The sequence below is a fragment of the Typopeltis vanoorti genome, chromosome 14, assembly GCF_054136105.1.
Source record: "Typopeltis vanoorti isolate ZY-2024b chromosome 14, IOZ_Tvanoo_1.0, whole genome shotgun sequence".
NCBI classification, from domain to species: Eukaryota; Metazoa; Arthropoda; class Arachnida; order Uropygi; family Thelyphonidae; genus Typopeltis; species Typopeltis vanoorti.
The window spans coordinates 68,318,838-68,385,000 of record NC_143562.1 but is presented as its reverse complement, the minus strand read 5'-3'; the positions used below and the strand labels follow the sequence as shown (position 1 = coordinate 68,385,000).

Here is a 66,163-nt window from a genome sequence, read left to right as displayed (position 1 = left end):
TCCGGTTAAGAATTCTAAAGGCATATTTCCTAGTATTCTACAACCAACCTGTGAGAGAGAGAGAGAGAGAGAGAGAGAGAGAGAGAGAAAGAAAGAGACCGACGATGAATATAAAAATGTCCATAGCTGATGGTGCTGTATTTGCCAATAACCATGACATAAATTTTAGGCTTTCCTCTGTAGTAGTAACATACTGTAGTGATCGAGGAATCGCAATGCCTTCCTTTTAGGATAAACATCATTACTCTGAATGAAGAAAATATTATTTCTGCAATGACATGTATTTTCCTGTACTGCCATCTGCAATTTGAAATCCTTACTTAGTTACTTAAATATGACATGCACTGGGTGTGTACGTTTCCTGAGTAGTTTTGTTCACTTGTCTTCCTTAGTAATAATTGACCTTGGATTAGATTTTATAATTTATATTTGATTACTACTATTGCATTTTAATCTTAATTACTATGGTCAATATGAATCCGTTCCTTACAGAAGGTAAGATACCCGTGTAGAAATTTACATAGACATGTTTTGGATATATATATATATATATATATATATACATATATTTGTATGTATATAATGAGTAAACGTTTCTACATCAATCAAGTATTGATATATAGTTCTCATTTCATTTATATTTGGCATTTTCTACCTTAGTTCTCTTTTTAATCCACTGAATGAACAATCTTTGAAAGTAATTTAATCCAGACAATCAGAGAGTCTTTATCATCCTTTTATATTTCATAATCTTTAAGCCCGATTCCTTTTACCTATTTGGAGCATTTTAAGGTTTACTTTTTGTAGACTCCAAAACAGTGGGGTACCCCGTTGATATTTATTTCCGTGTTATTAAATATGTCTTCCCCATAATTTGTGTTCAGCTACCTTCACACAAAACTTAGCTTTGTTACAGTTCCATATATGTTATGAAGAAAGCTCTAGAATTCTTTGTTAGGATCTTTAGTTCAGATTCCGTTTGTTTTCTTGGAATTTCTCTTTTGGTTAACAAACTTATTGCATATCACCTTTTAAAATCTGTAAGTGTTACTTGCAGATCTCACTATATTTACACCTACCTTATTCCAGTTTTAAACGCTGTTGAGTTCAACAATAAACTTTGTTCACATGAAGGTGCAGTTCCCTTCTGTAAAATCTTCGATTTTAATAATTTATATACATGTGCAAATATTTTCTTTCTTTTTTTGTATTCTTTATTATCTTCCGGAACATGGACATTAATCAATTCCTATATGTAATCTGAAACTCAGATTTCATATAGGAATTTCTATCATTCAGATATTATTATCTGAAACTCAGATAATAATGTCTGAATGTCAGATAACGTGAAACCCAACGAGAGAGGCCATACTATGTGCACCAGCTACCACATCTATTCTGAATCCATTCACGTTACTTGCACAAAGAACGCATTCAACGGCAATCTAGTCAAATCACGAATCACTCTATGAGATAAAAATCTAGTCCTCATACTCATCTTGATAGCATTCATTCTCCACTTTCAAGGATTCCCTCGTGTACCTCCATAATGAGAAAAATTCCATTTACTGTAATTCTGTTTAACCCTTTCCGAAATTTGTAAGTAACAATCATATTACTCTTATTTCCTAGTGTCTGCAGCCTACAAATTCTCCATCTGTCTTCATAATCAGTATTCTGTAATCCTGATATCATTATGACCTTCTTCTTTACACTCTTTTCCCTGTATCCGAATCAATACGGAAACCAGGAGAACACATCTGCGCGCAGTAGTCCAAGTGCGGTCTTACCAAGTGCTTGTAAAGAGGAAAAATGACTTCTTTAGCTTTAAATATTACCTTTCATTTCAGTATTGCAATTATATTTGTGTTGTATTTACAATTTTCGCTATATGACCCTTGAACGTCAGTTTCCTGTATACTAAAATTCCAAGATGCCTAGCCTGATCAGTTTCTTCTAGCATAATCCCACCAATATATTAAGACATTCGATATCCAATCACACTAAAGTTATTACATTTATTAACGTTGAAATGACACCATTTTCACATGCCCACAATTTTAATCTGTTCAAGTCATTTTGCAAATACTGAATATCAGCAGCATTGCTGGTTACTCTGTCTATCTTTGCATCACCAGCAGAGAGCTGTACGTCGCCTGTTAAATCCTTCCCAATATCATTAATGTAGAGATTGAAAAAAACAGTGCACCATGGACTGAACCTTGTGGTACACCACTAGTTACTTAAATCTTGCAGATTCACATTCCCCGTATACCAGCATTCGATATTTGTCAGTTAGCCATCCTGTTATCCACCCCCAATAGTTTATAATCCAATCCATATTCTCCAATTAATGCAATACTCTTCTATGGTGTATTCTGTCAAAAGCATCAGCAAATTTCAAAGGTATCGGGCTGTAACCATTCCGCTTATCTAGTTTAATAGTAACATTATTATAGAATGTGAGCCAGCTGCTAAAACATGACCTTCTTTAGTAAACTCACGCTGTTCATTGCAAAGTAGAGATTCTCGGTCAACTCATTTATGAATGCAAGTCCTGAACAAGTGTTTAAATCTTCACCACAACGTATGAGGTATTAATTGCTGGATAATTGGATATACCAGTCTTTACACCTTCGTTCTGTAATATGTTTACCATGCCCTCGTAGAAAGAATGTATGGTAATCCTTTTGCATCTTGTGGAATCTTTCTTATTTTGATTAAAATTATATAACCTGGTCAGAGTAATATCCACTTCAACTGAAAGCTGTGTAGCATCTGTAATCAGATCTAGTACTCGTTGACCAGTAGTTACTTTTTTCACATGCTGCTTGAGAAAGTTGTTTCGTATCAGCTCAAAAAATTCCGTTTCACTGTTCTCATGCAATTTTACGGTGCCCAATCAATGTCAGGAACAGTCAAGTCCCCCATTATATTACTCTTTTCGCAGCCATAGTATTTATTTGGTGATGCATTTCACGCATGATCCACCTGGTATGTGACAACAGTAGTGCGGTGTTTTTACAGACCAACGTTTAATTTTGTTACGGAATAACATTTAATCTTTTTAGACTTTACGTCAGACATGAATCGGTTTTATATGTGCGGTCGAATTATGAATCATATAAAAATAACACTTATCAAGAATGACAATTTTTAGTACACGTAAATCTTCTATTTTTCATCTATATGTGATTGATGCTCATGTACACTGAAGAAAAAAACAGAGTAATCACTAGTCAATATCCAGTACAGAAATTTTAGAGTTGCAGTTACCTTTTCGCTTTTCTCCAAATTTCTCAAAATATTGCTGTATGTTTGGTATTTATTCATTTCCTACGTTGTTGTTTACATCTCGTAAAAGAGCTGAATTTTATTTTTTTTTAAAATCATCTGTCTTCTTTAGTAGTCAAAATTTTCCTCTACTTATCGTTAATATAATCGTTTGACAAACTACAACGCCAATGGCTCATTTTCCTATTCTTCATGTTGAAAAATTTCCCACATCATTTAAATAAAATTGTTTGCCATTCATGAAATTTAACGTAGTGTTTGGACATTTGTTATGAAATTATCATGATGTCCCCTCATCTTCCTCTCAGTGATACCAATTATTACAACATCATAATATTCTTATTCGCCTAATCGTTTCCTTCGTTTCACTTAATATTTCATGCTTATGCTGCAGCCCTTCAATTCTGTTGAATCGGAGATTGCACCAATACATGACTCTTCACTTTTCCTCCTGATTTCCTGATGGAAACTGCCGGTGTCAAAATTACTGAGAGGTTTATAAAATAGAGAAAAACTGTTGGTTGTAGTGGAAATTTTGAATACCAAATTATTATTAAATTTTTAAATTTATATCTCACAAAATTTATGTAGTATTGTTAACTTATAATTATGTCTAATATAATATTATTAGGAAGAAAGAATAAATTAGTTGAAATTTCCATTTTATCTCTTTATTTATATATAATGTAGCAGTAAGGCCAATTTATAATAGCAATTAAATGAGTGCAAGTATTTTCCAAAAGCCTGCTGAAATTAATAACGTACCAATAATTCTTGCAAGATATCCCGTATTGTGAAAGTAATAATATGTAGACTACATGATCAGATAATTGGGTTCAACAGTGAAAGAGGGGGGAGAGGCTGAAAAGGAAGTGGGATGCAGCATACAAGCTGGATGGAGGAACTGAAGAGAGATAGCTGGAGTGCTATGTGCGATAATATTGTACCGGTCAATCTAAACAGAAAAATCTACAGGACAGTGGTGGGACCAGTTATGACATATGCTATGGAAACTGTGGCCCTGAAAAAAGTATCATCAGCAGGACGGAGTTAGAGGAGATGAGAATGCTTAGGTGAATGCGTGACCAGAAAGGATTGAGAAATGACTACGAAAGGGAAACGGCGAAAGTTACGAACTTAGGAGCGAAGATATAGGAGGCAAGGTTGAGATGGTTTGTTCATATGACGATGAAGGAGGAAGAGTATGCTTGAAGAACGGTCATGCAGATGGATGTGGAGGGGAGGAGGAAGCGCAGGCGACCAAAGAAGATATGGAGGAAGCTGGTGGAAGAGGACGTTGTTGTAGCACAGGACAGGAGGATGTAGAGGAGACCCATTAGGAACAGCGATCCTATTTCAGTGGGATAAGCTAGAGGAAGAAGAAGAAGAAGAGACTACATGAGCAAAAGACTCTTGCTCCTTCCTATAATCCAACTGCAATGCGAAACAATAAAACACAGTGCAACATCATCAACTGAATATCACTCAGTGTTTACATTCCAACTAATACAATCTTTATACAATGTTTACAGTGCAACTAACACAATATTAATGCGGTTCAACGTAACAATGCCAAAATTTGAAACTGTCTGAAATCAGCAATGCTTGGTGAATGATATCATGCAGACTCTTTTAGTACGTCCCAAGTATTCTTGCCATGGATCCTGAACTAGATGAATAAAAAACTACTGTTTATTTTCATTGCAAAGGATTACATTTGGATGTTTTGAAAAAATGAAAAGTGCACAAGAGTCACATTCTGTTACAAGTTTTCAACTCAGAACATACTCGTAATTTGCACTTGTAATTTTGCTGTCGAACAGTCAATACTATTATTCCCATTCATAATTAATCTTTCGCATTTTGCATATTGTTTTGTAGCAAATTGACAGTGTTTACTTCTCTTAGGTAATTCATATTCGTATGTTGTAAAATAGTCAACTTTTAAGTTATTCAGTGCAGAGATAATAATAGCATTATAACTGATGTACTTCTTTAACTTTATGGTTACTGGCCGTGTATTTCGCTAATGTTTTGATGAAAATTATCGGTATGTGTTTTGCACTTCGAAGTTTGGTTATTCTTTGATTTCTTGAGCATATAATATTTAGAGTTGAGTATTGTTGAATGACATTCTAATTTCTTTCTTAGCATAAATGCGATTATTTTAATCCTTTCTCGTATCCATCTCTGATTATTTTTGTTTGTACATATAGTCATTAGGAGCTTAATTTATTTCCACTTATTAGTGGTACTTTACTTTATGAACATACAATTTATGTACGAATTCCGTACAGTATACTTTCTTATTCTGCTTAAAGAGATCTGTGTAATAGATTTTTGTCATTTATTATTTATTTAAATTCTAATCAATTGTTAACTCTGTTATATTCACCACGATTATTTTCCTTCTTTGCATCTTTATGTACAACTAATGATATTTGGGTAATGTTATGAAATTTTCTTTAAATAGCAACCACCGTTGCATTAACGAGCTCTTGGATGAAAGCGTTTATCGGGTTTTGCATTTAAGTACGCTGACGTAATAATCATCTATCTGTTTTCAGATAAAACAATGTTCATTATGGGTTTGTGAAAGAGCTTTTTAAATCTGAAATATCTATTAATTCGAGACTGCGTATATAATTAAAATGTGAGAACTCGAAAACAGATATATCACATTGATCAAGAAATCTGAATTATCAAGAATAATGGAACAACGTCCACCCTTCCTACCCTAAATCCAAAACTAAGACTTGAAGTAATTAAAAACACTAATTGATGATGGATATGGTGTAGAAAATCTTGGAAACGTTTTTTTTATCATGTTGTGCCCATACACAAGAGGTTGGTTGATCAACCTATAGTACATTAGTACTGTGTATGAGTAGTGGGTTGGGAAATGGGAACTTGTTTGCATTTAATTTGAATGACTGTAAATTGTATTTCTTGGGAAACACAGCAGGTGTGAGACTGTTCCACAATGCAGCAGTTGCATGGATGAAGGAGAAGGGAACGAAACTTGTTCTGTTTGTTTCTAGGTGTATTGTGAAGGAATGTTGAGCAGCAGCTGCACGTGTTCCAACGAGCTTAATACTGAGTAAAGGAATTATTGGTTATTTCAGATTAGAGTTTCCCACGGAAATATTTGTGAAATATATATACTGCAGAAACCATTTATCTGTGCGAAAGTTGGGGGGGGGGTTGGTAAGAGATCGGTCATTAATAAATCTAATTGCTATCATCTGTATTAAGTCAATCATTTTGAGAGGGCTTTTATGGGCAACACCCTATATGTCAAAGAAGTATTCAATAGCTGGGCGTATTTGTGATTTGTATAAGGTTAATAGCTGTTCAGGGTGAAGTAACGTCTTGAGCGAAAGAGAAATCCTAATTTTCTGAAGCTAAGTATGCAATGGTTGTGATGGGTTTATGTTAGGATAGGTTTGATATGAGGGTAATTCCAAGAAGAGGGATCTCAAACTGTCTGGTAATTTGGGTATCGTCAAGAACGATACTTGGAAAAAATATTTCTTTTTTATGGGAAATAGTACAGAACTAGATTTTATTAGCATTGAAATTGATGAGGTTATCACAACCCCGTTGTAGGATGGCTTGGAGATCGAAATTAATGTGGTCGTTCTGGTTGATGTTCTGTAGGTTGAGGTTAGTTGTGTAGGGTAAAGTTTATCAAATGAAAGCGAGGAGTGTAGGGTGCTGTCGTCAGCAAAATTGTGTATTGGGTTGGAGGTCAACTGAATTAAGTCGTTGATATATAGCAGGAAGAGGATTGGTGAGAGGACAGAACCTTGGAATCCAAGCATTAATTGAATGATGAGAGAATGTCATCCATCATCACACATAGTTTGTGCCCAGAGAGAAAGCTGGCAATCCAACTACAGAAGTTTTGGGTTAGATCGAATGATGGTAGTTTGCTTAGTAAGCCTTTGTGCCATACCCGATCAAACGCTTTGGAGATATCAAGTGCAACCACTTGAGATTCGCCAAACTTCTCCATGGCATTTGTCCAGAGATAGGTAACATATGTGAGCAGATCTGCTGTTGATCGACAGCGACGGAATTTATACTGGCGGTGATTTATTAGGTTGGTGTCTTCAAGGTAGAGTAGGAGTTAGGAATTGATGATTTTTGCCATTACTTTTGACAAGACTGAGTTAAGTGTAATAGGGCGGTAGATGGATGGCAGTGTCTTGTCACGCTTCTTGGGAATGGACTGAATATGGGCCAATTTTCAGTTTGTGGAATAGATTCCAGTGGAGTAAGACAGTACAGTATATGTAGGCGATATAGGATAGGAGTCAGCTCTGATGCGCAAACGTTCAGTACAACTGCGGCAATGCCATCAGGATCAGGAGAAGTTTTTGTGTTTAATTTGGATAGTATGTTTCTGATATCATTCTCGCAAAAGGATATAGTATGCTGGGGGCATTGTATGGTGGATGTCTGGAATGGCTGGAGGATATTTACCATCGTCAGTTATGCATGCATTGGAAGCAAAGTGTGAAGTCATAATATTGGCTTTTTCTGTGGGTGATGATGTAATAGAGCCATCTGGGTATGACGAGGGCGGGAATAATGTTGGGCAGAGTTACGTCGAATTTCTTTGGCGAGAGACCAAAAGGCTGCTAATTTTCTGCTTATTGCTCTTTCGAACTCTGGTTTGGAAGCATTGATCTTGTTCTTTTTTTTTGCATCTATTTCGAGCTTCGGTATAAGCTCTAAAGGAGGATGAGGTTCTTGATTTCAGTCACTTTTAGTATGTATGGTGTTTCATCTGTACAGCCTTTGCACATTTTTGGAGAACGAGGGTTTAGTTAGGGGATGATAGTTCAGAGTACTGTGTGGAATGTATGTTTCCATGACGGTCAGGATTACTTTGGTAATAAGCTCGGTGCATATGTTTGGGTTGGAAGGCCGGAAGCAATAATCCAATCATGGGAATGTGGCATAGAAGTTGCAGAGGCTGTCCCACTTGGCACTGTTATAATGCCAAACTACACATATATTACATTGATTAAGAAATCTGAATTAGCAAGAATAATGGAACAGGGTCCACTCTTCCCACCCTAAATCCAAACTAAGACTTCAAGTAATTAAATTAAAAGGTAATTAATTAAATTAAGTGTTAATTAAATTAAAGTAAATTAAATGTTAATTAAATTAAAATGTGATTAAATTTTAATTAAAAACACATCGATGATGGATATGGCGTTGAAAATCATCTCAAAGTTTGCATTGTTGGGAATCATTATGCGATACTAAGCATTTGTTCTAATATTTTAAAATGGAATGGATATACATCGAAAGCTGTGGATAAATTCGATAGTAAATTAAAAAGAAATATAAATAAATTTCGACTGGGATGTCTGATGATTATTATTTTTAAATTATATGCGAAGTGACATTGATATTAAAATGTAACATTACACGACAAGGAGAGGATTGGATCAACATGACGGTTCTTAAATATATCTGAGAATAATAAGAATGATAAGAAAGATCCTGTGAGGGTATTTCCCTCTGTTGCACACAGAAAACCAAGTTCATGATACTATGATATTATTTTGAAAAAAGGAATGGTATTTTTATCTTATTTGATTGACAGAATGAAGAGTTTATCAGAGGGTTTAAATGTATATTCTACATAAGTGGCATTGCAAAGAAACTGAAATTGAAAACATTAAACCCGCCTTATACAATTTTGTTAAGTTTAAGATTTAATTTTATTTCGGGAAAAATATCTTGAACTATTTCAGTTTCAATAGCACCATGTATAGCTAAATGAAGCATAGCACAACTACAGTAAATGTACGGTAAAATTTCTGTTATCATTATTATTATTATTATTATTATTATTATTATTATTATTATGGACGAAGTTATTTGCACCATTTTGGCATTTTTTGTCAAAGATGTTTAATTTCCGTCTAATGCATTTTAATCAATATAGATATTTTACTTTTATCTCGAAAAAATCATACACAATTTCTTATGAGGAAAGTTTTTATATTCTTCAATTACTGTCACAGCAATGACCGAAACATTTGTTATTTACAAATGTTTACGAAAGGAATGTGCAGAAGTACAGTATATATATAAACTTTTATAGAAAAAGAAACACTTTTTAGTAAATGCCTTAAATTTATTTTGAACTACAATATTGCGAACATTGGAAGACCAAATGATGAAATTTGGAACTCCCGTTTCGAAAATAGGATGACACTCAGTCCTGTCGGAGGACAGTTTTAACATTAAAATGATCACGCACGCACGCACGCAAACACATACAACATACACACTGTTTAATGTCATTCTTTCGGTGTAATTTGTCTTCGTGTAATCTGTAGTCGAAGTGGCACTGAAGGATTTAGTTCTATTTCCGTTTTCGTCGATATTTTGTCACGCTGATCCAGAGAACGCACTCTGAAGTGTCGAATGATGTTGACGATCACTGTTTTGATTTCCATCATAGCAAACTTTTGTCCTGTTAACGAAAAAATACGTATCGATGAAGAATTTTAATTGTCTTATTGTTTCATAAATAAAAAAAAATAATAAAATAAACAATAAATGAAACAAATAAAATAAACAATAAACAAAATAAAGAAATAAATCATCTAACGCCTTTGATTCCTCAAATGGATTAGGCAGGGCTCCATTAGCACTTTAACTAACGTTTTGAAGAGAGGTGGGTAGCCATCTTCATCCTGCATGACTTCACCGGTAAACTCATGCTAACAGGAACATATGCAGTTAACAGACACAATTAAACCAGAAAGTTAAACGATATGAAGTAAGAATCAATCAACACGTACAAAGTATTCAATTTAGACTGAACAACGTCCGTCACTTCTTTCAATAACTGCAAGGATATATAAATTCAAACAATCCTTCGCAGGAAAAGAAAACCACACGAACTTGGAAGTCAGTCTGGGGCACTACTGTTGAACATAATAAAAATGCGTCATGGATTAAGAAAATAGAATCAGAAATGAAACAAAAACCAATGAAAAATATCCTTATTACTGAAAAAGCAGTACAAGCTAAAAAAAAAAAAAGTGGAGCGCACCTTGGAAAGATGAATTACATGGATTTTAGTTAAGGCATCTAACCAGTATACAAGGTTCAGTTGCAGAACAATTTGATTATTTGTTGCAGTCAGGTGCATTCGAAGACTATATGATATATGATCGTGCATTTCACTTCTTGAAAAATAACGAAAAGAATTCGGACCCAAGTAACTCTCATGCAATAACATGCATACCTTAAATTTTTCAATGCAATCATAACAAATTCTACATACCAGTACTTATCAGATAATCTAACTTATCCGATTGAATAGAAGGGCAATTTAAAATAATCTAGAGGAACATAAAAGACCAGATCCTTAATGAAAATAATGATCTTGAGAAATTCAAGAAGACGTTAAACAAACTGAAATGGCATGGATACAAGAACGCATTCGACTACTTCCCACAATGTTGCTTATTCCTTGCTGCTGTGAAATCTTGGGAAAAAACTTCAATAGTCAATAATTAACGATTCGGAAATATTAATATTAGACATGGAATATTCTGAGGTGATTCGCTGTCATTTGTATTTGTCATGATATTCGATACTTTAATCTATGATTTTGAAGAAATAAAACTTGGATATGAAGTTACTAAAAATTGCTATCAAAATCTTCCATTTCTATATGGATGACTTGAAGCTATATAGAAAATCGGCACAACAAATAGGCATTATCGAAAATATCGTATTTTCAGTCAGGACAAGAAAATGAAATTCGGATAGATAAATATTCAATATTATCTATTAAATGAGGAAAAATTAATGACACTAGAAATTTTAATTTTGATGAGTAGTAATATATAAAAGCACTTTCAACTAACGAACACTAAAAATACGCAGGAATATTAGAAGTCAGGTGGTATTTTCCACTCAAAAATTAAACAGCGTGCAGCAGCGGAACACATAAAAAGCGTCGGGAACATTTTGAGAACAAAATTTAACGGATTGAACACAACCTTTATCGGTCATGCGCTACAGCAGTACCCGGTGGCCTTAATTCAATGTATTTCCAGGATGCTGTTTGTAACTGTTGAAATTGGTTGCGTAGTCTGTGAACCATAGAACGATTCACATGCAACTAAACGGTTGCGTTTGCCTGACATTAGCCGATATCCAGTCTTACAATAACTCGCCACCTGAATCCATCGTTCTCACTTGAGACAAAAAAATGAAAATCCACTCTAATACTCTAAAATGCCGTCTTTTATTCCATGGCTGATTTTCATATACCTCTGACTACGCCACTCGTTTGCATATGATAATTAGACTCATCATCACTTTCCATATAATATACTGTCCTACCGCAGATCCGACACCCTAGTCTGGCAACCTGGCAAGAAGAGTCCATTCATGCTGAAGGGGAAAAAGAAATAAAGGATGTACGAGTTGGTCACCAACACGCGAAATCGAGTGCTTTATGCGTAAAATTTTCCAACTGTGATACAAGAAAAATAGTTACCACTTTAAAAACTACAATGATCATAAAAGAAAAGCTAATTTTCGGACGTGTAATAATAAACAACTCATCCCACAAACTTATTACATCCCACAAGATTGATTACCCTATTTTTGGAATGGATTCTCCTTCTTCTGACATGCGCAGAAGTCGAAGGGTCTTGTATCTGTGGGCATACAGTACCTGACTTTCGTATTTCTTCCCTGTCCCCCCCCCCGAGTTATCACGATTTTTCTCTTTATTTCTTAATTTATGGAAACTAGTGTATTATAGGCAGGAAACGTAATTCTATAGGACAGTGTAATTCTATATAATTTCTTTATTAATTAACGTATATATATATATGAAATTTAAGGAAAATATCTGTTCCAAATGGAATAACAATTCAATATTAGGAAGGAGAAAGTGTATGAATGAATAAAATTACCTCTTTCTAAGCTATTTCTCCTTTTTTCCCCTCTCATTTAAGTACAGTTCCATTAAATCATGAATATTCCCTAAAACACAGATTTAATCGTAACCAGTGGCTATCCGTACCCTGGCATGATGACAAACAGCAATACGCTGTACTTAGCTATTGAAATACATAATTAGACGGTTTTAGAGTATAAAGTTATTAATATTGCAGATGAAATTTTATAGATTATTTAATCTGTGGCATAAGTTCTCTTTCACATAGCATGTCCAACAGTTAACTTGTCATACTTCAGGTGTTCGGAAAGAAAAAGGCAACTTTTGTATTTATACTGTAATAAAGTTCAAAATCCATGTTTAAATAAAATGATGAAATCATATAGGTATTTCATTTAAGAAAATGTAATGATTATCGACATTGTTTAAAAAATATTGACATATTACTCAGGAAATAAATTTTGTACTTGGTAAAAAAAAGTAAAATTTACCAATGCAGATTCTAGGTCCAGAAGAAAATGGTATGTATGAGTATGGATGACGGCCTTTGCTGTTTTCAGGAAAGAATCTAGTTGGATCGAATAATTCAGGATTAGGAAACGTGGTTGGATCCCGATGAAGGGAATAAATATCAACTATGCATTCTGTTCCTTTTGGGATTATGTAGCCATCTTAAAACAAACAAAAAAAAAAGACATGAATAAAATAATTATTGCGATGGAGCATAGGAAATAGTTTCTTGTCAACTTTTGTACAGCTTCACTATTTTTTTAAAGTATTCAGAGACATGATAATATGTCATTTAAACGGTGGTTACTAAATCACGATCAATTCTTGAAATAAAAGCAACAATTTTAAAGATTTTGTTTAAAGAATTTAAGCGATTATCTACGCATTATCGGGCTCAAAACCTATAACACAGGACTGCAGTGTTATTGGGGAAAAAAAAGAAAATCACCTCGTGATTTATTTTATTACAAACTTGAACTCATTGGAATCATTCAAGGAAACGAAATGAGGAAAGCCGTTCCAGTGGAAAGAGATTGATGGAAAGACAGAGAGAGGGAAAAAAGCTGGCTTCCATAAACTTGATTGAAACTGCGACGGATAAATATTTACCAGAAGCTGATAATGATTTTCATGCTTAGATGAAAGTGAAAAATCGTGGTTACTAGTTACCATGTAAATTACCTACAGGAAAGAAATAAGGAAGAAAAAAGCTTCTGTGAAAAGGATATTGAAGTGGTTTAGTGTTAGATAGCCTCGTATTAACAGATTGGCATTTCTGGATATATTCAAGCATTCTGAGATTTTGAAATACCGTTCGAATCTAATGGAGCATCCTTTGGCTGGAAGGAGGAGCCGAAAAGGTTTAGATTATGAAGTTCATATGTGAGAATGACATGCAAACGGAGTGAGAAAGAGAGAGAGAGAGAGAGAGAGAGAAAGAGAGAGAGAGAGAGACGAGAGAGAGAGAGAGAGAGAGAGAGAGAGAGAGAGAGAGAGAGAGAGAGAGAGAGTTGACATTCTACCTCAATTTACATGACACTCTCTAGTACGCTGATATTCGTGGTTAAATTCGGGGTAAATTTCCTACAATAAAACATCTCAACTCAATTTTTTTAATCTGCTTTAGACGTTATGGTGTCTGCTACGATTTTCTTCTTATAATATGCATCATAGATCAATATTTGTAATATTATGGTTATTTTACAGTTGAGTTGTTTTCTCTCAAATTTAATGCTTGATTTTGGTTAAATTATTGGCTATTTCAATTTTTTTGCTATTGGCATTTAATTTTTAATGAATCCGTTTATCGTGCCATTAATTAAGAAATAAATACATTAGGGTACTAGTACTTCTATCAATACAACTATTTATCACATCTGCTATCTTTCTACTATTACTGTTATTGCTGCTACTGCTCATAATATTAACAGACATCATCCATAATTGGATGACGCCATTACCATATTTTTTGTATAGTAAAACGATGACTTATTTAAGTAAGCCAAAAAATAAAAATCGAACAGTGCGCTGGATTGAGTTTTACAGGCAATAAAAAAAAAAAAAAAAAAAAAAATTCTGCCGTATTTTCTCATGTATTCCCATGCGACTGTCAGAAATAAAAGATTCAGAAATATGAACATATTGTACTGCAACTTTTTATTATTATTATTTTATGTTAGACCCATGCATGAGAGACTGTTGGTCAACGTCTGGTACCATAGTTCCCTGTACCATTTTCATAAGAAGAAATCTATGCACATTGAAGGCCTGTATATTATATTTCTTGAAACCACATAGGAGAGGACCTGTTCCAGAGTGCCCCAGGTAGCCTTATTCTGTTTAATTCTTACTGAGGGCTTACCTGATGCGAGTAACATTTATTTCTCTCTTTCTTTATGTATTGGAAGCAAAAACCTAAACCCTAAACCACAGATATTAATTTGTTTTGAAAATCAAGAATTTGAATTGTGATATATATATATATATATATATATATATATGTTTTTCTCTTTTATACTAATAATCAAAAGCAGTCTATCAAAAATATTAGATTGTCGGTATATTAATACTTAAATTATATTTTTTTCCCAAACAATCAAACTAATATCAAACATTAGTTTGATTGTTTGAAAATGCAAACATAATTACAAAACTGAGGTTGAAACCTGTTTCAAACCCAGTGATGTTTCAACCTTGCAATTTACCTAGATGCAGATATGAACTGGAATAGCCACATAGGTCACTTACAAAAAAAAACTCCGAACAATATCTAGCAAACTCTACAGGCTAAAAGATACAGACTTAAAAAAACTAATATACTAATCACTGTGTCAAAATATGCTTAGATATGCTATAACAGCGTATGCTTTCTATGCACACTACAAACTACATAGATTAATATCATTACAGTACAAAATGATAAAACTGAACTTTTGAGTGAAAAAAAAAAACTCGATACCAGCTTTATACATACTACAATGTCAGAACATAAAATATTCACAGAAAACACTTATTTCACTATGCAGCTGTGCTAAAATATTATTTTGATGACAACCACAGGAGAGTCAGAAATGCATACTGTATAATCAGACCTCAGACTACATCTACATCACATAAATATAATACTCACTACGGAAAAGCCACTCGAAGCGTCTATAGCCAGATATGCTAAATAAACTATCTTTTACATACAAGAACCTTACAAACTACAACAGCCTGAAAAGAGCCTTAAGGACATACTACGGAGAAGAAAATTACCCACCTTACAAACAAACTTAATGAAATACATTATATCAGTTTATGGCATTCCAAATTATCGTGTAAATGTGGATGTGAATTTCTCTTATCCTGCGCTTGTATTAGATATCAAATGTATCAAGTTTCATCCTACTTCCATTTAAAATAAATAAAAAAAATATATTTAACACAACTACAGAACTTAAATGCATTCAATCAAGAATTGTAAATATATATATATATATATATATATATATATATTTACAATAGACTGTCATTCTGCTGTGATCATATACTGGCGCTCTGGAGATGAGTTTTGTGGACAATGAAGGAACAGCTTTGCATACGTTAATTATAACTTTTTCATGTTAAATATGTATAGTGACTTTCCTGTACTGTTCACAGTTTTTATATTCAATGTTTAATATCTTTTCCTTTCTTTTATGAAAACACCTGAAGAATGCTGAAAGGCCGAACTAGTCGTGCGATTCCATTAAACCTTTTTCCTTCATTCTCGGTTTATGTCATTCAATTCTTTTAAAAAATATGTTTAACAACCGAGTAAATCAATCTCAGTGCATCTATAGCCTTCATGTCGAAGCCTCTCTTAATAATAACAAAAGAAACTTCAACAAAACACTGAAAAATATAGGACTGAACATCAGCAGGTTAGTCTTTCTGAAACGCTGTAAATTCCATGCAGTCTTTCCTAAATTTATATCTTTTAAAGAGAATATTACTTCGGAACGTAACAAAAGAATATATCACAAAGCAAAGTTAGACCTTCCTGCTGAAAGAACATTCGACACAAAAAGTACTCTTGCTTTTTTGTTTGCCAAAAAAGTACATTATCTCAAATACTTGAAGAATCTCTAGACAATGAAAGTTGGCATCTCTGTAGTATGCGTAGTGAGTCTCCAGCAGCCGAAATCCAATATAACAGCAAATTAAAACTTATTAGAAAATTTCAAACACTAAAAAGAGTAAAAATAACCTGAAATTCTCGAAACCCCACATCAACCCTGATAAAGTTGTAATTAATAAATCATCTCACATCCTTTCAGATGCAGAAAAAAGTGTCCTCAGCAAAGGTTTAAATGCTATTCCTTCTCCAATATCTATCCCAAGAGAATCACTCCTCACCAAGATAGAAAAAGACGCTTCCTTCCTCCCTTCACAAGATGCAAAACTTCTCCGTATTGAATCCATCTTCATAATTAACAATACAAAACCACCCACAGATAACATTTATTCGTCGGAACGACAGGCTCTTAAGAGTTTGAAAAACAACAGAAATATTATTATCTTTGCCGCAGATAAAGGAAATGCCACAGCTGTACTTAACATTAAAGATTATAAAAATAAGATGCTTGAATTACTACAAAGTAACACTTACTCAATTCCTGAGAGAGATCCCACTCGTGAACTTCAAAATCGTACCAACAATTTATTAAAAACAACTTCTGAACTGTCTGGATACACTCTCCTTTATCTTCGCTCTCTCCATCCACTCAGTTCACGCATATATGGAGTTCCCAAAATCCACAAGGAAAATAACTCACTTCGTCCCATTGTGGAAGGCATTGATTCACCAATATCCAACCTTTCAAAATATCTCGCAAAATACCTTAAATATTTTTCTGTCAAGGCTTGGTCTTTTATTAACAACTCTGCGGCTTTTGTATCATACATTAAGAATATTACTGTTCAGGAAAATGAAATCATGGCTAGCTTTGACATAGTATCCTTGTTTACAAATGTTCCTACAGATGAAGTCCTGACACTAATCAAAGATAAGTTATCTAAAAAAAAATGTTACCCTTACTTACTCTTTGCATCTAATCTGGATACTTTAGATTTCAGGACACCATCTACAAGCAAATTCATGGTCTAGCAATGGGCATTCCTTTATCTCCTGTACTTGCCAACATTTATCTTGAAGATTTTGAAGTAAAAGCTATCTCTTCCTATTCCTTAGCAGCAATATAATTTGGAATTTGGAAAGATATGTAGACGATATTTTCCTCATTTGGAGCCATTGACATGATTCTCTCCTGGATTTCCTTGAACATCTCAACAGTCAACACCCGAATATCCAATTCTCGGATGAGCTTGAAACTCATGGTTCCCTTCCTTTCCTAGATGTGAAACTGACCCGTTATTCTGAAAATAAACTTAAAATTTTGAAGTACAGAAAACCTACACACATCTATAGATATCTCCATAGTCAGTCCCATCATTTCCTTATTTAGCAACTTTGAATTGTTTCCACTTTGGGACATAGAGCTCGTTCTGTTTTTGACTACCCAGATGAATTTCATAAAGAAATGAATTTTCTTAGATCTACTTTCAGACTGAATGGTTATTCTCAAACAATTGCTAAAAAAATACCTATTTAATCCTCCTAGTCGCCATATTGAAGAAATTAAAAATGTTACAGGCAATATATCTATACCATACATAAGCTCAGTCTCACAAAAATTAGCCAAGGTTCTCAAAAAATATAAAATTATAACTTTATTCACTCCGCTTCCTAAGATCCGCTCTCTAGTGAGCCGTCCAAAAGCCCAGCCATCACAACATAAATTATCCCAGTGTTCACAAGATATTGTGTGACTGCGACATTCCTTACTTTGTCCAGACAGATCATTCTATTAAATTGCCTATGGAGGAGCAGAGGAGGGACATCACTTAAAGAGAATAGGTGCCAGTGCTTTATCCAGCCATATCCTTTTTTCGGCCGATTCTGATGATGAAACCATAGTCAATCAATCCTTTGGGATAGATATAACAAAATTTTCCGTTGCCCATGACGAATTGGAGAGAAAAATAGTAAAATCTAGAGAAATCACCCTCAACTCTGTACATTTAAATAATAATATAAGCTACAACCTCCCAGACTGTCATTCTGCTGTGATCAGATAATGGCGCTCACGAGATGCTATACGCACGCACTCACATAATAATGTGGACAACGAAGGAACAGCTTTGAATACGTTAATTACAACGTTTTCACTTTAAATATGTATAGTGACTTTCCTGTACTGTTCACAGTTTTTATCTTCAATGTTTAATGTTTTATTCTTTTCTTTTATGAAAACACCTGAAGAAGGCTGTAAAAGCGGAAACTAGTCGTGTGATTTTATTAAACATTTTTCCTTCACTCTCGGTTTATGTCATTCAATTATTTTAAAAATACATACATAAATATATATTTATATATATTATTATTTAAATATATAAATATTTTAGGTAAATATATAAATAACATATATAAATATTTTAGAGATCAATACAAATATTATTATTATTATTCTATTCCAAGCTATCTACTTTTTCTCCTGCCATAACCTGTGTACAGGGAAAACGAGTTACTTTAAATGTAGAGTCATCGATGTCATTCAAACAAGATACGTGTCAAAATCTGTTCAACATCAAAACGTTATTCGTAAGACAAGTTTATGAATAAAGTTTCCGTTTTCCTTACGAGGAAGGTCTCTTCCTCAATGTGACTTTGATGAACATGCTTCATCAAATACTTTATTCTTACGTCAATATGAAAAACAAAAATCCTCATGAATTAGTATTGTAGAACTAATTATATTTTGTTTTTGTTAACCCCACGAAATCGCATTATGTAAATAAATCTCAATGATTATTAAATGGAATATGATGAGTTTTGCGATTATCACTTTTGTATATTCTTCATCTTACATTGTAAAACTTCCTTGTAAAATAGAAAATAGTAAAACGGTATGCTATCTTTTAAAATCTTTTCCGCATTACAGACTGGTTACAGCTTTCATAAGTCTGTAATACGAAAGGAAATAAAAAGCACAATAACCTCAAAAAGGTGATTATAAAGCTTTGGTTAGCAAAGATTAGTTTGTTATTTGTGTCTACAATGCACACTACGTACTATGATTAATGATTATACCTCTGTCGTGACCAACTAGTGTATTTTTATTAAGAAATTTAGTCGAACAGTTTTTAGCCTTGACATTTTTCAATCCGTCTTAATCCTATTGCCTTCATACAAGCGCATCCTAACCTTCACTAGTATACCAATCTGTAAATGAAATTCTCGATTTAATTTTAATAAATATTGTAAAAGTGCAACAAAAGACTTTACAGGTACTCTACGATATAACCGCGTAGTCAGTCATCTTGCAGCATAGCAATATTACAGAATAGAAACTTGAATTTAAATTTCTTTTTAGATATACCATGGTTTTCGTTTATGATTCTTATATATGACATTTAAACTTTTGTTAAAATAGTGAATTGAACTTATTATTTTTATCTATTAAATTAATAATAATCAAAATTTAGAAATTAAGTGTACAGATTTCTTATTTAGAAAAGAGAAATATTAAAATAACGAAAACGCAATTCATATAATTCTTCATCACTAAAGTAAAATTGTAAACTTGACAAATTTAAGAAAGAGAAGCAACTGTCATGCTATTCTGAGAACACAATACATAAATATGATTTTAGCTCCTATTTGAATTTAATTTAACAGTTTGGTATTTTGTTAAATCGAGATGTTCGTGAAAAGATCATTATATTATTATTATAAATGATTACAAGAATGCACAGAAAGTTTGTGTATTTTACACTTTAGTGAAAGAAGAAAGACATGCTTACCATACTCGATATCATCTTCAAGGTGCTTTGCAACCAGCGGTACAGTGGGATACACTCGCATTGTTTCCTTTTGAACAGACAAATCATAGTTATTAACATGCACTGGGGAGTAAAGTGTTTTGTATATAAACTTATAACATATAGTAATATTAACTTGTAAGAATGAAATTAGTCAAAATTGTACAGTTCACTTTTTGAACACATGAAATGATACATTCTTGCTATATAACTTCATAAATCAGCATGCGACAGAAGGAACTCCAGGTCAAAAAGTGCAAGTTCTGATTATAGTCGTAATGGAGATTTCAGTTAATGACTTATCTATTATGTCCAAGGTTGCTGACCATGATAACGCGGTAATGACTCGAGAAGTGTATAAGTATTTAATGTTCCATTCAGAGACGTTTACATGCTGAACTACAAAGGGAGAAGCCATGAGCAGCTCAGGAGTATGCTGGATTCTAAGCTGTGAGAGTCGGTTATTGGATGGGAAGAAAATTGACATTACATGCAGAGCCTTTAAGAAATACTTAACTTGGTGTAATGCATCAGAATGCGTCACTATAGTTCGAAAAATAAACAGAGTTCGAATGAAGTGGTATGAATAAGAAAAGAAACTGGATCTCTCGGCATGCTTCAAGAAAAAGAAAGAATGAATATAAAAGAGAACTCCGCTGAGTGTAGATGGTATCCGGATGGCAGAAGAAGAACTTTTCCAACTAATGAGCACTCAGTTGTTGATGGCTATCAGGTTGTTGTTTGCAACATTGAGCTCACTGCTGACTGCTATCTCTTCATTGTATATCTCCTCAGCTGTGTGAAAAGGAGGTACAAGAACTGTTGCACAAGCTGAATAAGAATTTGTCATTTGGAAATATGGACTAATGGGACAACAGCATGGATGCTAAAAGAATGTTCAAGTGAACTGGCTCTTCTTTTGACCATGTAATTTGAGTCTCAAAACAGGGAATGTTCAAGAGGAGTGGGAAAATATATGATAATTCCATTGGACAGGGTGGTGCAAAGACTGATATAACAAACGGATAATCTATCAGTAGTATATCTGGTAAAAAGTTTGGCAAAGTTGGTTAGCTCTCATACAGAATTAGATTTGATAGAAAATCTCTACCTTGAAATTAAAGATTGGATTTAAGAAGGGAAGATCTTGTTTCAGCAACTTGCACATATTCTAGAATAATGATACGGTTGAGTTAGTCAAGGGAATACACAAGGATACTTTTGGATTTTACTAAGGCTTTTGACAGAATACAGCATAGAACGCTCTTGTATAAACTGTAGAGTTTGGGATTGTCCCCTAATATTAGCGTGATAAAAGGATGCTGACTGAAAAATATCAAAAACTGTTTTTTGGGGAAGGAAGGTCTCAGGATTTAAAGTAACCATTGCTGTACCACAAGGATCAGCCCATAAAATTGTTATTCAATCTGTACATTATATTGGAAAGGATTTGACAGAGGTCACAGCTATTTGCGGATGATACAAAATTAGGCAGGGTAGTCTTTGTTCTGTCTGATATGCAACACTCGAAAGAATGATTGAAAGGTTTGGAATTGTGGGCATCATTTCAATGTTAGTAAACGTAATGCCATGTCTTTATTGTGACATGATATCTAATATCACATTATATTGGTAGGATTATTCTAGATCAAAATGATCGCGCTAGGGCTCCTGGAGGTTTGGTAGGTAGGACGTCAAAGGGTTGTATAGAATGGATTTGAAATACAATTCAGAGTACAATCGCAATGCTGAAACGAAATATATAAAGATAAGGAATCAATTTTACCTTTACAAAGCCTTGCAGATGGTTTTTTTTTTTTTAATTTTAGAGAGTAGGGAAAGGACGAGAGTGCATCCATAAAATTTAGAATAAACGTGAAGAAGAAGGGGAGTTTTTCTTTTTCTCGTGGTGTATAATTGGAGTGAACTGATGTTGGAGGTGCTCACAGCATGTGGTGCGAATGAGTTCAAGAACAGGTGTGACTGGCGGTGACATGCCCTTACGAGGTGGGTCTATGAATCGGTGGAAGTGTTTCTTAACAACAAGAATTCAATCACATTTCTTTAATTTTAATATCGGTTTTTATTCTCCACGTGTGTAGAATAAAACCCTACATGAGCTGATTGGCCTCTGACTGTGAATTAACTAGAGTGTGGATATTTAATATACTTGATATATATGAATACTTGAAAGTATAGCAGAAATATTCAGCTGGGTAAACTGACGACGTTGTAATGATCTCCTGAAAGGTATATACTCCCCTCTCTATATGAAAATAAAATTATGTTTTTTTTTTCTTTTTTGTATTTACATGTCTAGATGAATATGTTTTTGTTTTATAATTTTGTAACTGAAACGGACTATATTTATATCCGATCCAATATATCTTAAATGTATGTTCAAAAGAAGAAATAGTTATATCTGATTCCATGATATATTAAATATATCATGCAATTGACAGAGTTAAATAAAAATAATCCGTTCAGTTTACAGATCTCAGATCTTTGTTTTGACATCTATATTCTTCTGGCCTAGGTAAGGGATAAGTAAACCGGTTTTTGGGAGAAAACCCTGCCACTACTACCACATGAGATAGATTAACTCAGCTTCTATTGAAAAGTTCTCATTAAATGTCTTTGAGTTCTCGACAGGTTTCGAACTCATACCTTTTAAACTGAAGAAAGTCTTCGAAACTGACTGACACTCGGATGATCTGTTTGTCAGAATTATCCATGAAAATTTTAGAACTTATTCTATACGAGTATGGTTGAGTGTTAGAGGTTTTGGTCAAAGAAGCAACATTTTGATAAAATTGAAAAGGAATATTTTGGAAACATTACAATAACCTGTACGGTTATTAGCAAGATGTCGCATGTTGTTTATTTTAGAGAACCGGGCGGATTATGAAGCATTTCTAATTAATTGTCGGTAGTATGACTTATAGTAATGATATATCGGAAAGAAAAATTGTATGTCGAAGAGAAGCAAGTTCAGTTGCTGCCTGGAACTGTAAAGAACGTAGCGGTACTCATGCAAATGCTGGAGGAAAATTCTCTCAGAAACGCACCTTTTTTTTTACTCAAATTGACGTATCAACCAAAGCAAAACCCGCAAAGAATATCTATAATATAATGACAGCTATAGTTGCTTCGGTCGTAAGTCCTAACTAGCTGACCAAACATAAATACTTAAAAACTAAGCGAACGATTACATCTAATGTAAAAATAAAATTGAGGAGTTTTAGTTAGAATTTCTGCTTTTAAAATACTTTATTTAAAATTTGATTTCTGAATAGCAATAGACTCCGATCTATTTACATTTCAAATTTTTTTTAACTTTACTACATAATGGACATATATCGCTAAGTTGAACTGAATGCAATCCATTAACGAAGAAAAATGAAAGTTGATATCTCAGATTACTTGCTTTTGTAGCGCAAGCTGGTTTCTTAAAATTTCTCTGAGTACCTATGGCGCACATAGTGAATTTTAATATTACAATGATAACTACAGATTTTTTTTGGCATAAATGTCTACCTTTATTACGCATTCTAAATACTTCATTTTTCTGAGATCGTCAAAAATGATCTCTCGTGTCATGTTATCCTGAAAAATGCTCCGTAATTCTTCTTCAAGTCTGTCCTGCACATCTGGATACAGTCCTATACAGTAGAGGCACCAGCCGATACTAGTTGATGTTGTGGCGAAACCCTGAATAATGGAAAAATTGAAAAGTTAAATTTATTACAAGAATAAAAAATATTGTTATATATAAGCAAAATGATTACATTACTTCAATTAATCTAGTAGTAATAATGGATTATTAATCCCCTCTAATAAAAAACAAGTCATTGCGTCTAACTCATCTTATTTATCAGATACTTATGTAATAATAAAATAAGATAATATATTTACCGCTGACATAAACGTATGAGTTTCTTCAGTGACTTCTTCAATATTAAGAACATTTTGTTTGATATGTAGGTTCAATAAACAGTCCAGAAAAACTTTTTGGCTTGTATTGGTCAGTTCTGGAAAATCACATTTCTCAGCGATCGTCAGTTCCGTTTTCTGATACGCCCTCTTTTTTCGATCAATTACCTGAAAAACGAAAACCACAAAAGAATTGTAAAGTTACACGGAAGAAAAGTTGCGATTATACACAGGGTTGCCAGATTGGCCATTTCATAGCCAAATTTCAAACATTTGGCACTTTTTTGAACTCTAGGGCCATGAAAAAATTAGGTGGTCATTTATGCAAATATGGCCACTAATTTGGCCATTTTTACAAAGATTTCAAATCTTATGCATTATTATATGGAATATTTTGCATACCTTTACCTGCGTTGTGACAATATGCAAGTGATATGTTCAGTTTCGTAAGAATGGTAATTAAGTGATATTAGTATAATTAATGAATAACTTTTTAATATCGTTTATAAACTCGATCTTTATCTTGCTTATATTTTTATTATTCTCCCTTTACTAGATTGGTGTTTGCTGTGTCATATTAATATTTGTACTGCAAAAAATTGTAATACTGTTATCTATAATTTGTTTTTTTTTGTTTCTTCATTTTCTGAATTAAGATTTTTTTTTTTTTCAAACCCTTTAAAATGCTTGAGTACAAAAGTTATAACAGAGATGGAAGAAAATATAAAAAAAAGATTGAGAAGTAAAATATTTGTGGCTGAAATCTTATGATGGACAACATGCATATTGCACGTATTGCAAAACTAACGTGCATCCAAAACTTTATAACATATCTGTTCACAAAAAATCAAAGAAACACCAATATAAATCTCCCAGTACATCACAAACAACTCTAGATTAAGTTATCAAATCCTCCATGAATGACCATGAAAAACAAGCAGAAATAGAACTTAGCCTTGCAATAGCATGTCATTCCTCAATTCGTGCTGTAGATCATATAGGTGAAGTAGTTAAGAAACATTGCCAAAATAGTGTTCTTGGTGGCATTAAACTGCACAGAACCAAATGTGTTGCAATTATAGAAAATGCAATTGCTGCTTCATTGAAAGAGCAACTGAAGCATGATTTAGGAGGTAAAACGTATATATTGCTAGTAGATGAATCTACAGATATTGCAATACAAGAGCATTTTTTGCATAATTCAATCAGCTTTCTTGGGTCTTATACCTGTTGTAGAGAAAACAGCGGAGGTTTTATTTAATAAAATTTCAGAAGTGTTAGCTTCATATAATCAAACTCTTAAGAACGGTATTGGGTTTGCTAGTGATGGTGCTTCTGCTATGGTTGGAAGTAACAATTCCCTGTGGACAAGTATTAGAAATGAAAATCCGAACTGTATTCAAATGAAGTCCATTTGCCACTCTCTGGCAATTTGTATACAGCATGCATTTTCAAAGATGCCATCCAATGTTGGATTCATTTTGACTGAAATTCCTTCGTGGTTTTCAAATAGCAATATGAGAAGAGACGATTTTAATGCTCTTTTTAAAGTGATGAATTCAGCAGTTGAAGATGACCAGGAACGAGATGCACCCCTTCCATTTATGAGATTGTCCAAGACAAGGTAGTTAGTGAGATGTAAAGTCTTCAATAATATACTGCTAAATTGGGAAGAATTAATTGCCTACTTCACCTGCTGTGAACAATCTGCAGGTCAGGATACAAGGTATACGGCATGGTTGATAAAAGAGATGTTACAAGATAGGATGAATTATTTTTACTTTGTATTTGCTACTCCCATTGTTAAAGAGTTCGAAAGGCTTAATGTTTTGTTCCAGCAAACCTATGCTGATCCTCACGATCTTGACAAAGAACTACGCACATAGTCTTTATCAAAGGATGTAGAACGAAAATGGAACATGCAAAATAGTAGAAAAATGTAGACTTTGGAATTAAATTTGATCAAGAAATTAGTACGTACCTCATCAGCTTTAGCACTTCTCCTAATATGAAACAAGAAAATCATAAAATACAGTCTCTGAAATTTATGTGCCAAGCCATGCTTCAAGACTCGTTGAATCAAGCGAACAAACGGCTGTCTGAGTCAGCTGTTATATTTAAAGGTCTGTCACTTTTAAATCCTGCTGTTATTCTAAGCCAAAAAGAAAAGGGAACATTTTCTGATCTGCCATTTTCCCCCCTAATAAACGATGTTGATGTAGTCGAAGACCAAGAAAATTAGCCTTGTTACGTGGAATGAAGAAGAAAACTTAAAACTAGATGGAATCCCTGAGGAAGCTTTAGAATTTTGGCAAGCAGTATCCAAACACAACAATTTTAAAGAACTGTCGAATTATGCCCTAACATGCCTTATCGTGTGAACAAGTAACGCAACACTTGAAAGAAGTTTTTCTTATGTAACATCTATCAAAACTAAACCCAGAAACAGGATGCAAATTAAAGTGCTGAATTCAATTGGAAGAATCCGTTCATTCTTAAATGATAACAATATGTGCTGCCAAAACTTTAAATACACTGCCGAAATGCGACAAATTCACAACAGCAAAACCCTTTACGACTCAACTGCAGAAAAAGAAGAACAAGATATTCAACATCTTGAGGAAGTGCTGGTAAAAAACTTAAAATACTGTAAGTATTTTAAGTTTAATTAAAAGTATATTTGATGATACGTAATCGAATATATAGGCATAATTTATGCACACTTAATTGTTGGTATATTAATTCACACAATTCAATCATTTCATATCTTTGGCCATATTTTCTTTAAATTTTACCATAAGCTGTTGTTTTCATCTGGCAATCCTGATTATACGCATACTGGTCAATGAATTAGAAACGTTTATTTAATACCGTGTTGAACTTCTTTAGCCCGAATTACAGTACAAACATATGCGGTTTTGTATAGATTGTACACGGCGTTGGATTACATCAACAAGGACTTTATTCCGGATCTGTTTTTCTATATGGTGGCCTGGGATGATGGTCGAAGTCGCTCTCATGCTGGCTGGCCTACTACTGAACCATTTTTGCGCGATGGACAGTAGCCCCATAAGCAACTGTCACCTTCTGAATAAAAGTCAGTATTGCAGGATAGACTTCATCGGCAACAATGTTTAAATATTCCTTGTAGGATAGCTGATAATCGAGAAATATCAGCGGACTCGTTCTTTACTAACAGAACATGCCCCACACCATAATTCCAAAACCTTGAGCTGTGTTCGCAAAGCGAGCTGATTTCATTGCTTCATGGGTCTGCACCAAATCCTCTGCCTACTGTCGGTACATAACAAAGTGTAACATGACTTGTCGGCCCACTTGACGTTTTTTTTTTTTTTTTACCGTTTCAGTAACGGTGTTCCTGACTCCACTAGAGATGAATTTCCCGGTTCTTCGCAGAAATCAGTGGTTTCTGTAGAGGCATGGGATTGCGAATACCAATCCTCTTCAATTCCCTGCAAATAGTTAAGTGAGATATGTATAAACAACAGCATTCATTAAATGCTTCGATCAATTACTGCACAAGTAAGTTCTGTTTGTCCTGACAAGCCTTCTCATCTTGTTCCTGGCAGAGTTTCTGTCAGAGAGAGAGAGAGAGTCTAAGAGGCGAAACTGTGGTCGTAAGACCACAGTTACGCCTCTTAGACTGCGAATCCTCTTTTTCTCATCTGAAAGAGAGCAGTCAGCTCTCCTGTTTTCAGATTCCTGGTTCCAGCCAGATGGGCACCGACAACTAGCCATTTATCGATGTATGAAAAATATTTTTTTCCCCATTGTGATTAACACTGTTGTTGATTACTGACCAGCAGCATTTTTAAACAGGTACCTAGAACACGAGGTGACGCACATGACCAAGTATTTTGTATATTTGGTGCGTATGGGGAGTTTACGGACATCTGCATAAAGGTTTCTAATTCTGAGGCTGGTATAGGTATCAAATTAGTTGCTATAAAGAACATCAGTTCCACTTTTATTCAAGCTTTATCTTGAATTTGATCAAATTAAGGAATACATTAATTATGGCAAAAAAAAAAAAACACTGTGAGTAATTTGGGCCTTCTCCATACTGATTAGAGTGGGACGTGACTGTGAGTAAGGGAATTTCTGTTGAGAATTGTATGTAAGAAAAAAAAAGTTAATTTTCTAAGTTGAACTTTATACGTCACGACAATCATCTTCAAGAATTCTTGAAGATGATTGTCGTGATTTCTCATTTATCATTACGGATTAAATTGATAGCGTTAACATTTTTATGTATTTTTATAACTATTTCTAAATAATTAATAATGAATCTTGCCTGGAATAAGTTTTTTTTTACATTTAATTATTTTATTTTTATAAATAATAAATCGTAACATACCACAATTACAAAAAACAAGACCACGATATCAGCACTGCCATGTTTCTTTAATTGTTCTGTCTCGTTTCGCAAATGAATATTGTTATGCCTTGTAAATGATGTAAATCATATTATGCTCAAATCCGGGTAATAGGCTTGTTAGCCGATATATACGTATGTATGCGTGTATGTATAAACCCGGTTTTTTATTCGGAGGAAGGGAATTTAGCCAGTAGAACACACGCAATTTGCCGCCAACAGCATTCTTATTGGCATATAGCTTAACCACCTTATCTGTAATTATGGTTATGAAATCCATGGATACTTGGAAGGTCTTGGGAGATTAAGACCCTGTAGGAATGAGAGAATGAATTGCACCAGCTTTCTGTATCTCGTGGACGTATCTCCTGCTTGGGGATTATTTTAGGTGGTTCTCGAAATGAAAATGAGATAAGAGGTCTTATACCGAGGTTATGAGGCTATTATTTTATCAGTACATTGCCTGTATTCTTCTGTCTATTTTTTCTGTTGTGGGGATTAAAACTCCAAGTTTCCGAGAGTAGAATTCCTTGCACCCCCGTATAAGACCTGCTAACCTATCTTCTGATGCTTTCGAATAACCTGATTCTGCAGTCAGTCGTTGCTTTTTCAGATTTTATAAATCTAGCAGCGATGAAATTAGCTTTAAAACTTAATAAAGATATCTATATGAAGTTATATAATAATTATATTCCAGAATAGAAAGTTCAGTTTAAATGAAATTATTATTAGTTGATGGGCTTTATTTTTGTTTTATCAATTCACTTACCCCTTTTACAAACTCGTCCGAAATTCTTACACTTTCGTAGTAACGTTTTCCTGTAGAAAACAGCGAATAGATAAATTTATTCCAGTACATCGGTGTCAACATTCTCTCAATGATAAATCCTTCTAACCTGTATGCAAATGAACACATTACTGTTAGTGTAGAATTGCAGAGAAATGATCTAATATCAAAACCTAATGGAGAAATTTATTTGAACAGATTGTGGTACAATCTGCTCAAATCAATTCAAAGAAAACAAATCACTTTCTTTATACTTTTACATAATATTTATTTTATATATGGAGCTTTCCTTTTTCAGCTATTCGTTGTTAATATCTGACACAGATAGTAAATTTTAATGCAGATTAAAAAATCAAGGTCTCAAAGTTGAGATATTGAGTAAAGATTCATTGTTTTCTTTCATATCAAGTTGATAACCTTTAGTCTATTTTACTGAAAAGAAATCGGGAACAAACTCGAAAAATTGAATAATATTTGGCATCATGTGAAAAACTGAAGAGTTTCTGTTATTTGATCTCCTGGAAATCCCTGAATTTCAAAAATGCGTAGAAGTATTTTTATGTATCCCACGCCAAAGTTTAAAAAACTTAAAATACCGATCGCTGTAATGCGAAGACAAATGGATAGAATGAGAAAAAAATCGGACAACGTGTATCCTGAAGATCTAGGATTATATAAACCTATGCAGAAGGATGTTTCAAAGATACGAATAAGACGGAATTATATGTCTGTTGACTGATGCACTTTCCTCTTACCAGTTTGTCCGATATGAGGGGCACTTTCAAAAATCTTCTTATGAAAGCACAAAGCTGATCTTCGATTTGGAAGATTGGGATCCGAATGCCCATATACGGATCTTGACTTTTTACGTACATTGTTTTCTTATTTCTCCAACAGGTTTCCTTGTGTAAATTGTGGAATCTGCAAAACAAGCAAATCATCTAGTCATGCATGAATTTAAAGTCATACGAAAATGATATTAAATACTCTTATCATAAGTTATTTTGGTAGGACTCAATTCAAATCAAACCAAATGTGATTTGTGGGAAAGCAACCCACAGATCTTTGAATTGCAAATTAAATTTCTGAGATAAGACGGTTTCGAATCTTGTTTACAAAGGAAACAACCTTCATGATGGCTGTTCAACTGTAAATTGTTAAAAAGTTGTTTCTTCGGCTGTTTATGTTTATTGATAAAGTAATGACAGCAATACGTAAACAACATATTGATTAGATCCCTGTCGCGATATTTATTTTGCTGTAGACATAATGCTATCTCATTTCCTTCTCTTGAGTGGCAGTATGATAACTCATCTTCCTTGTTACAGTATGATGAACATTTTATGCCGTGGACAAATTTGTTTAAAATTTGTTAAAATAAGCTTTAAAATTCCTTCCTTATCGATATCCAGTAAAATATCGATCTTGGCTTTTTACGTATACTGTTTCTTTGTTTCTCCCAGAGTCTTGAGCTCAACGGTCGGCCGAATTATCTCAACATTTAGACATAATATCCATAAGCTTCTTATTCATTCGAGAAACGTACTCTGCATTTTGTCCCTTAATGGCTTTCTCATTTGTGTGGACAATGTTTTTTTAGAGGAAGTAATGCAGAGGGAGAGAGAGAGAGAGAGAGAGAGAGAGAGAGAGAGAGAATTCCAGTTGTTTTTGCAAGTAGTAATTTAAGCGAAACTCATTTATTGAAGACGATATTAAGAGCAAACCCATTTTTCTTTCTGCGGTCCGTTGATTATTCCATTCCACTTTGTGAAGATCCATATTGTGTTGTGTTGACACTAACATATTCATTTGAAAGCCCCTCAGTTGTTCTGATATTCTGTGTTAAGCATAATTTATGGAATCCTAATGCTATGCATGCGTTTTACTATAAATGTAGTTATTAAGGTGTGTAAGAATGAGAAGTTGTATACTTTGGACACATTTACCTCTTTATGTTAACTGCGTAATTGCTCGAAGGATTCTTCTGTGCTTCAAGTTGAATTCCCATCGCAGTTTCTACAGAAGAAAAATCTGTTTATTTCTTGAAGAAAATTATAACGTAATAATCATTAGTAGCTACCACAATCATTGCAGTACAATTCATCATTGCAATAATTACTGAAATATAATATAAACTATATAATAAATATATTTTATATGTAATAAAGTGGACCAATTAAAGATAGAAGAGGATTTATATAGTAATTTTGCATTCTAACTAACATGTCTGGACTGGCAGAGTGGAGAGTACTTCCTCTTCAAACTTCTGGCTTCGTAGTGTGTTGGTTCAAATCCCTCTGAGGTCATTTTATGTTGCAAATATATATAATTCTCTGGAATTTGGAAAACGTTATACTTTGGCTGGATTGTTTTAATAATGAGATGATTTTAGGAGGCATCAATGATATTCAGATAAAGCAAATAAAATATTCCCTAAAGGACTATCGAAGTCTGTTAAATTATGAAATTTGTAGTAGTATTTGTTTCAATTTCTCTTTCTCTCTCTCTCTCTCTCTCTCTCTCTCTCTTAAGTGAATGAAACCAGTACAATGAGAAAGTATAGCTTTGAGACGTTGTACAACAGCTAAGTAACTGACACTTAGTAAATTTGTCATTCATATTATCTCTATATTCCGCACTGCAATAAACACAAAGAACAGTTTATGATATCTTAAAATTCCTCATGCATAATAACATGATATATAGGGGGATTCTGTCACATATTTCTTGTAATTATTAATAAGGGGTTGTGTCCCTTGGGTCTTGCGAACCTGTCTATCTGTGCGTGCATTAAAGTCGCGTTAACGGGGGACAGGTTGTTATTGATGGAAACCCAGTGACTAAGACTCTGTTCAATTTGCTAAAATAAAGGATTTATAAAGGATTAATACATCTTTTTAGGATAAGCATAAAAATGAACTCGTGCAAAGCAGGATGAAATAAAATGAAATTAAATACCGGAAATAATTAAAAATATATCATGTATGAAAGCAAATAGCAAAGATATAGTTAAACTGTAATCTATTTGAACTGAATTTATCAGCTTACATTTATCAGTTAATTACATTGAATTAAATCAGGATGCATCTGAAGTAAACGAAATCTCCACCTCTTCCAGATGGTTCGTTCTAGAATTTGTGAATTCAAGTCAAGTGTTATCAGTGTTCTCACTTTGTTACCAAGCTCTAAGGAAAACATTTGGCTCAAAAGAAAGCTAAACCATTTATGGTATAAGTGGTTAAATATATGGAGAGAGAGAGAGAGAGAGAGAGAGAGAGAGAGAGAGAGAGAGATTGTTTGTTCTCAGTGACTACTTGTGAAAACGTCACGTGATCATTAAACGCTTAAGTAGTTTGAAATTAATAAACTGATCATCTTATGTTATAGGTAAAAGCAAATAATGAACGTTCAACTAAAAGAAAACTCAACTGGTTATTGCCCATGATGTTTTCAGTTGTCTCAGTTCGACTCAATACCATATTATCATTACGAGAGCATCACATATAGTGTGATCGAGCCATTATCGCATGTAAAGCATTCCATCATCGTTTACTCGAGTAAAACATGGTTTAGGAAATCGTCATTTCTTCTTCCTTTGCACCAGAATACACAACAAATAGACTTCGTATATCTGACATTGAATATAATGCTACATTATTAGGTTTTCTCTTTTGTTTATGTCGCATACACCCACGGAAGATTTTCTATTTTTATTAATTTTGTATTTTTGTTTATATTTTCGTAGTCCGGAAATCCTAATCTAGAGACCAAACATGGAACCAAACATGGAATCGAATAAACGGACTGTGGTCTCACACAGGGAAATAAAATTCATCTCCAAACTAAAGACAGTCATCCATGCCCACATCAAAATTCGAACTACAGCCTCTTGGTTTGATAGGGGATCCGCTAACCACTCGGCCAACTAGGACGGTAAATTATATATGTATAGTGGATACAACATGAATTTAGAACCTGAATTTCTATTTTACTTGGATATATATGAAATTACATACATATATATTCAAATATGAAATTACATACATATATATTCAAAACGTATTATTATTAGTGGTAATAGTATCATCAGACCTGTGTGTTGTCAAGAGATGCATCTTGAAAGATCCCACTCTCACAGGCATTGCTCACAGCTCATCACCTTCACTTAAATAAATTCGCTGTCAATGCGCTCTACGCATTTTCAAGTAATGCATTCCAATCACCACCACTGTCCATACAAAAAAATCTACTCCCCTCTCTCTCTCTCTCTCTGTGGCTTACGCTATCCTTCTGCAGCTTCCAGAAATGATTCTTTGTTTTAACACTGTCTCCATCCATTCTATGAAAAATCTCATCGACATTAATTTGATAACACTTACTAACTTATATATAAAAATCATGTTCCCCTTTCCTCATTCTATTCGCTAGCTAAAATTTGAATTCCCTCAATCAGTTCTCTCACTTAACATTCAGAAGGCAGGAACCGATTTCGTCAATCATCTCTGAACTCACACCAAAAATTCACCATTCTTTTGAAAACCAGGTGACCTAATCTGTGCACAGAAATTCATTACTTCTGCATGACAGTATTCTGTGCATTACGTATTATAACCCAGTGATTCTGTGCCATAATTCGTTGTTGTTGTTGTTCTTATATTTTAGCATAAATATCGTCGGCATTTCAAGTTCCTATCTAGAATAACTCCAAGATCTTTCATCTTCTTCACTTCCTCTAAGATATTCCCTCTAATCGAGGACTCTACATCCCATCTTGTCTTTTCAAATTGTAAAAGCTTACAGTTTGCTACATTGAACTGATATCCCCCCACACTTGTTATTCACAAAGTCTATTCAAGGTCTCTTGCAAAGCTACAACACCTTTTCTATTTGTCACACTTTTCCCATCTTTGCATCGACTGCAAACAACTGTATACTATCTTGCAACCTTTAGGTGTCGTTTACATAAAAAACAAACAGAAATATACCCGAAACATACCCCAGAATCACACCACTAGTGAATTTCCTATTCTGTGATATTGTACACCCCAAAATCCAAACTGCTAAGAGATCAATTGCATATTGCCAATTGATCTTCATTGCCAATCTTCAATGTACCATCTTCAATTCAAATTAAAACAGATGATATTGGATATACCATCTGTTTTAATTCAATTACCAGTTTGTCATATTGCACTACTTCGAAGGCCTTTGCAATTTTTATGCATTACCTGGCCCAATATAATTATCACATTCTTATAATATGTGTTTATGTTTGTGTGTGAGAAACCAAGAAGAAAAACTAAAGAAGAAAAACCATTTTAGGATCACAGTCTGAGACGGAAAACTGAATGAAGAAAAAAAAGGAACTGCTGATGAATTGTGAAATGATAACATACAATGATACCAAATTTTATATTTTATGGTTTTGATACAAAAATCTATACACTCTATATTCATCGGTTTGCAGCTATCCATTTACTTACATTTTTTTGAATTCTCATTGGTAAAATTTACTGTAAATGACGGCATGGTTTGGTTTTTCAAGATTAACAAAGGTCAGCAAGTTTGAAGGTGAGGTGACGATTTTGAACTGTGAAACAATGATTAATTAAATTAAAACTCTGCATAACATTTCCGTTCATTACACATAAAGTATTACTTACGGCACACAATATCCAACACGCATAATTCAGAATACTTTGTGAAGTTCACCCATTCGAAATTTGAAACTTTTTCTAATTTCTTTATTAGTATATCTGATTGTTCATTGACTGCCGCTAGGGAATTTTTGGTCATTTCATAGCCGAATGTCGGATTCAACAACTTCCTTCTTACTTTCCATTTAACGCCTTCGCTGAAACAAAAATAAGTGACCGTTATACGTGAAATATTGAACTTTTGTTTACTGCATTATTAATACAAATATTTATCTTTGAGTATTTATATCAATAATATTGTAAAATTGTTAAAATTATTGCTAAAAAACTCAGATTGATACGTTTTGTTAAATGTAGATATTGCATAGAGAATTATTTAAAACTATATTACTTACTTTATCAAAGTTTATTATTCGAATATGGAAGATTAGATAAACGAACTCTTTGAAATAAAATAGAATGAAAACCTAGTATAAAGAGTTCTGATCCTTATGAACATCTCTATAAATATCTTTGGAATGATCTCGTTGATTTAGTTATGCATTGTATATATCGGAAAATAAGAAAAAAAGTTATTTATTCTTTCACTCGATAATCGCAGTGACGACTGGTGATCTTAAACACTCGGATTTTTAACATAGAATCATTTGAGAAAAGCGTTGTAAAGGGAAGTTTCTCGAAAGGATAGAAAGTCGTCATATTAGGGCAACTGTTGAATTTCGTTAACTCCAGAAGTATTGGATGTCATTACAGTAAAGGGTGATTTCGAAGGACAATAGTAGACATGGAAAGATAAATTTTAATTTTTGTCTTATTCATTTATCTGACTTTTCTCATTAGAATATTCAAGGTCCAAATGTTTTGTGATGAACAGACGCTATCATAATCGCTAACATATTTTAACTACTATTACATTACAAAGACCGAGTATATATATATATATAAGGCAAATATTTCGAAACATTTCTTCAGTTTTATATATAAGTAACAACTTCTTTCAAGAACAAACTTTGCTTTGTCCAACGGAGCATGCAGAACTCATCCACGAGAGGTTAGTTTAGTGAAAGTATACTACGCTACTAACAGAGGGCTGTTGTTACAAGGGTTGGACAATAGAGAATGTACTGAATAGCTGACGAATGAATTTGCCAGGATACCATTGATGTTAGTTCTGAAGAATAATCCTCGTAGCAGAAGCATTTGTAGATGGAAATAGCAGTAACTATCTTTTCTATGAAAGAAAATGCTTAAGTGAGCAAAAGGATCATTACTCGTTTTAACTGCTCTTGTCTGCACAGAAACCGGAATTTTTACCGAGATATTAGGTATATTATCTCAGATGTGAGAGCAATATTCGATGGTAAAACGTATTTGTATAGAGTCGGAAGGTGATAAAGAAAAATAAACGCCTTTATCAAAAGTGTTCTTGTTTGTGTGAAATAAGGCAGAGATTTGTTTTGCTAGCATTGAAACTGACAATATTTTCTAAACTCCACTGGTGATGTTTTTGAGATAGAAATTTAGGGTAGTATATGTTAAGGTTAATGTCTAGCACAAAATCAGAAGCGCAGCAGAGTGTCACTAGCGAAACGGTGTATTGTATTGGCAGTCAGCTTGAGTAGATAGCTGATATGTAGAATGAACAGGAAGCAGAAAAGGATAGCTCCCTCTATTTGCAAAATTAGAAGATAAGGAGTTATCTACCACCACATTTAGTTAGAAAGCTGGCATCTTAAATTACAGAGGTTACTGTGTTCAGTCAAATTTCGTGGAGGGGAGCAACTTGAGATTCACCAAAATTTTTCACACAGGAGATCTGCTCGCATATATAAACAGATCCTCCTATAATGTGACTAATGGAGTTCACACTGTAGGTCATTTATTAGTTGACAATCTCCAAAAGAGTAGGAGTTGAGTGTTGATGGTTCTTTCCATGGTCTGAGAGAGATGAGATGAGAGAAATTATACGGTAGTTTAAAGGTAAATATTTATCATACTTCTTACTAAGGGGTTGTACATGGGCTACGATTTAGACTAGCTATATTCAAGTGTAGCCGGAATCAACTCTAATGCACAAACATTTCGAAAACTCAGAGGAATGTCATACATACTAGGAGAGGATTTTAGTGTTTCATTTGAACAAGATTTTTTCTCGATTGTTTCAGGCTAGAGATCGATGATGTGTGCAAACTCTGGAGAGAGGTAAAAGGGCAGGTTATACACTACATCGGCAATAGTAATATTTATAGAGGTTAACGCTTTTCCATTAAAAATTATGCGACCAGACAAAGAGCAAGCGAGCCAGAGAGAGAGAGAGAGAGAGAGAGATTGAATCCCAGCTGCAAAAGACAGATCATATGTGACAATACTGGATCTTACTTACATTGACAAACGCTTAGTTTACTAAATACTGAAAAAACGCCACAGAGATGTACAGCAGCAAGTACGTCTTTATTCAGTAATTTCCATGATTGTTCAAATCAATTTAATGTTTAAGAATAAGCATCGTTCCTCTTTACGTTTTCCCTTAGAGGAAATATCCGTCGACGAAGAGTGTTGTGGGAAAAGTCGTCTTCTCCTTCAACTAGCAAGACCGTTCTAGCTTTTGTGTTTTTCCCAGTAAAAGGTCTTCGCCTTATGAAGGAGAGGGCTGTTCACACAAAAACCATCATTTTGTAGTGCGTATTCATTTCACTTCATAATACCATTGATTATTAATTTATTTGTAATCTATAGTAAATTACTGAATGATATAAAATTACTGAATATTGAAATGGCGATGCGAAATATAAATTTTAAAAAATTGATTGAAATGTAAATTAATACCTTGTTAACAAGCCTTCACCAAAAAGATCTTTCAAAAAGTTATACAGACGGGACTTTCGCGATCGCGTTTTAGGGCTGAGGATTACCTGCAAATGAAAAATAAACAGATATCATAAGCAAATATTCAAGGAAAAGAAACAAAGGTTTATTTGTTTAATATTTCACTCTATTATGCAGAAAGGTATCCTTTTTCAATAGTATTTTACAGCGAATATAATTTATTAGTATTTACATATATAAGCTTGGAAAGAACTCAACGAAGACCAGCATGGGCAAGATACCTACGTGCAATATAACGAGTCATGTGTTTATAAGAATATGTTGCTTCCAAGTGAGTTCAATTGTGTCCGGGAGAAATTTCTGCGAGTAAGGAATTGACGGAGCTTTAAAGGGGCATTCTGATAGGATGCCATGTTGCAGGCCTACCTCTTCGGCAAATTGTTCACAAATTGGGCCATCCCAGGTTAAGAGTCAGTGAAACCATACTGAGGTGGAAGCAGAGGGAGTCAGCTGAAAGTGCTACCGAAAGGGGACGAACCACATAACTCACTGAACGTGACAGTAGACATACGGAGGATAATATGTAAAAGCCTCCAATGTTTAGAAAATAATAAATTTAACAAACGTTACGATTGTTACCAATAAATCTGAAATAATTCAGTCAGTAAGTATTTGGCCACATTGGCAAGTATTCACCTAAGGTTATCTAGGTTGTGGTTTAATTATTTCAATATTCCAACTCTGCCCACCTGTTATACTGTAGATTCACTGTATACCTGCAATATTATGGATGGGTTTACAAACCTTTGTAGGTGAAAGTCATCACTTAAAAATGGAGACTTACATTTTTAATCATTTGCAATCGATTTGATATAGATTATCATGTAAAAACGTAACGTAATTTATTAAAAAAAAAGAATAAAAGGAATGGGTAATTCGTGCTAAATTTTCTCTCCTTTCTTGTAGAGATGGCTGTACTTAACCTGCATCAATCTCTCTATTATCGTCTTTATTCTGCCCTTAAATTTATGTTTTTCTGTAACGAAAATAAAATAAATAGATCAACCTCAGATGATGTAATTTGACAATCTTGCACTGATGGTTTATTATATTATGTGATAATGTGCTATAATGAGCAATCGTAGAAAACCAAAAAAATGTGTTATTCAATTTAATTACAAATTCTAAATGTAAGAGAAACAAAATGATTACCTCAGTACTTTCAGGTTTAGATAAAATGACAACTGGAGTCCAGCCTAGCCACAATTTTGTGATACCTTTGGACCCAAAATGTGTGCTTATTCCTGTTACGAACTGGCAAATAACTGTGAAATAATAATAATAATTTTTTTTTAATGTCAAGTAATACTTAATTATCTGTCATTATTTTTCTGCGTTTTGTGCGTTTCTTTCAATATTTTTGATAGATTCTGTATTTAATACAGATATTTTACAACATATACTGTATATATACAGGGTGTTCGGGATAAATTTGACAGTTTCGTAAGGAAAAAGAAAATCTTCTTTGTATCTATTAAATTTAATGAATTGACAAAAAAACATTACAGGCAGAGTTAATTACAATACTATCAACAAGATTTACTCAAAATAACCACCATTAGCATCGATCACAGCTTCAATTCTGCTTCGGAACCTCGAACAAGCTGATGCTACAGTCTCCCTGGGAAGGGCCGCAAAAACTGTTTTAATTTTATCCATTAACTGGGCTTTTGTATTACTGGAAGTGCGATTGGTGTCTTTTTCAACTGCGCCCCATACAAAATAATCCATGGGGTTAAGGTCTGGGGAGTTTGGAGGCCAAACATTTGGACTGGTGAAGTCGTAGAAATTTTCAGACAACCATTTTTGACTTTTCCCAGAGGTGTGGCAAGGGGCCGAATCCTGCTGCCATACATACGGCCTACCATTGGCTACCCTTGTTATCCAGGCTTGACTACAGTTAGCAACTCCACGAACAAAGCCCGAATTCCAATGCCAGGGTTCTTCAACACCTGTTCCTGCAGATTTGCGAGGAATTCTGCTGTACGAACGCAATCAGATCGTCTGCTAGGGATCTTTCTTCTTGCTACATCCTCGTAGTCACCATTGCAAGTCTCTAGTTCATGCCTGATTGTTTTTACTGTATTCAGGGAGCATTGGGCAGCAGTCGTAATATCCTTATTTTGATGGCGGGCACGAATCATCATGATACAAGTTATTCTCTTCCATGATTCAGGTGGGTTCCAGCTATCCATCCTTTCTGACATCTTGTATATGAATGAAGAAGGGTCCAAACTTTTAAATGAAGAGAAGTGTGTGTTAATACATGTAACTTACGGAAAAATATAATTAATTATAAATATGTCAAATTTATCCCGAACACCCTGTATATATATATATATATATATAATCCTTTTTTTCAGGTTAACATGTATAGGCGAGTACACACCTATGGACTTCCACTGCTTGAACTCGATTTAACTTTTAATTTGCAAGGGGTGGTGGATTTGAATAGACGTGTTTGTGTCCCTGTAATGGCGTTTGAGGAGATTTTGTTATAGGTTTGTGTGTGTGTGTGTGTGTGTGTGTGTGTGTGTGAGAGAGAGAGAGAGAGAGAGAGAGAGAGAGAGAGAGTAATTTCCCTCTAATGTTCAATCTCCCTAATAATAATAATAATAATTATAATAATAGTAATAATTTTTATAAAATGCCTTATTTTTGTCTACTAACGTATAAGTTTTATTACAATAAGAAACCAAAAGAAATATGTGAAAAAATGTACATATATATATTTTTTTTAATTTTAAGTTAATTTTATTTTTTAAATATTTTTATATATATGAAGTTGAATAATTTGATGTTGAGTAGCAATATTGCTATTAAGAAGCTGTGGTTTACTGGAAAGACAAGTCGAATTAAGGAATTAAAGTAAATGAAGAAAAGCCGAGATAAATTGAAATAAGAGATTGAGAAATTAATAATTCATGCATAGTAATATTATCGCATTACAGTTTAGTATATGACATCGTAATTTTATTATGTTATTGCATTTTACATAGTAATATTATGAGGATTAATTGATAATACAATTACGTATACACTGTACCCATACAGATTTGCATTGCATACAACTATCCATTTCAGTTTTAGTTTTTTATAGTTTTCTGTATGTGGTTACTTTAATATTAGGCATTGCTATTGCCTCGTGTTGAGTATAAGGACCGTAAAGCTCTTTTAAGGGCAGCATATGAAGTTAGCTTCTTTATATTGTATGGAAGCTTATTTAAAAAAGTCGGGTATATAGAATTGATGGGTTTCTTTTTCCATATGCAATATTATAGTTACTCGTAAGTTATGTTATATGCTGAGGTCTGATTTCATATGGAATTATTACTGATTTCGATATTTTCTGGAAAAGTAGTATTTTCGCATGATAGTGTAATGTCTAAGATTTTTATAGTTAGCAGTCGACAGTTGGTATGTGTTGATGGATAGAAAAAAGGAATAATGTTTAGGTGCCCCACAGCTGTTGTTGCCATCAGCCTGTTTTGTAATGAGTTTAATTTATTCATTAAATATTATGATACAAAACCATAGCAATATATTCCATTTCTGATTCCATATTCCATAGTATCATACATTATCATACATCATACATCATACATCATACATAATCAATATTCCATAGCAATATACATTCCATTTCTGATTGCAATATATTCCATTTCTCAGTACAGACTCATTAAGGTTTTAGAGATGATTTTTCTAGTATTTGCAGGTAATGCCTTGTAAGTAGAGCATTTTCTACAGTAATATGCGCAGCGTTCTCCATATGTAAGATAATGTGTGTGTTCCACCGAATATTGTAATCATATTGCAGGTTTGAGTAATGGATGTTTGTAACTTCCTGGATTGTAGGAAGGATTCAGTTTTTTGAGACGATGTGGGATATGACATTTCAGTGATCTGTTGGGGAGTTATGGCTATCTGAGGGTTTCTAAATATGATGAGTTGGCGTTTATTGCTGTTTATTACAATAGAATTATGAATGAGCCAATCATTTGAACTCTGATTGCGAATGTTATAAGCCTGTTGATCGGTTGTTTTGTATGGATATGAGTAGCGTGCCATCTTTGTACCAGTAGATTTGACTGTATAATTGTAGGTTGGATAGATCATTCCCAAATATATTGAAAAGGTATGGCGATAAAACTGCCCCTTGATGAATGACAATTAATCTGAGTTCTGTTGCTGTAGGAACGATTTATATTTGTAATGTTGGTTCTGTTTTTCAAAAAGTCTTAGGACCAGTTGTAGATCATTCCGCTTATGTAGGCTTTCTTTTAAAGTAACTGTGTGCTCTATGGTGTCTAAAGCCTTAGGGAAGTCAAGAGATGATGCAAATGCAAAATTGGTTTTGTCAAGAGATGAGTTGATTATATCACAGAGAGCATCGAATAAGATATTAGTTCCTTTATTTTTGCGAAATCCGTACTGAATATTGGAAAATCGAATTTCTCTAGACAAGTGGATATTTTTTTCATTAACTATGCTTTCCATGATATTTTCTAATACTGACAGCGATGATATAGGCCTGCAATTGTTTATTTCATCGGATTTTTCTTTTTGATATAATGGGGTTATCACTACTCTTTTTAGATCTGGTGGTATTTTAAATTTCTGGAAAATTACGTTTATCAGGAGTATAACTGGCCGTAAGATAGAGAGGTTCGTTTTGATATCTGTTGGTCCTATCTGATCAAACCCAGTGGAGGTTTTAAAGTTTATTTTTGCGATAGCCATATCCAAGTCTTTTTGTGTTATCTGAGGCGAACGAAAGAGTGTCTGGACAGTGTTGAACATCAGGTATAGTTCGCCTTAAGTTTGTAATACGTTCCTTGAAAGTATCATTAAATTTGTAAGCTAGTTGATTCACTTAAACTGTGTTCTAAATAATAGCCTTTGAGGCAAGAGCAGTTGGTGTTTTATTGAATTATAATTTATTATTATCCATGTTCCTTTGATTTTTCCTTCATTTAATTTCATTTTATTGGTGTAATAAGTAAGTATAATTCGGCGTATTTCTGATTTGTTTCTGTATTCAGTATATTCGCGTTTTAAGCTCTGGTTATAAGGATTTCTTTTGAGCCGATGCCATAAATGGTCTTTATCGTGTATTTAAAGTAGCCTATCGTCATTTAGCCATGGAGGTTAATCCTTGCTGGTTCAAATCTTTAATTTCCTGGTAGCTTTCTCGTATATATGACGCATCGATGTCAAGAAAGAGTCATATAGTTCTTGTGGATTATCGGATTGCATTATTTGATGCCTTCAAGTTATTTTAATTTCTTCGTCAACGATGCAGTCGTCTATTACTTTTTTAAAATGGTTTGACGTCAGTAAAAAACTAGAATTTTTCTTTTTCAGTGTGGGATTGGAAATGATGTGAAGTAGAAGTACTGGTCTGCTAATATTATTTTAATAGTTGCCGATAAAAGTCTGTTATCTCTGATACGATTGTTAATATGATCACTACAGGATGGTGGTTTTTTAAATAGTGCAAGTCTTTTTAAATGTAAATATATTTAAAAAAACAACAACTAAGTATTTATCCATCGTATTTACATATGGATTGGCATGAATGTGCATACAATTCACTGTAAAATGCAGTAATACATCACGAACACTTGAATAGTAGTAATAATAATGGAATCATTTTATATTTATATAGATACATTTTCTGCATTTGGTCTTTTGTGCTTTTTTTTGAATATTTTTTATAGCTTATGTATATAATAGAGATATTTTTCATATTACAAAAATTCAGTATGCAAGTTACAGAGTGCATTTTTTTTTTGGTATACTTGTTTGTTTGGGTAGCATTCCTGCTTTCTTCCTCGAAGCTTCAGCAGAGCTTATCCGAGAGAGATAAACAGATTGAGGTGGTTTTGCGGTTTTGTTTCAGTACCCGTTGTGAGCCAGTAGTAGATTTAACTGTTCTATGTAGGTGCTTGGACACACACACACACACACACCCGTGTGTGTATGTGTGTATATGTGTGTTTGAGTCCAAGCACAGAGAGAGAGAGAGAGTGTGTGTGCGTGCGTGCGTGCGTGCGTTTCCATACTGTATTCCGGATAACGTGTAGAGACGAGTACAAACCCCCAGGGACTATCAGTGCATGAGCACGGCTTTAACAATTTTGAAGGGGGGGGTGGATTTTGGACATTACATGTTTGTATCCTTGTAATGCTGTTTGAGAAGAATTCTTTATAGATGTGTGTGTGTGTGTGTGTGTGTGTGTGTGTGTGTGTGTGTGTGTGTGTGTGTGTGTGTAATTTCTCTCTAATTTTCAGTCTTTCTATAATATTTATATAGCAGCTGTTTCAGCTCTCTGTCGGTCCCTAGGTTTCTATCGTCGAATGGCAGTTTTTTTTCATCATGTCTGGTGTGGAGAAGTTTCGGGTGGCGTTTCCGTAAAGATTATTGTACGTATATATTATGTAGTTTGTTTACTGTGGTCTTCTTATCTGATATGTTGTTCTGATTACTCTGTAGGTTGGATTGAAGTAATATTTATCATGACCGTAGCGGCAGAAGTGTTTCACCTTAAATATTTGGAGTTTTGTGCTTGCTACTAGTATAAGGTTGGCTGTCTTCTTTGTTTCCAGAGTATGTTTTGCCATTTTATTTTAATATGTTGAGTATGTAGACTGCGCAGAATACGTATGATGTAATTGCGTACCTTCAAATATTGAAATTTTTCAAGATACGCAAATGACGTTTTCATATACTGCGTTATTGATTAGTATTGTTATGAGTTTGGGAGCAATGTCTTTTAATCGATATAGTTTGCTTTCGTGAGTTTGTGTGATGGTAATTTGTATTGCTATTCCAACTTTGATCTGCATCGAAGTGACGTCTGAGATCACGTGTTGTTTTCACCTGTGTGATGATTCTGGTTTTAGGATCGGCGCTTTGTGTACAGGAGGATGGATGTCACATAGTGAGATATTTAGGTAGGGTCCGGGGGTTTTTGCATATCATTAACTGTTTTTACAGGGTTTATATACATGCCGTTTTCAGTTAGCCAGTTAGTGATCGGATTGATGTCGTGTTGCATATATGTGTAAGCGATATTTGCGTTGTTGTGAATGGATACTATGGCCATGTCTATTGGAAGATTTTGATTTTTAAGGGAAGATGGCTAATATCGGGTGTGTATATGTTAAACAGAATGGGAGATAGAACAGCTCCTTGTGGTACTCCACAGGTTATCGGTACCTCTTTGCTATGCGCTGATCCTATACGTGTGATGTGCTTTCTTTTTTTATGTATGCTTTGAACCACTGGAGTTGACGACCTCCGATTCCGGTATGTGTTAGTTTGTTCAACAAGTTGTTTTTTTGTTAGTGTGTCAACACTTTTATTAAGTCAATATAAACGACTAATACTATTCATTGTTGATCTAACGCAGCGTTTATTAGGACTGTGAAAATTTCCAGGAGTATTCTTGTTCTTTATTTTTTTGAAAACCATATTGTGTTTTTGGAATGATTTAGAATTTTGTTTGTGTCCAGTTTGCGTCACAGAAGGCTCTTCATAATTTGGTTGATTAAAGACAATGTGGAGATAAGTTTACAGTTATTCATAATGTTTCTATTTCGATATTTATAAATTGGAGTGATTAATGCAGTTTTTAGTATTTCGGGTATGTGCCCCGTTTCGAAGAGTTTTAGAGTAAGTGGACATACAGTAGGTTAGTTGAGTGTTTTGTGATGTCGTTTGGTCTGATTCCATCTATTCTTGGTCCTTCGTTAGGGTTACTTTGTTGAAATGCAAATGTGTTCTGTTGAATTGCAAGTGAATCCTTCGTTTATTGCTGCGGGGAACCACATTGACCGGGTTGTTCGCGGTCCTAGTGGAGAATGCTTCTTTGTGTGAAGAGAGAATGATTCGTGCTGTTTTGGAACAGAGTTCGCAATCTGCTGATGGAAGTTGTTTGCCAAATGTTTGAGGGATTTGGGCTTGCAAGCAAAGTTGTTTTATTGTTTTTAGGGCAGTGGTTTTGTGTGTTTTGTCCAGCACTTCGTTGATCAAGTGCTAAGTTAAGGTTCCTTTATGTCGTGCTGAGTTGTTGTTAATTTGTTTCTAGAATAATTTGTTTTTGCAGTTCTAATCAGTATTGTAAGATTGTAAAATATTCCGATTTGTTTTGTATTCAGCTTGTAAATCTGTATTGTTAGGCGACCTGATAAGATGTTTCCATAGGGCATATTTCTTTTTATGTTTATTAATATGCTTTCTGTTATTCATGGATTCCGTCTAGATTGTGGGAGAATTTTTACTTTTATTAATGCTATGTTATATATTTTATTAAATGTAAGTTCAAGATTAGTATATACGGCATCAGTTGAGTATGAAGATGCTATCTTCATCCAGCCTGTTTTATTGATTTCATCATTCACTATGGTTTCGTTTAAGATGCTATTATACTGTTTTGTAGTCTTAGTAAATGTTTAGTCTTCTGGTTCGGATGAAACTAGTGCATTGTCATAATGGTCTGCCAGTTTACACGTTATGACGACTGCTGTATAGCTGTTTGGAGGGCCCGTATATTTATATGGTCAATACACGATGAAGTGATTGCATTTTCGACTATCTCTTATCGTGTATACGACTATGCTCATAAGAGTTCTAGGTATTGTACTGTGTTGTTATTTATATTTCTAATGTTTATATTCATGGCACCTATTATTCTCAGGTATGGGACACCTTCTTCCGTGGTAGAAAGCTATCTGTTTAATTCTTCGAGAAATGTTGTGGTGCTTAAATTCGGTGGTCTATATATTGCGTTTAATATGCCTATATGTTCCGCAATTCTAATCTATGGTTTATGTCTATTAATTTTAATTTATGTTTGTAATTATTATTATACAACTACCTCGTTTATTTTGTCCACAGTGTTTGTGTTGTTGAAAGTTTGCCATTTGTTAGATGGTTGCCTCTTCCTTTGTGGATACCTTTGTTAGTATTAAAATAGCTGTGTTGTCTACATCCTCCTTCAGATAAGCTTGCAGGGTCAGCCAGTATTTTTAAATGCTCCTAATGTTGATATAAAAAATAGATATTCTATATTTTTGGGGTAGTCACTTGTTTCTACTTTGTTATCGAGTTTACAATATGACAGCTGTCGTATTCCGTGGTGATTATATCTTTTTTTAGTCTGGGTTTATGTAACTTGGCGTGTTGTTCACTTCTTTAAAACTAATCACTATTACTTTTAATGTGGAAGCCTGTTGAGATCTTCTAAGTATTTTATCTGGTTTGGATTCGCATCTTGTGCCTCTATAAGGATAATAATACTAATAGGCTTGTGAATTCAGCACTCATAAACAACTGTGGATTACATCAAACAAGAAATCACAAAGTGGCGGCAACCATGTGCATCAGAACACGACAAGAGGAAAAATGGCTAGTCTACAAATGATATCCTTGAATTGAGATTATTATAAAATTATTATTGTCTGTTGTACTTTGGATGATTTTTCCTGTTTCACATAAATTCTAATTATGGATTTTATCTCTTTAGAGGAAATTGTGTATAATTTATGTTTTGTTATACTGCAGCTTATTCTAGGGTAGTGGATGTTGACATCTTTTGTGATGACTGACTGCAAATGGATTTTGGAGGGTATTGGAAAGTGATATGTAATTGGTTGATTTAACCCTATACAAAGACGATGTACATAGCCATTGAATTCTGTCATCGGAATATTTAAAAATTGCTAAATGCATTGCATGTTTAATAAATCAATCTAATAAAAAGAATCTAGGCTGTCGCATATTAATCTAAAATGATGTTTTCAAATGTTCCTTTCCAAAAGTACTATTTCTGAACATTAATTAAAATGGAGCATAGATGAAAAATTGAGGGAAAGGACACAATATGTGTTAAAGTATTTTTACAGACGTGTGCCATGTGGAAACATTGTAGAGTAGCAATATGGCTTTCTGAACCTTAGATGTCAAAGTTCGTTTCAGCATCTCAATTAATCTATTATTGGTATTTACAATCTTTGCTATATCACTGTTAAACTTAAACTTCCTATCTGCTAAAACTCTAAGAACACTAGCCTGATTAGTTACTTCTACATAATTCCTACACTATAATACTACTGGATATCTCATTACAAAAAACTGCACCACTTTCCATATTTTTACATGCCTATCATTCCACGATTCAGATCATACTGCATATCAGAGGCGTTCCTAATTACCCTGCCTGCCTTTGCATCACTGAACAGCAAAGACATCTGTCAAAACATTTTCAATGTCATTATGTAACACGGTAATCAAAATGGACAAGCATTAACCCCTTGATGTATCACTGATTCATCTTAAATATTACATTCTAATCCTCCCCATACACTACCTTTGACGTCTGCCCGTGAACCATCCTCTAATCCAAGTTAATAGTTTATAATCTAATCCCACATCTTCCAACTTTTGCAAGAGAATTCTATTCTGTATCTTGTCAAAAGAGATATCATTCAAAATATAATGGTGTAACCATCTCCCTTGTCTACGTCGACTGTAACATTATTAAAAAATATAGACAAGCTGCTCGAACACGACTTTTATTCAGTAAACTTTATTGTTTTGTGCAAAGGTTACTGTCATTCTATTTCTATGTGCGAGGTCTTAGAATCTTTTCCAACATCTTCCACGCCATACCAGAGAATGTGGATGTGGTGGATGCCTGACGAAGTTCGCTTTAGCAGCGTGCGTAACCATAACTATGAGATACTTAGAAAAATAATCCCTATGCACGACAATGATACAATGTGATTATCATGCATTCTTTGTGTTCCTCTAGAAACGACCCAGTTCTGAGACTCAAATTATATAATCTGATGAAAGGCATAGCCTGTTCACCTGAGCACTCGTAGCATCCGTGCGGATGCCGAATTCTTATTTTATTCAAGAGCTATAGTATTTCCTTCTCATACAACTGAGTTCCTTCCTGCGGTGAAGAGGTGGTGTTGAAGTCAAGTTTGCATACATAAGGTTGCTAGTTCTCAACCAAGTAGGCACTAAGTTGTTTAATAATCTCTTCTGCATATGTCCTCTTTGCACCATCTGCCTTCAATAGAGTTATTCTTACACATTCATTTTTATGTTTACATTTGCATAACCGTAGAATTAATATGAGTTATTTTTCGCTTGTAGGATTATTATTTATTTATGCACTACTTGGAAAGAAGTAAACAAACAATGCAGTGGGAGGGACAAACAGCAATGCGCCCACGTTAATAAGATGTACGACGTCCTTTCTCTGCAATGATTGCAGCAATCCCATGTAGAAGACTTTTCACAAGCATACAATAGCGATCAATGGAAATTTTGGACCATTCTGCCTGTAAGCGTATAAGGAGGGTCTGGACTATTTTGGGGCGCATTCACCTCACCCGACGCTCTGGTTCATTCCACAGATGTTCAATAAGTGTGAGATCAGGATTCTGTGAAGGCAAGTCAAGATTGGTGATGTTCATGTCCAAAAACCACTCAGTTGCTGTATCATTCTTATGATGCTGCAACTGAGTTTGTAACAACAGCATTATATTGTTTGTGCAGAATATCCAGATACCTCTCGAAGTTTAATGTTTGTAGTACCACGAACACCTGTTCCAGCTAAAACCAGAAAAAAACAGACTGTATCATCACACCGCCACCTCAGAAATTCATAGTTGGGTTTAGGAATACTAATAAGAGACATTCATCGGGCATCCGCCACAGCCACGCCTTTCCTGGCAACAGGTTTCCAGGACGTTTAGGCAACAAGGATATTTAAACAGATAATTTCAATTGAGTTTCTTCTTCTCGACAGTTTTCTCCGTTACCAAATGAAAGCTGGGAGTACTGAAGTAGTCATTAGGTTGGTGTGGTGATGCATTTGGTTGTCACCAGCAGCTTATCCACTAGGTTTGTAACAACAATCCAGTATGTATTTATATATTTTTTATGTGGAGCTCACTCCTCCCATCTCCGAAGGTTATCTGTAAACCGTTGTGCATTTTTCATCATGGATTGGGTAAGGATTATTTTTTTTGTTTCATAATTTTATATTTGTATGAACTATATAAATATAAAACGATTTCAATCTCTTACGGTTCACTTTCGCTTCTTCCACCAGTTCATTCAGTAAAAGGAAGTTAGGTCTGAATAGCTATAACAGATGATAAAGCATTGTTGTCCGTATTTGTGCAACCAGCATTAATAATCATGATATGAAAATGCTTATGGAATAATATTATTATTGATTTTGAGAGGTTTCCCACTTTCCAGTGATAATAGCTATTTTCTTTTCTTGCCCTGTTGGTATCTTTGAAATTAAATATACACTGGCGATAACCAGTGAGAACAGATTAACTCTTAGAGGGGAATACAATACCACATTATTAGTCCTCCTCCAAGCATAGACTGGCATTATAGGTGATGGTAAAATGTGCCAATGATAGCGAATTGTTTAGTGTGCTTATGTCTAGTGATCTTTCGTATGCTGCTAACGAATTATACGAATCTACTAAATTGCTGCACTTTGTGTTTCGAAGTGCAGCAATTTAGTAGATTAAGTTTCGAATATCCACACCATATTCAGCACGCACTTCAGGTAATACAGATAATGATGAGAGTTGAATGGGAATGAAAACCCCGAACCCGCTGTGAAATTAGTCAAATTCATATAACACTATATTATTATTTCGGCTATACAGCCATAGCGGCAACAATTATGGCTGTATTCATTCACAACAAAAACCAGTTATTTTAAGATCGACTCCAACCAAACGCATATATACTTTTTTTTTATTGAACTGAAAATTCCCAAAGTGGAACTTGTCTTTTCTTTTATACATTACAATTTCTCATTCGTAATCAATTGCAGATTATTAGTACTTGATGTACTATCGAAATAGGTCCATGCGTTTAAGATACTTGTTGGAAATATAGACGAATAACAGCAACTAAATAAATAAATTTATATTTAGTTCGATCCGAAGGTAATGCGAATTTTTCCCGAAAGTTCAAGATAAAGAGCCTTCGTAGCTCAGTCGTTATAGATGAAACCCTTTAGTCGGAATAACATGGCTTCAATTCCCTTCAGAGAGGAACCATTACCTGGTTTTCAATGAAAGGTGGGTTATCCAGTCTCATACAGAGATAGGATTTTTTTAAATCGTAAACTAGGATGTTTCTTCAGCCAACACAGGCAAACCTGTTCTGGCTGATTTACCTGATATTAAAATTTTTGAAGAGAGCTGAATAAAAACCATACACTCTTATCCATAACCGATAGCGTGCCCAAGGCAATTAATGATTTCATAGGCATCTGGGGAGTTGAATGTGACAGACTAGTTATTACATATTATCATTATTGAAATCGTGTGAGTTCTAGAGTAGATATTTCAGATTTACTGAGTTAAAATCCGAATTAAGAATACTCTATTCTCTTGTGCCAAAGATGGACTAACTTGGAAACAGGCTGAACTTAAAGAATAATAAAACAATAAATAAAAAAACCAGTAAAACGCTCATCTGGAGTTTAGAATCTAACTTATAGTATCATTCTTTCGTTTGGCGGTCTGTCACTAAGAAAGCAAGCACCATTTCCACAGCTTCAGACGAAAGGAAATTAGGTTTTCTCTTTGTAAGTGGTTATGGAATAATGGAATCGTAAATATGGATATAGTTTAAGATAATTCTAAGTGTCTAGAATCTGAGCCAAATATATACCTAAACTTTAGTTTTGTCCTTCAGGAAAAGGCATATGACACGGTGTCAAAAGAAAACTATTCAAGACAATTGCATTATATGTAAAGTGGAACTTTTATCTTGCCATACGCTATCTACTTCAGCTGTAACTAAGCAGGTAGAATTGAATTAAAGAAGATACAAGAAGGTCGTTTGATGTAAAAGCAGGTATAACACATGATTACACACTCTTCACATTACGAAGGAAATGATACCAAATCTGATATCAAAGTTGGAGATAATATCTCTCAGCTTGTTACTTATCTCAGGTGATATTATAATCTGAATTAAAACAACTATAAGTCTTCCAATTCCCTACCTAAATTAATTAAATGCTGGAATAAGTTTCGTTAGAAAATTAGCAATACATAGACAAATATTACTAAAATAAGGAGGAACAATGAAAACATGATTTTGTGTTGAATTCAGAACGTATGCAACAAGTAACACATTTCAACTATTAAGGACAATTTTTGTGAATATGGTAAGTTAAATATGGGGTTGATAAAAATGTGAATAAATCTGATATCGAGGATAATGAACAGAGCAAATGTATATGGAAAAAGATAAATATAAGTGAAAATTCTGACCGCGCAGTATACACCATAGTTTTAAGTCAACTTTTACTGCATCTACAAGCTAAACTAGAATAAACACATGTGATGAAAATTTACGTACGAGAGATGCGAGAAGTCTGAAAAATTAGTGTTTTGAACAGATATCATCAATGACATAAATGTAATAAAAATTAAGATATTAAGGATATTTCTTTGCATTATTAACATTGAGGAGAGTATGTGCGTGTGTGTGCAGTTAATCGAAGTGATATGGTCATTTAAACAGAATAGAGAGGGTGATAGTTAGCAAATCAGGTGTTCCATTGTAGGATATCAGAAGAAAGACCTGGAGAAATACAAAGTATTGAGTGGACTGATGCAGCTATTAAGTACCTAAGAAGACTGAAATATAAGATCTCATTATCGTGGTTTCCTGAAGGTACTGTTTGCCCACAGTTCAGAGAACCGTAGCTGGTAGAGTGCCAAGAATGTTGAATGGAAAAAAGGAATAAGGGACGTATAAATTCGTCACCAACACGTGAAATCACGTGCTTTCTTGTTTGTCGCTGTACTAGCTTGCTTTTTGTTGTCGCTTTTTTGCATTGATTTTGATTCCAAAAAACCGCCAGGAGAAGGAAAAATAATTGAATGGGCACCAACTGTTCCTATATTGATTCCTATGCTAAAAGGGAAAACAGAATTAATTTTCCTTGGAAAATAGAAACTTTGAAGGAAATACGTCTTCATGAAATTGGATTTTGTTTGAAAAATTAGCAGAATTAAAAGGAAAATTCTTATGGAGAGAAGTGACATTGTTTTATTTATAACACAGTATTTGAGAGCAATGCGACATTTCAGGGAGGAGAAAAGACCGATTGTGTATCTAGATGAAACTTGGATTCAGAGTAATTTAACATTTGGAAAATTGTTAATTCTACGATCTTCAAAAAGTGGACAGAGGATAAACGGATTCCAGAGCTTCCTAAAAATGCAGTTGTTGTAATTGATAATGCTCCAAATCATTCCATTGATTCAACAATTTTTCAAATTCTTCTAATAGAAATCAACTCATTATGGATTGGTTCTCTGCAAATAATATTTCTCATTCTCCTGATATAAGAAAAATTTAATTACTCAAATTGGTGAAGAGAAATTATCTCAAAACTAAACTATTTAAATTTCATACGATGCTCAAAGAGCATGGACTCCTAGAGTTGAGACTATTATCATATCATTGTGATATTAATTCGATTGATATCACGATTTAAAGTATTGCAGTTCAAAACTGAGGAAAATGTTGCTGACATGTGTCGACTCATCGGAAAATATGTATTGGAACAATTATTGAAGTGAACCTTTGGTGATTAATGTAAGTGAAATTGAAGGTGTTTCCAACACTGATTCAGATGAAGATTAAACGGTTTGATAAAAGTTATTTTTCAAAATTTTATGCATGGTTTTGTTAAAGAGTCACAACAAGGCATACATAATCAATTGTTTCAGGCATTAAGGAGTCTGATTTCTCTCAACCGTAATTTTAGAATGGCTAAGTGCATTTGAAAAAAAAAATCTGTTTTTCTGTATAATAATAATTATTATTTTTTACAAAATGTTCTTAAAAATAAAATTCGCAGTATTTTTTAATTTATAGTAGCTTTTTTTTTAAATTTCATAAATACTATATGTAACATTTTCCAACGGTGATCATTTCATCATCAGCAAAGGAATTTGGTGATGATGAAATGATGATGAAAATAACGGTCATGATGATAATCATGAAATCACAATATCCGTCCACTATAAACTTAGGTTTCTAGAGAGTAAATCGCTCTATGGTTTATAGATAAAGATGACTATTTATGCATTGGAATATTATCTCTTCTGATATGACCTTTTAATAAGCATGCAAAAGTGGTATATTTGAATCTACTTTTGCAACTTTTTTAGATAATGCCATCGAGAAAATAAAAAGATGTCGGGGGTTTCAGAAATGATATAAAAATGAAAGAATAGTGAGAATGACAAACGTAAGACAGTACGAATGGCAGATGAATAATATAGGATTAAACTGCCACCATGTTTATTAAGGGAGCAATATATTGTAGCTGATAAAATGTTTCTCATCTATTTTCGGTTCAATGCAAAAGCTCATTATATTTTGATTAAGTCTTGTATTACACTATTCCATGAATAATCGATTACATCGACGGTCGAACTCACAGGTAGTTACGGTAATTGAATTCATAGCATGAAGAGAAAATTAATGCACTCAAAATAAATACAAATTTAATACTTACGGACAGTAAAAGGAACTTTGTGCCTTTGAAGCCAGAAGGAAAAACATATATCTAAGTTTCCAAACAAAAAATTTCCATCAAGTCCTGAAATTCTTGACAAGATATTTAGCCACTGACGAATTCTGATAAACTTCACAATCAGCCATATGCAAATGAGCACTGCAACGACCAAGAAAAGTAGAAAGTCGTACGAATTCATCTTCGGATAACTTCTTCAATAAGAAATGAGAAAGATTCATGAGTCGTATCTTTTAAATGAGGTATCTGTGTTGCATCACAACACAGTTATGAGTTTGTTACATATTATCATGAAGAGGGCGCATAACAACACAAGTACTCTCCAACCGTGTTAAATCTTTACGACAACCTTGTTATAACTATTCGCAACTAGCTGAATTTGTGCTTACCGAAATTGTGTTTTAAAACAAACCTGATTTACTTCTTTTTTCTTGGAATATCAAGGTAATAAAAGTTTTTATCCTCCCCTGTAAGTGTGTGTGTGTCTTTTTTCCCCTATATTTATAATATATACCTTTAGGAATTTCCTTATATATATGATGAAATTTAGCCTTGGGGGTAGATGTTATAAGCACGTTTAGTGCGAATCCATTCTTTGAAGTCTAAAATCTTTGGGATGACAGAGTGAAATTTGCATCTTTTCAGAAAAACTAACCTATTAATAAACAGTCTAATTTTTACCAGAGTTTTTTCATAATCCTTGATATGATGTACATTAACCTCGTCAGCAGGTAGATATATATTGTTGAAATTATGATTAACTCGGGATGTATACATTTATAAGATTAAAATGTAACTGACTAGAACCCGAGAAAAAATAACATAAACCTTTAATAAATCACAACTAGTTTCATTGTTATTTCCAACTTCGTCCGTGCTTCTAGATCGCAACTCTCCAACAAATTAATTCTTATCAGCAAATTCAACCAACTTCAACAGGAGCAAACTCGCCAACCACATATCAATTCACAAAATTTTAAAAATGTTCTGATTAACAAATCCTCTCACATTCTTTCTCCTGCTGAACTCAGTATGCTCTCAAAAGGTCTTAACTACGTCCTTCTCCGACCTTCATTCCTAAAGAACTCTTTCTTAGAAAAGTTGAAAAGGCAGCTGCGCAGTTACAAAAACAAACTGCGAACCTACATAGGATCGATGCCATCTTTACCATAAACAACAGTCGTCGTCCTACAGATAATCTATCTCCGACAGAAAGAAAAGCAATCCACCAGCTTCGTAACAAAAATGACATTATTATCTTACCTACTGATAAAGGGAATGCAACTGCAATCTTAGACAAATCTAACTATCGTTCAAAGATTAACAACTTATTAAGTTCTGATACCTATTCTATTCTAGAAAGTGATCCCACAAGAGAACTTCATAACCGCACAAACAATCTTCTAAAATCTACTTCTGAACTTTCTAGACACATAAGACTCTCTTTGCGCTCTCTCCATCCCCGTATTCCTCGTTTGTACGGCCTGCTTAAGATCCACAAGGCTGACAATCCTCTAAGACCTATTGTGGAAGGTATTGACTCATCCACGCACAATCTGTCTAAATATCTTGCATCTTCTTTAAAACATTTAGTTGGCAATTCCTCCTCCTTCATCAAAAAATCGGAAAATTTCATCTCAAAAATTAAAAATTTAAATCTCGTAGACACTGAGAGAATGGTAAGTTTTGACATCGTGTCTCTTTTTACGAATGTGCATAATTACAGATATAGTTCTGACTCTTCTTAAGGAAAAGGTTTCTAAAAATACATTTGCTCTTCTAACTCACTGCATCAATTCCGGCTATTTCTGCTGAGGATAAAATATATAAACAAACTAGCAGGTTAGCTATGGGCAGTCCTCTATCCCCAGTCTTAGCTAACATTTTTGTATAAGATTTTGAAGAGAGAGAGAGTGCTATTTCTATAGCTACCTTAAAACCTAATATATGAGTTACGATGTATTGATGACGTCTTCCTTATCTGGAAACATGATTTAGGAGAACCCCAAAACCGTTTGAATAATCAATATTAGAACATTAAATTCACTTCAGAGCTAGAGATCAACGGTGTTCTCCCATTCTTGTATCTAAAAATCAGTAGATCACCTGACTGTCTTAAATTTTCAATTTTTTGGAAAACCTCCTACACTGATAGATATTTGCATGGCTCTTTTCACCACTTCCCCCCCTCAGAAACTGGGCATCATCTCAACTCTTTCCCATCGAGCAAGATGTCTCACTTCCACAGAAGACGACCTTCAAACAGAGTTTAAATTCCTGATTCCTGAAAAACACCTTCATAAATAATGGATATTCATCTCGTAACATCACTAAATGTTTGAGACCACGCCAACAACCTCGACAAGAAGACGAATCCAACCCTATCATTCATATACAGTTAACATTTATCAGCTCTCTTACCCCAAAACTATCTAGGATTATGAAGAAATTCAACATAAGATCGACTACTCTGCCAAAACTTCGTTCTTTGCTGATTCGACCAAAACCAAAACACAACCGACTGCATTTTTCTGGTGTTTATAAAGTTATGTGCGACTGTGGTCGACCTCATTTTGGACAGACAGGTAAATCTGTTTCACTTCGTCTTGAGGAACATAAACGTGTAGAACCAGTAGAACACGAGCGAGCGCCCTTTTCATTCATGTTCTCTTCTCCGCAAATTCTAACCTTGAAGAACGGCCACACCAAGTTGATTAGGACCGCACAACCAATTTATATATATGCAAGCATGAATTTGAAAGGCGAATTATAGAATCCAAAGAAATAGTTCTGGACCCTTCACACTTGAACAACAATGTAAGGTACAATTTGGCTGATTCCCATAGCGCAGTAATCCAGTACTGGCGCTCTAAAATTAGCTGTCACCTATTCAGATATGACTGTTACTATTCTGTTTCTTTTTATTAAGCTGGAAAGTCCATGTTTTTAACCTTGTTATTTTTATAAAGCTTATGATATTTCTTTCTCACCTGAAGAAGTCGGAATATCGATGAAACTAGTCGTGATTTATTAAAGGTTTTTGTTATACTTAGTTATATATATATATATATATATATATATATATATATATATATATATATATATATATATATATATATATATATATATATTATATATATATTTTATATATATACATATATACACACTTCTATATATACACACACACAAGGAGTATTGGTTTCTTTCCAGTATTTAAGTTTAAATCAAACTTTTAGGAATATTGGTTTACCCAGATCTTAAAAGAATCTTATTTATTACATCTTATCTCGCTCTCTTTAAAAAAAATAAAAACTGGAGATATATTATACAAAAAATGTAATGAAAAATAAATTCTTGTTAAAAGTAACTACTTGAGTTTTTTTTTCAGCAAACAGAATGAAAAAGTTGTTGAGGCCTATTATGTTAATAAAAATTAACAACCTTCAAAAATTCTTTCCAACTACTTTCCTTAGACTCAAAGAAAAAAACATACTTTTATTACATCAGTAGCCTTCATTTGAAAGATCTTATAAGAAATTGCGAAGTTCTTCGGATATTAACACGAGGAAATTAGAATAAACTAAGCTTGCGTCATAATTTTTCGAAACAATCTTTCGGCTTCGTAGAAGCCGTAAGATTGTTTATTTGCCTCGGCAATAAAGCTTCAATTTTTTCTCTAATATACTAAGGAACTCCGTATGATAGAATGTTCAAACATGAAATGCATTCTTGAACGAAATAAAATGATAATTGAGAGCTTAAAATAGTTTCATTCGATCTTTCAGATTTCCATGATTATTACAAAATATTGAAATTTGGCTATGTTACAGTGGACAACATAAAATTTAATGCAAACTGTATAAATAACTACATTAAATTAAAAAAAAATTTCAAATTAAATTCTTTTTAGACAGAAAAAGAAAAAGAAAATTGCATTTGCCATTATATTATTAATTTAAACCAAGAGCTAATTTATTTAAGCATAAAATGCAATGTGTCTGATCAGACACTCCACAAAGTCTTCCTCTTAAGAACACAAATCGATCTCAATAACAATGTATAAATAAATACGTAAATAAATAAAATAAAAAAGAGTGCTTGATTTCTTTCAATCCTATATAATCGTTTATATGGTTTTTGTTTTTTTCTCTTGGTAGATACTCTTAAAAATATGGCTGCTAATTTTTTTTCCTGCTAAAAGAGATATTATTCAACTTATACACTGCGGTTTTCTGAATTTTCGAAATCAAGAATTTTCTTATAAATTCCTTCACTTGTTTTTATTTATTCATTTATATATCGCTTTCCAATGTCTTAATCTCGGTCCATAGTCTTGCAAGCTTCTGTTGGAAAATTTTCGAGTTCAAGTAAACAATTTCATTGTTACAAATTTTGAAATTCTCACTTGATTTGATAACTGTTGAGATATACTGTGTGGCCATAAAATAGCTTCCCCTCTTTGGAGGCTAAAACCAAGAAACGGAATAAAACCGAATTTTATATTGAGAGTTCTGAAGGTATGGGGAGATAATTTCCGCTAAAAAAAGATTTAATATCAAAAGTCGCCGATAGGGGAAATTTTGACGCTGGCGGAGCCTAAAGCAGTCAGATATTTGCAGTAAACGCAGGTAAAAAGGATTATGCAAATTTTACTGTGCGTACTTGACAGCAGCGCTACCATTTCCACTGAAAAAGGGATTGGGAACGTTCAGGCACCCGTGCCATAGCTCACCAACTTGATATGGCTTATGGTAGAGTCTTGAAAATCCTAAGGAAAATGCTTTACTTCTATCCGTATAAGTTCAGTCCTGTGCAAGCACTAACTACCGCAAATTATGATAAGCGTATGACATTCGCGCTAACGTTTCTTGCCATAATGGAGGTTGACAATGACTGACCTTGGAGAATATCGTGGGGTGATGAGGCTCATTTTTATATTGAATGGGTCGGTCAACACTCAGCGATCCAGCAAGTACCACTGCATTCTCCAAAAGTAACTATATGGTGTGGTGTGGCTTCACAGCCGATTTCATAATAAAACCATACTTTTTTGAGCGTATTACCCCTACAGATCCTGTAGCCTGCTCCATTACTGGAGAGATTTATCAACGAATGCTGGAAAATGTTTTCATTCCTGCATTCCAGCAAAGACAATGTTTGGACTCTGTTTATGCAGGATGGAGCACGGTCACATATTGAACGTTCCGTACAGCGCCTTTTACGCCAGTATTTCAGTAATGAGAGGGTTAGCAGTCAGTTCTTTCCGACGGCATGGCTGCCTTCATCCCTGGACATCGCATGTGACGTTCGACTGTGCGGGTATTTGAAATCCGTGGTGGCGTTCCCAACTTGCATGTCTAGAAAGAGAACATAAAACGGGCTGTTATGAACATCCAATTCGAATCCTTACGCTAAGCTGTAGAGCATGTCGCACACTGGATGCAATTTGTTGTACACAAGAAAGGTCAGCACATTGAAAATCGTGTATGTGGTCCAGGGGACCCTGATTTTGATGAATAGAACATTACGGGAGTTCAGTCACTGTATTAATTTCTGTGTCTCTCGCAAGTTGTTGTTTTAGTTTAATTATTATTATAATTGTTATCATTGTAACGCGCCACATATCCAGCTGGAATGAATGACGCGGCTCTCGTTTACATCGTCGAAATGTCATTATTCAATTTTATCCGCCTTTAATGTAATTATCCGCTTATTATCGGCTCCACCAGCGCAACAATTTCTCCTATCGGCTACTTTTGGTACTAAATCTTTTTTTTTCGAGGAAATCATTTCCCCATGTCTCCAAAAGTCTCAATATAAAATTTGGTCTTATTCCGATTATTGGCTTTAGCTGCAGATGCCTCCAAGGAGGAAAAGTTATTTTATGTCCACCTTGTATTTTATCAGATTCATAACATTTTAATGAGATTCATAATTATCATTATTCAAATATAAATTTACATTTAAACTTACATTTTACATCCTTATTCAAATATAAGTTTCTATATTTACTTACTTACTTGCCTTGAAATTTACTTATCTTCTTAATATTCATTCATCTTCGATTGTGATTTTTAAATTCACATATTTTTTTAAGATGTTGTTATTTGTATATTTTAGCTCATAATATAATTCGAATTCTGAGAAGTTTCACATATCTTGTTGGAAAATGAAGGTCAGAAGCCAAATCCATAACGAAATATTTTTCCGCAAAACGTGAGCAGACTGCAGCATGGAAAATAATAAAGGATTAAAGAAAGAAAATTTCCAATTTTAACTTTTTTTTGTAGGAAACTGCAAAGAAAATGTATTTCATTGACTTCCTTATGTGTTTTCGCAAAACCAATTAACCGCAGTTTGTATGCTGATAGAAAATTCCTTAATTTAGACACAAGTAATAAGCTATAAGGGCTGGTAAGCTATCAGGATGATCCCGATAAATCCTGTCTTTGAGAACTCCCCAGAGTAGTCACTGGGGGGGGGGGGATCTCAAGGGAAAAACACCATGTCCATCTTTTTAAACCCTCCTGGCAACTGCTGAGTTGCGTGATATGCAAATTCCACGCATTTGGTGTTTTCGATGCCACCTGGTGGCGATTTTGTAACTAACTTTTGTTTATGTTGTATTGCTTTCGTACGACACACAGTTTATTCCTACAAAGCTTCGCAGCATTTTGATCACTGCGTGGAGCTCCACAAGGCCTTAAACAGAGATGCTTTAATTTTAATCATCCTACATGTTAAAGGTTTTTCAAAATCTACGTTACCTACCAGAAGTGTAGAATGATATTAGTAAGAAGTCAAGCTATCCTTACACCTGATGCTATCACTTTTAGTATATACGAGTTTCATAGAGAGAATCTCATACAGAGTTGCCAAACTATTGATAAATAGACTTCTAATGTTTACAGGTAATGTTTATTTAGTTTAGTTCTTGAGGTTAGTGCTATCTGAATATCTTCACAAAAAAATCTCTTAAGATCAACATTTATCTTCCTCATACCTAAATGACAGTAGAATGTAGAGAAGATGAAACTTAATAAAACAAGTAGTTTGGAAGCACTCTATTACTTTAGACACATTTTTTTCAAAAAATGTTGAAGTGTTCTTGTGGGAATCTGTCCTTGAGTTTTTAATTCTTTGCATGTAGCTAACTTTAATAATATATTCTTGTATTTCCAAGGCTCGCCTGAATTTTCTTTGATTTTTGTCTTTTATGTTGTTCAGCAAAGATTATTGGTTATGCTCAGACCTCATGTGTTCTACCCAGGCCAAAAAGATATCCCTACTTGCCATAGGATCACTGACTCTCACATAGATGAACTTTAAGTTTGTTTTCTTACCATAAGATGTGCAGCTTTAAAAACTTTAAGCACCAACGACATTATCGTTACAAGTTTAGTGCAGAACAATTGATATTTATACATTTGCAGGTTAACAGTTAGTAATATTATTCCATTATACAGTTATGTTTCTGCGTTTTATATTTTGCACTCCCAGTTTATAATGTTTATTTTCATTTCTTCTTCTTATTCAACAGCCATTTTCTGTCCACTTCTGGACAAAAGTCTTCCAATCCATTAAGTTCTATCTATAATTTATCTACACGACTGAATTTTAGCCATTATTTTCATCCCAACCTTCGACTCTCTGTTTGGTCTTCCTGTAGCGTTGTTTCCATCTATGGAATACCATTCTGATATCATCTATGTTCAATTTTCAGTGTTACTTCTTACAACATGACCTTCTCGTTACGATTTGAATCTCTGATATAATTTTTCTCACCGTACTCTGAACTCTAACACGAGTACTGCACTTTCTATCTAGAACGATAATAATGGGTAATGATCTTTTCATTTCCCTCTGGGCAATCCTGAACTTGTTGGCCTATTTTAGTCAAAGTCTAGGTTTCACTTTCACTTGATCGGAAGTATACAAGTGTTGAATTATTTTTTTTCGTTTAAAGAAGATTACGATGTCTCATTTGAGTCCTTATCGGTGTTTTCTTAAGGCTATCCAACAAACTGAATTCTGCATATAAATTCTTCGCAGCCTCCCTTTACTGTGAGTTTTTGTCCTAGGTAAAAACTAGGGGGATACTATATCAATTTCTTGGCGTTCCATTTGTACTGGGGTTTTGGCCATGTATTTATTATATACTAATTTTGTTTTGTCATTATTTATAATTAATTCTTTCACTTTGATTTTTAGGGCTTCTAAAATTTTCAATTATTTATGTTATTACATATAAATGATCAATAGGACTGTAGTTTCTTTTGAATTCTGCTTAATTCTGGAGGATGATCAAATCTAGTTTGATTTGTATTATGATTCTGAGAGAGCAGTACATTTTAAAATCTTCTCTGTTCTCTTCTATTCTTCTCTTCCTGACTATTCTTTTAAAAACTATAGCGAGGATAGCTTTCATCCTAGTGTTGCCAAATGAAAATCACTAAAAACAGCTAAATTAAAAAAAAGAGCTAAAAGGAGTTAAAAATAAAAAATTTGAAGCTAAAGTTTTAAAAATAGTAGCTGATACTTTTAAATTACTGTATTCAAGTTGAAGTGATACCTGCATATAAGTGGCTAAACAACCTCCATGTGGTCTTCTGCGCTCACTTAGATTTTCAGCTTTAATATATGTGGCCATCGTTCCAATATTACTCCTAGATGCTGGTAAATGACAGTATGTTATGCCTGAGGCCATACTTGGCTGATCAAATAGCTGTCAGCATTGGCAATTCCATCTTGTTTCTTAATTTAGTTTTAACTACATTCATGGAACTAAAAATTCGTTCAATTTCCGCATTAGAATTTGGCAGTATTAATAAATTTATTACACACTGAGCAATTTCTTTAAATTGATTCATTCCAGATGCATCTTTATATTCTCGTACTTCCGTCCATAATAGCTCAGTGTTTTCTATATTTGTCAATTTATTTAAGTGGATAGTATTGTACTGGTATTCAGGAGCAGCAACATATTTTTCTGTTTTCAGCATTATTTCTAAGATGGGAGAGTAACATGGTCTTTTATATGGTTTAAGGTATTGTCAACAGAAAAAGAAGATATCATTCTTAAATTATTCAAGTTTTCAGGCAACCTTTGCTTAAGCTGTTTGAAGAGACCAAGAAGAAAGCTCTACTTCTAAGATTTCGCTCATCATTTTTCGTTATTTTCTTTTGTATCATCAACTGTGAAAATTTTCTTTCGAATCTGTAACCAAGATTTGGACTGGAATCCAAATAGTCATCAATCTCTGACTCTAGAGGGTCGACTGTAGATGATGGTAGCACTAACATATTAGCAATTGAGCGAGTCAAACGAGAAAGGTTTTCAAATAATCTCATCTTATCCACACTGTTAGATTCGAAAATTTTGTTAACTTACTGAACTTGAACTAGAACAGGATACAAAAATAAAAGGTATAACAGATTCCTTTCATCTTTGTACATCTCTCAGAAAATTTGAGCTTTGCAACATTTCACAGACACACTTACGACTTCGAAGTGAGTTTTTAATTCAAACCACTGGCTGAGAATTCTGTCTACTGCAGGTTCAATGGAGAGACCTTGTTGCGCAATTTCTTACAATTTTCACACGAGCATAATTCTCGTTGATGGTTTGATACAGCTCTTTGTATGCTGCTTGTCTTGAAGAAGAAGAATGTGAAAACCACTTATGTTTCGGCAACTAAAAATTCTAATTTTCTTGGGAGAGATTCTGCACAGGTGTGAGACATTGCCAGTTGTAATGAATTGCATACACATCTAAATAAAATTAAGGAGGGAATATATGCCTTCAGTTGTTCATGAACGCCATTATTGACACCAACCATAACACTGTCATTGTCTGTACCGATTGCAATGAGATTTTTAATGTCCAGTTTCTTGATCAAGAGCTCTTTTTTCAGTGCAGCTACAATACTACTAGCGTCATACTACAATACTACTAGATCTACCATGCTCAGAAATATATGCATAATTTTGTTGAATTTCCTGCTATAATAAATGAGGCCATTCCTAAAATCTTACTCTCTGTGATATCATTCGATTCGTCTATTAGCAAGCTGATTTCATCTCCAATGTCCGCAATTAGATTGTCTTCAAAATGCTCACTTTGAATATTCTTTACAATTGCAGAGCACTTAGTTCGGTGCATTTTTACCTTTGGCATAATTAGACTGCCTGGGATGATATTTTCGCAAAGATCTACCAGAGGATCGCAACTGTTGAATGATGAGTGACAACAAAGATATAATGCTAACCTACCTTCAAAGTTCGCGATCTCATCAGATTTTTACAAGTATATTTGTAATAGGAACTGCCTTATATGGAAATGCAGATATTTCTTACTTTCGCGATGCTTTACAAGCTGACAATATTTAGCAGCTATATCACATCTGCAAAACTTATAGTGGCCTTTTGTAATGTCACCAGTAACTTCACACAACTGTTTACTAAACATTCCCATTTGCAACCACTCCCTCCTAAATGTTTTCTTGTAAGCCTTTATTTTTCTCTTTGCTTATTTTTGAAGAAGGGTATACAACTCTTTACTGCAACGAATTACGATCAGACTTTGAAAACTTCCCACTCCCTGTCGTAACTACCAACCAGAACACTGTGCAAAGACTAACTTGTAACGGTGCTATCAACTTTAAAACGACAAAATGGCAGACTGTTGGGCCACGTGACTGACTGACGTCATCATGCGTTTGAAACCTGTACGATGCTCTTATCAAACGTACAATATAATTCCTTATCACATGCGAACATGTGGAAAATCTTTGATACAACTTCTTTAACAGTAAGTTATAAAAAACTAAAACAGCTGAAACTAGTTCTGAAGGAGCTAGATTTGGAGCTAGGTGCTAGATTAAAATGTTTGGAGCTAGGGAAGAAAAAAAAGCTAGATCTAGCTTCACCTGGTATCTTTTCACTATTCATGATACTTATTATATACCGAACTATAGCATTTAAAATATCAGGGCATATTTCTCCCTTTTCCAGATGGTGTAGTGCATTTTTTTTGTCATATTCGTTGATTTCCTGAGAATCACCATAAAATTTTGGCATGGATTATACATTTCTTATATAATTTGATAATTGTATTTAATTATTACCCCACTTTAATCTGTTAGGAGCTAATAATTTATTTTGTCTTATGGCTAACTCTATTCTTACTCCTTTTAGATTCATGATTTTTAGTGTAATTCTGAATTTTGTTGTTCTGAAATTTCTAATTTATACAAACCCTCATTCATATCAATATTATAAATCTTTCTTTGTATCTCTTTCTGGAACAGCTCTTTGTTGTTTTCTAGATTTAGTAAACTGATTTAGAGAATTGAGAGTTTTTCTTTCCATTTCATCAGTTTCTGTTTATCCCACCTTTTGTTGATAACAAATTTTTATCTCACTACTCTGTGTTTAATATCTGAGACTATTTATTATATGTGTCTTGGACAATATATTTTCTCTTTGTTAAAATGCAATCATTTGGATAAATGATTAATATAATTCCAAATGATAAATAATAAATTCCAAATGGATAATTGCTTAATTTCATTAAGCAATTATCCATTTGGAAGTAGTCACATTTGTTCCAGATTCTTTCTTTCTTTGTTTTTGTCTCCTGGTCAATAATAATGATAGTATCTATTAGTCATAAGAATAAAATATAACTTATTAAGAGTGGCCTATTCGGGA

The 66,163-nt window shown here is 33.9% G+C and overlaps 1 protein-coding gene across 1 annotated transcript; it reads right to left on the bottom strand.

The window, feature by feature from the left end:
• Nucleotides 1–9,623: 9,623 nt before the first annotated feature.
• LOC150099573 (cytochrome P450 4V2-like) lies at nt 9,624–49,388 on the bottom strand. Its single transcript, XM_090403462.1, has 10 exons — nt 49,239–49,388; nt 37,767–37,852; nt 29,266–29,392; nt 27,461–27,573; nt 26,082–26,103; nt 24,083–24,268; nt 23,714–23,878; nt 20,150–20,216; nt 12,745–12,924; nt 9,624–9,799 (listed from the first exon to the last, which is right to left on the bottom strand). The coding sequence occupies exons 1-10, from the start codon at nt 49,386–49,388 to the stop codon at nt 9,624–9,626; spliced, it is 1,272 nt and encodes a 423-aa protein (XP_090259588.1).
• Between the last annotated feature and the right edge of the window lie 16,775 nt (nt 49,389–66,163).

Excerpts from the sequence above, each read along its gene's own strand:
- LOC150099573 (XM_090403462.1), bottom strand. The coding sequence starts at position 49,388 with ATGCTGTTGTTACAAACTCAGTTGCAGCATCATAAGAATGATACAGCA. Across the intron at positions 37,853-49,238 it reads GGAATGAACCAGAGCGTCGG|GTAATCCTCAGCCCTAAAAC; the intron begins GTGAGGTGAATG and ends TTTCATTTGCAG. Across the intron at positions 27,574-29,265 it reads CGGACGAGTTTGTAAAAGGG|GGAATTGAAGAGGATTGGTA; the intron begins GTAAGTGAATTG and ends AACTATTTGCAG.